Here is a 70,728-nt window from a genome sequence, read left to right on the forward strand (position 1 = left end):
CAAGCACCCCAAAATCTTCTCAGGCTGTGTCTCTCTGCCAGCATGTTAATGAGACAATTGACTGTGCTTTGCTAAATATTTACAGCATATTTACACCTGAATTTGAGCAATAAATCCTCTCACCCACAGCTTTGGGCTGTGAGAATGGTGCAACATACTGAAACAAAATAATCCCAAGAATTCCTAGAAGTGATGCCAGTTTTACCCAACAAGCACACCTCCTCTGCTGCTGAGCTGTGGTCTCCTTAACTCCAACAATGCAACTGTTGGGAGATTTAACAGGGAGACAAGCAGATGATTTAGCTGTTTGTCTGTGGTAGATGAAGGGGAAAATCAGGCTGGAGTGAAGTGGAGGTAGCACCTGGAGAATGTGAAGGAAAGCAGGGATTTCCATGGCTGAGCAGCATCTGCTGAGAGGGGATTTTTGAGGATGCTTCATTTTTGTGCCGAGGGGGACAGGTGGAACAGCGCCTGTGCCTGAATGACAGAGGTGGAAATGATGAGAGGCAAGGCACTGGTGTGCTGTGAGGGGCCATCAGGAGCAGGTAATGAGGCATCCTGAGTGCCAGGAGCAGGAAATCTGGAGCTGGCTGCAGGACATCTCTCATCTAACCCTGCAGAGGTGTCAGCTCTGCTGAGCACAGCCCACGGAGGCAGGGGGTACCAAAGGCAGCACTGCCCTGCACCCAGCCCAGACTGGTCCTTGCTGTGCAGTAACAACCTTACAGCTCTAGAGAACACAGGAAGGACTCTGGATCTGGCAGCTTTGAGATCTTGTGTTTTGTAGAAAGTTTTTGCTGCTTTTATAAAAACATCGTTGCCCTCACAGACGTTTTTGGACTGAACACGTTCAAAAATGAACACATCCATGGATGTTTCTACATCTAACAAATTTTCTGGTGCAGTAATTAGTTTTTAAATACCAAATCATTTAAGTGTTTAATTTTTACACTAATGAGCTGGCCAGTTGCTGTTGTTACAGTGATGGACCTGCAGCAGGTAATTCTCACTGTTTGCAATGAACAAGTCTGGGCTGCATTTCCTTGTTAAAAAAATTATGTTTGTGCACTCCATGAACGTAAACCTAATGATAAAAACAGTGGGAACCAATCTGAATGTACTAAGGAGGTGGTTTGCAATAAAGAGCACAGTACACACTGTCCCAGCCTAGAGCATTAATTACTTTGAACAGCAACTAACTGCAAATTTTCCTCCCAGGTTAAGGAAAGAGAAGTGCCAACCATTTCACTTCCTTGCAGACACACAGTGTCCCCTTCTTTAGCTAAATGCACTAAACTCAGGAATCTGATATTCTCATCCTGAGTAAATGCTTACTGCCAAGAATATGCAGAGTGAGATTCACAGGATGTTCTCATTAAAATCTAGATCCTTGTAAACAGCAAAAGCCAAAGGGAAAAAAAATATAGGGCTTGAATTTACAAATGAAATCATATTTCATGCATAATTAAGAAGAAATTGTGAAATCTGCCCAGGCATGGGAAGCACTGCAGTTTGCTGCAGATGCAGCTGGCTGTCCAGGGCTTGTTTATCCTAAGCAAAAAGCATTGCAGGGGGAGGAGGCCAGGCCCCAGCACCAGCAGTCTTTTCTTGTGGCCATCTATGTTGAATTGGAAAAGCATGAAAGCCCATCAGCCCCTTAGCAGGAGTTAGGTCTTTTTTTGTAATGTCTGAACAAGTAACTCAGGTAGGAATTAAACAAAACCAAAATGAAACATGAAGAAATGAGAAAAACTGTCTCAGCTTACTGCACTAAAATGAAACTGGAGAGCACTCTCTCCTTCTCACCCATCCTTTCCTGACAGTGGGTTCTGTTTCTTGCTTTGTGCCCCTGATGCCCCTCAGGCTGTATCTGGTAGAGGTTCCCACCAGACAGCATTAATTAAATGCACCTCTCTCTGCAGAGCCCTTACACTCCTCTCTTGGGTCCATCCAGGCAGATTCAATTTTTCACCTTGAAACTTCTTTTTCTCCTTCTTAATCTGTGTGACTGCCTGGCTGTGCTTCTTAATTAGATGAGTTTTATTCTTTTAAATCTCATCCAGAAATACAATTTTATCAATTCTGCAGAGATTCAGAGAAATATGAATGGCAGCTTCTTACTATTCCATGATTTCCCAGCAGCTGCCACCAAGGGCCTGTGCAGTGATGGAGTTTATGAAGCCAGGAGGGAAAGTTGTTCTGCAGTCAAACAGGAGATGCTGTGGTTGTGTCACAATCTGCCAGCTGCCGTGAAGATACAGCTGAAAAGGCAGCAGGGGTGGAACCTGGAGCGTGGTTTCACCCTTGCACACCTGGAGTGCTCTTTGTCCTGCAGAAACACTCCCTGGCCTCAGGGAGGTGAGGCTGGGGTTGGCCAGCACTGGTGGTGACAGTGGCCATGGGGTGCTGGCCCTGTGGGCTCAGGAATCCCATGGGATTCCTTAAATTAACTCCTTAACTCCTCCTGAAGGTCCTGCCCATGGCAGCAGGAGAGGCTCAGCCTTCCTGTGCCCTGCTGTGCATGGCCCTGCCATGGATCAGCTGGGCTGGCTGTGGGGGGAAAGCCAAAGGGAGCATTGAGATAATCCTGTCAGACAGAGCAATTCCTGCTTAGCCCCCGGTGTCAGGAAGTGTCTTGGATTTCAGAGCAAAGTCATCTTTGCTTTGTCTCATGCAGGGACCCTCAGCTGGATCAGGGGTGTGAATTTTGGGTGTCAATAAAGGCTCCTGAAACGCCTGCTAAGAAAAACCAGACCCAGGAAGCTGCCAGAAGTGCTGTCAGAGCCAAGCTGTGTCTCCCATCCTGAATGTGGGATTCAGAAAAGGGAATTTCAGCTCCAGTGTTTCCCTTGCAAGGTGTCAGGTGTGGCATTTGGGATTTGTTTCCTTTCTGGGACTTCCCAGGAGCTGCCACAGACACTGAGGCTTCCTGAGGTGCCCTGTTTGCCCTGGGACACTCTGGGCTCTTTGCACCCAATCTTCTGAAGTGCTCCTCTCATCAAATTTAAGATCCAATCATTTAAAAGGTCTGTGAATGCCAAAAGTTTGGTATTAATGTGACTTGGGAGCCTGCAATTCAGCACTTTAGCACAGACAATGGCCCTGCAGCTCCTGTCCAGGAATTCCTGTGGCTGCTAATCTGCATCAGCAGTGGCTGCCTCTAAAAATGTGTCTGTACCTGACACCCCTGAGCTCACTCGTCCTCCAGCCATGGAGGATGGAACTGGGTGTTTCTCTTCAAATCCCATCTAATGTCCCCACCACCAGACTGCTCTCATCTCCTGCTCAGCAGTTTTTAGCTGGTTTTTAGCAGTCAGATTTGCTGTTCTCAAGCATGGAGCCAGAAGGAAGCTGGATAATGCAGTTAATTTAAATGCACTAGTTCACTTAGAAAATCCTCTGCTAATTCCTGCTGTTTTCCAAGCTGCTAAAAAATTTAAGAAGACAATAATGTATGTCACTGTAGACAAGTAAAATGGCACAATTACTTGTGTTTTAATTTTTTTAACCTCCTTTGTCTTGCAAACTTGCTAGAAGGTTGAAAACTAGGATGTTAAAGAGAATAATTAAGAATAATAAGAGGTAGGATTTGTATCAGAATGGCTTTAGAGTGGTATAAATCAAATATCTGCATGTAGGAACATGCAGACCATTTACTTTTTGCTTGTCTAGGACCAGCCTGAGCCTGTGTTGTCCCCCTGAGCCTTCACCTCCAGGTACAGCACTGTGGCAGTACCTGCCTTTTGTGCAAGCCAGCTCCAGCTGGGATGTGGAGGCAAAAGGAAAATATTGCTTCACCTGGCTTCTCCAGCAAATCTGTCTCCTGGATGTGACTGGAAATCTGATGATTCACCTCAATTATTCAGCTAATTGGGAGATGAGTTAATTTTTGTGTCAAGCTGTGCAAATAAGTCAATGGGTTTAAAATCCTCCCAGCCCAATACCAGTCTTTTTGACATGCCTCTGAAAGCCTTTTCCTTTTTATGCTTTCCTCCACACTAAAAGAGAGGTTAATATTATTTATTTTTTCCAGAAAGAAAAAAAACAATATCAAGTGTTTTGAAAGCTGTGACCTGGAGGCTTTCATTGTGCTGTTCAGTCAAGGGCAAGGCTCATATTCAGAATTGCAGAGAGACAGACAACAACATGGATCAACATTATTAAAGTTATTCAGCTGAAAGAGAAAAAAAAAAAAGGACTACACCAATACCCCAGACATCAAATATTTACTGGTAAGTGCAGTGAAACAGGTATAAAGAGGTGGTTGTGTTCTGAGTTTTAAAGACCAAATTACCTTCCCAGCAAAAGGGCTGCTGAGTGAGGCTCCCATCCCACCAGCAGCTGTGGCTTTTCTGTGAAATAATGGGGCAATTATGCCTTGTTGACTTCAGGAGTGTTTGTAGGGAACAAGAGGAGAAGCAGGAGCTGGTCAGGGCACACTGGCACAGAAGGAGAGCATCACCCATCAGCAGCAGCTCCAGACTGTCTCTGGGACAGCAAAGATGAATTTTAGTTTGTTTTCTTTCTTTTTTTTTTCTTGCAAATAATGCCCCAGGCTGCTCTGACCCTGGCTGCTGGAGCATGTTCAGTCCCACACAACAGCTTTGCCTGGTGCCAAAGGGTGAGTGGGAGCCCAGGCTGAGCAGGGGTCATGGAGGCAGCTGAAGTCCTGATGTCCCTGTCCCAGCTGAGGAGCTGGGTGCTGCCCAATCTCCCTTTCCCAGCTCAAAGGGCAGCCTAAGGTGGGAGCACTGCAGCAGCACAGATGGGCTGAGCTGCAGAAGGGAACAGAGCACTTCCCCAGATTTTCCCTCCAGTGCCTGAGCTTCTGAGGCTAATGAAGCTTTAAGGGATAATGTGAATTGCTGCATAAATTGATATCCTTTGCTAATTGCATCAGCATTTTGCTTTGATGATATTCTAGTATAAGGTGCCAAGAAACTAATAACATACAACAGCAATAGCTATGTTACAAAAAACAAAAGTTGATGATTGATTGATTGATTGATTGATTGAACATCTGATGATTCATGGAGCTGGGAGTCAAGTCACCAGAAAAGGTTTTGAAAAGTTCAGTGGAAAAGTATTTCAACATAGTAAAGGATCATCACTTTAAAAAAATCAGCCCCCAAACATTGTCAGAACATGATTCAGGCTACTCAGAGGAAGGTCACCTTGTTCTGCTGGCTGAGATGAGACTCACCACCACCCACAAGTTGCTTCAATCCTCTCTTGCTTTTCCCCCTCTCTGACTGCCAGCCAGTCATCTTGGCCCAGCTGCAGGAAATCAGGTGGCCAGAAAACCCTGCTGAAGGTCCTCAGAGCCAAATGACTCCCAGGCCAGGGCTCTGTGAACACCTCACCAGCATTTTCATGGCCAAATTGGACAGAGGCACACTGACTCTCTTTAGCTCGGGGTCTGACAGAAGGAAAAGCCCTGGTATTCCTGCACTCTGCTGCCTCTGTGTCAGATGGTTGATGGCAAACAAATTGTTATTACCTTGGCAGTTGGTTGGAAAGAGAAACTCATTCACTCCATCTTTTTAAGGACATCAAAAGCTCATTGAAGTGGTGCCATTCCCAGAGAGCCAGGGGCTGTGTCCTGCATGGCTGTGACCTCATTGCTGCTCCTGGCCAGCCTGTTCATCCTTATTTTGGACACCTCTGCCTCGACCTTGTGGCAGCCTCCTCTCACTGCTGTGGTGTTGACAAATGCATTTCATGTCTGCAACTTCTGTGCTCCAGGGAAGCCCCTCCCCATCTCCCCTGTGTGAACCAGAGGTGTTTGCAGGGACAGCAGCGTCACACAGGGTCACAATGGTGACACCAAAGCCAAGGCTGAGTTTGCTGTCCTGCTGAAGGCCAGGATTCCATGCCTTTATTTTCTTGGGTGTAATTTGTGATGGAAACTGTTTATGGTGGCTGTGAGGAAGCGGCTGGCTGGCCACTGGTGTGGGAGCTGGGTGCTCAGCCAGCAGGGCAGGACCAAACCCAAACATCCTGACAGACCCTGGGAACACATAACTCCTGGAAAGCATGGACAGAAGCACTGCTGCCTCCTGAAAAGATATAAAGTGTGAATGAGAGGAGAATAGACGTGAGCCCAAAGGTGCAGGGCCATGGGATGGTGTCTGGGGATGTGCACACACCCACCTCCCTGTCAGGGGTTAAATCACATCAGTGGTTGACAAAAATCATCCAAGTTGTATGAAAGCATTGCTAATTTCCAAATGGAGGAAGAACTGAAGCATTCCATTGAAACCACCTGGCTTATCCACCAGCATTTCCTCACTTTTCAGCTCCTGGCCCTTCTGCTTCACCTGCATGATTTTCATTCCCATATATTCCTTTTTTCATTGACACCAAGCATGTCACTGGAAAGTCTTATTGAATAATATAGAAATGTCTACAGGAAAATACATTGCTAAAGAGATTTCTGCAAGCAAATAATTTCAAGCCAATCTAATTTATTTCTGAGATGGAGCTACATATGCATAGATCTGTGTTTATCCTCACAGGACTTCAGATGTTGTGCCTGTGACATTCCTTTAAACCAGTGGAGGAAGTACAGGCTAAAAAAAATTTACAACAAAGTGGATGTATTAAAATGGGAAGGATGAGAAGAACTCATGATCTCAGCTCTGCATCCCTGAAAGCTACCCAGGGAAAATTTATGGATGTTTTGTCCAGGTGCTCAGGCTGATTGTACTGGAAGAAGTCAGTCCTCACTTGCATAAAGGATAAGATGATTAAACTAAGGATAAAATGATTAAGTTTATTTGAAGTTTCTGTGGTCATGGGCAGCAGTGTCTAAATCACACCAACAATTGCTATTAAGTCCTGCCAACATGAAGAATTTCTTGTTTAATCTGATTCCACTTTTCACATTAATTTAGCTAAATGAATGCAAGTCACAGTGTATTGAGAGAGTGGCTTACTTTAATTAATCTTAAACCAGTTCCAGGTCAAATGCAATAACTAAGAAGAAGTCACTAAAACTGATATAAGTGTGTCTGTATAGGGATTTCCCTGTTTAATTAAATGGGGTTTAAGTATTGCTTTTATATAAAATGATGCAACTTTCACGTGCAAAGGTTTGGATCAGTTAAGCAACCTTAAAAATTTAACTCTAAAAAGTTACAAGTTAATAAAATAATCAGAGATGTCGTCAGGAAAAACATATGCTAGAGATCCAGGACATAATTTTCATTATTCTGTTGGTTTAGTCATTGAATTTCCCTGTCCCTGTTGGGCCTGCAAGCTGTGGTGCTGTGCAGCTGCATGAGGAAGGTGTGAAGCAGCTGAAATCTGGTCTTCAGCTTCTCCTTTCCTCCACATTCCTGACACATAATGAATTCCTCCTGCTTTTTAAGCAGTGTGATGAAAGCAGTGGCACTGCAGGCACTTGGGTTTGGTCCAGCTGGGGGGTGAGGCTGAGGTGAGTGTGGAGCTCTGATGGATCATTTGCTGATTCAGGATGGGGGCTTTGGGCCACAAGGGCGCAATTCCCAAATGAGGGGATCCCAGACCTTGTTCCCCCACAGCCAATTATACAGCTCTTATCAATTTTATGCTTTGCTGGGTATTTTTAAACCAGCCCAAAGGAACTGTGTAAGTATGGAAAATAATTGCTAACAGCACCGTTCATAACTCTTCCTCTGCTCCCAGTTTATGCCTCCACACTTGATGTTACCCATTATGCAGAGATCAATGTGTCAAAATGAAGTAGATTTACAGTGAAGATAATTCTGCTTCTGAGTTTGAAAAAAAAAGTGTGATATTTTCACTGAGTTAATCACAGGAATTCAAAGGGGGTTTAAATCTTTCAATTTTCCATGGCTCATGGAGGAGATGAAAAGGGTTTGACCTCTAGTAAACCAGCTTGAATTCATGTGGTGGCTCTGTAGATAAATAAAATGTCCACCCAGACAGAATATTGATTACTTAGGTGCCATTTGCTGAATCCCAAATAGCACCATCAAACACAACGGCAAGGAAGTGTCATAAAATACATCAGGGCATCCAAAGTGTTGGGCTTAATGCAAAAAGACAAGTTAAATAAGTGGTATTAAACCAACAGGGCTGAGAAGTGGCAGGATGCATTGTTGCAGTGCATTATTCATGGCACTGGCAGGAGCCCCCACTCACCCCAGCCCTTGCCAATAAAGGCACTGAGGTTGTCAGGGCAAATTTGGCCTCCAAATGCTCTCACCTGGCACTGAGACAGGAGGCTCTGGCCAGGTGATTGACCAGAGCAGGAATTTCCCATCTGTGCCATTTGCAGGTGCATTTTTTTGAAGTGTTGGTTGTGGATCAGAGCTCACAGATGCTGAGGTGACCAATGCTGGGGCTTCTGGGGACACTGGAAGTGTCACTGCTGGGGACAGTGGCCACTCTCACACAGTGGTGGGATCAGCACACAGGGCAGGATCCATCACCTCTTCAGACATTAGGAATGAAAGAGTTGGGATTTTTCACCTCTTAAGAGACCATAGCCCTGGATGGATATATCCACCTGATTTAAACCAAACCAAACCAAAACCCAAAAAACCCCACAAAACCAAACCAAACAAACAAACAAATCAAAAACCACACACACACACAAAAAAAAAAACCCAACAAAAAAACAAGCAGAAAAAAATCCATAACACACACAAAAAAACCAAAAACCAAAAAACAAACCACAAAACAAAACCAAACCAAACAAGCAAACAAAAAAAGGAAAATCTGGGGAGTTTGAGTAGTTGTCTGATTTCTGAGCAGAGACCTTGTGGCTCTGATCCTGTGAGGGATTATCACAAGTGGGCAGAGGGTACAGAATCACCTTCCCCACCTGTTAGGGATCTCTTCCATGCTGAGCAGTGGTGTGGGAAGTAAGAGAAGAGGATTATGGAAAAAGTGGCATGAAAGATTCACTTCTCTTTGCCTTCCTTATGGAAGTGAGCTCTGGTCAGTCCTGCTGGGTGTCCCATTGGTTTTACTATCAGAAAAAACTGAAGCAGTAGCAGGGTCCAAAGAGACAAAGTTACAGATATTCTCACATGAAAGAAATTAAAATAACTAACTTTTGCTCTTTTATATTTGTGCAAGAAGTCACCATGAAATCCATATCCTGTTTCACCTTCTTTCTACAGAAAATACAAAAAGTGCAATTAATTTCGAGTGTAGCAGCACTGCTGGAAGAAGTGCTCATAAGCCAAACCTCAGACTAACAATCTGGTTAGTAATATTTCCAAGTTGAGAAAATTTTGGACTTGTCATCTTTGGCCAAAGTTCCAAGCCAGGCATATTTTCTTCTGTATTAAATATTTTATGTGTCATGAGGCAAAAATGAAAATAAACCAGGACTTATTTCATAGAGCTGTCTTCAGACAGAGCTGTAGAAACTGTTTGTTTGTTTGTTTGTTTGGCTTTTCTTGCATGACAGTGGACTTCAGATTGAAAGAATATGTGCTGTGGGAGGCCCAGAGCAATCCCTTCAGCAGATGTGGGTATCTCCAGTAATTCTTGTAGCAGAGTAAGAACCTCTGGACCTGAGCAGAGAAATGGGGTGGATCTGGGTCTGAGGGGGGTATGGACACTTTCACCCTGCTATGGAATGAATTCAGAAAGAGAGCCCTATTTGCAGCAATTTATGCCTTTCAGCACTTATCCAAAGCCATTCTGCCAGGGATCTGCTGAATTACTGACAATACTGTCAGCACCTCAGCTCCTTCTGAAGGGCTTTTTTATTGCTGGGTTTTGGTGTAAATGAGGGGGATGGACTTGCACAAACATCTTCTTGGACCCAAGGAAGCAGAACAGCAGGACAAGGATGAGCTGGACTGACAATCTACCAGCCAAGGAGGAACCTGCAGGTGTTATGGCTTGGGCTAGTGTTTGGCCATAGGGGGAGGATTATGAAAATATCTGTGTTAAAAACCCCAACAGTTGAAGAACAGGGGTTTTGAGAAAAAAAACCAAAATAACTCTGTTCAATTATGTTCATTTCAGTATCTAAATATCTTAGAAGTCAGACTGTAGGTTCTATGTCTGATGGGCAGACACCTGAACTAGCACCAGCTCCTTGGTGTTAATGGGGAAAGAATCCCCAAAACCCAGAGGGGTTTTTATGCTTTGGCATGGGCTGTGCTGCTGCTCTGGGACACCTCAGGAGGGACCTGATGGGATTTGCACATGGCCCTTGCTCTGTGCATCCTCTGTTTGAGCACACATCTGGGGAGGTTTCCTGCATTTTAACTGGCACAGGTTTGGAATTTGGGACACTGGAATAGGCTCCAGTGCTCACTGAGCTGGTGCTGGATTGCCAAAATCCCATCTCTACCTGGGCTGACTTTATGTGATTTTGAGCCTGTGAGGTGAGAGATAAAGTGGATTTTCCTGGGGCTATGAGCACAATATCTAATCTCTATCCCCTGGATTTTGAATGGTGTGATTTCAGGTTAATAATTAACAATGCAGGTTAATGGAAATAAATGTGTCAGCTGCACTGACTGCTGGGGCCCTTTGTTTTCTTATGGCTGCCCATGTTTTGGAAATGGAGGAATTCCCAGAAGGCTTTCCTGATTTATTTGTATGTGGAGCCATTTGGTCCATCTCATCCCAAATCTCCCCTTGTCCACTTTAATGCTCTGCTGGTGCTGCTCTCCCTCAGCTGCTTCTTTCCAGGCAGGAATACCAAACAGGGGGGTTATAATTTTACAGATAAAAAGGGTGGGTAATTAAACAGAGCTTCTATAAGTGCATTAAGGTTTAGCTTGATGGCTGGTTGGAGAAACTTGATTTTTTAGATACCAAACTATCCTCCTGCCATAAAAAGACAAAAGTCATATACATCCCAGAGATGGGAGACACAAAGCAGGATTCTCTGAGCTTGGTGTTAATTATAACAGGGGGATAATTTTTTATTATTAATGATTACTTATTTTCCTCTTATTTTCTTATGGTCCTGGCTGGGCACAGACTACCAAGGAAGTAAAATCCTGGTGACATCTAGTGGCTGCTGGGGCTTCTCTGAGGCATTAGAGGTGAGAGTGCCTCTGCTCTGGGCATTTCAGCAGAACAGAGATGGAAATTAACCTTTCAAGACCAACAGACTCCCACAACCTGAATTTAGAGATCTCCCCATCTTGCTCAAGGACAATATTGCTGGAATTGCTCTGATTTGTGCAGCAGTCTAAGCAGTCCTGTCCCACCTTCCTGGTCATACCCAGCACCTGTGATGCTTTGGAACACCACCAATAGGTGATGTCACCAAAGTAAATAAATCCAGCTTTCCTTTAGAACAGTCCCTGATGTCCCACTGCCTGGCTCTGTGCTGAAATGTATCACAGGAAGATTGGTTTGCAGATGCCTGGTGAGAGAAATTTGGGCCAATTACAGAAATATTTTGAAAAGCCAATTTGCAAGGAACATAACGTGGCACTATGTGTTAATTAAGCGAATCCAAAAGGAAATACTGAGTGAAGCTGGGAGATTTGGGGTGGGTGGTAGAACAAAGACTGCTTTCATGCCAAGGAAAGCTGGTGCTTAGACAAGGAACATTGATGTGATTTGAGTTTGGACACGAAGTTTGGGCAGGCTGCAAGAACAGGCTCCTGCCAGTGTGCATCAGCAATTGGAGGTAAGGGTGGCTGAGGAAAGGCTTGAAAAACAACAACTGCAGAAAGAAAGCAACACCTGTGTGCTGCAGGGCTCCTGGCAGCTGTTTCCCCCAGGGCAGCCTCAGGGAAGGGTTACCCTCATTAAGGCTGAGCACAGATGCCAGCTTGGTCTTTTCCCATTGCTCTGTGCCTGGAATGGGGAAAACAAGCTTTGATTTTGTGATGAATGAGTGAAATTGTATTTGGGTTGTGCTGGAACAAATCAGCAGTAATTTCAGAGTGCCTGAGCCAGGGACAAGGCTGGCACGTGGGGCAGCACTGTGTTTCTGTGTGTTGCTGCTGTTTCTGTGTGTTGCTGCTCTCTCAGGCAGCCACAGCCTGGCATGAGCTGGGCACTGCCTCACCCAGCCAGGGCTCTCAGATCCAAACACAGCATCAGCAAACACACACACAGACCCAGTTTCAATGAAATAAAAAACCCCAGAGGTGTACAGCCAGGCAGTTCATCCCTTCCCACTCACCATCTGCCCCTGCACTTCCACATCTACCCTGGTCATCCAGCTGGCCTGGCTGGTGCTTGGGCAGCTGGGCAGAAGCTTGCACGTGTCCTGCACTCATGGCTTGCTGGGGAGGTTTAAAAGAGAGAGATTATAAGGGAAACTGAGGCTCTTGATGGTGCAGTTGACAGGTTTCAGCACGGCCAGTCAACACAGCACGTGTCCAGCTAGGAATGGGGGTGGCCCATCATGTATAATTCATCAGGAAATGAGAGCTGCAATTATGATGTGTTTGCACAGCAATATGCCTGTAATTACTGGATATATTTACACCCATTACAGCTCAGTACAGAGAGAAATGAACTCCTTCCCCTTTTGTGCTGCAGTGCTTCGAATCCTCAGAGTAGTCAGGGCTCAGACCACCAGCACCCTCCTAGGAGGAAAAAGCAAGCAGTCTCCTTTTGACAGGAAGCCAGGTTAAAAATGATGATTGGGTACCAATCAGACAGCAGGTAAGCTATGTGGGAATACAAGAACCCTACAAATAAAGAGGCAGAAAGAAAACCCCTGGAGGGAGCAGGCTGCAGAGGGGGAATGCAGCACATCCCAGGCTCCAGATGTGGCTGGAGAAGGCTCCTGCCTGCCTTCCCCTGGCTCTGTTCTGCAGGGCAGGAGTGGCACCCCCATGGGAGCCTGTCTCCTTCCTCTGCTGCACCCCAGGTGAGAGCTGAACCCAGTGCAGCTGAGCCTGGGCTTCACAGAACCCTCAGTAATTCAGATCTGTTAGTGGGGACTCCCACTTCACTCAAGGGCACGTGCATGAAGTGCCAGCCAGAGTGAATTATGGAGGCAAGGTCTGACCCTGAATAAGTGTTCCCAGACTGGGAATTCACTTTTGTTTAGAAACACCTAATGCTGTTTTTGCATTCAAGTCCAGTTTTCAAAATGGGGTTGAGAGCAGGGCTCCCTGCAGCCCCAGCCTCGGGGCCTGTCTGCAGGAGGAACTCTACCTGCATTTCTCCTGTAGTCAAAAGGTAAATAAATAAATCCAATTGTGGCCACGTTTTCTCTGATGGAGCACATCCACACAGGCTCACCATCTGCTTTAACTAATCTCTGCTATGAATTCATAGCCCTGTGTTGTTCAAGTTAGTCTTCTGGGGTATTTTTGGGTAAACAAAGATTAAATCTGTTCAAAAATATGATTTACAGCAATGTTTATGTAAGGGTGTTCTACATAACTTCAGTCTTGTTTTGAGCTGTTTTCCATGCAATATTAATCTGTTTTCCAACTGATGAAATGAAATGTGTGCTAACTCTTAATATGCAATCCCTCACCTTGGACTGAAAGTGGTTTATGGTGGCTTTGGTTGAAAGGGTTCCTGATTGAGTTGAATTATGTTGAAGTAAGTCAATGACCTGGAGAGGCATTCTATGTTTAGGGAGTTGCCTGTATTTAAATGGGGCTTAAAGTTGTCACACCTGTAACTGAACTGTTGCAATGCATTTTATGTATGCACAGTCAGGTTCCAGGTAATCTATGGTCCTCCAAGATGAGAAAGAAAGTGCATGCAATTCCTTAAGAGGAGCCTGCTGTATACATGAAAGCAGATTCAAGATGTTATTTTCATTACTTACTTGCTTTAGACCTTTGTTTTCTCTCTCCTCCTCACATTTTTTACCAGTTATCTCCAGGATAGACCTTCCAGTGCTGCTCCTGGCAGAGGGACACCATCAGAGCTGGCATGATTTCATGTGCCCACCACAGACGTGGACCCTCAGGACCCTGAGTGTGACAAGAGTTGTGTGCAAATCCCAAACCCACTCCTCCTGCCCCAGGCAAACCACCAGTGGCTCTATATCAGCTTTTTCCCAGGGCTAATGAGTCTCCAATTAACAATTTCTTGTCTGTTGGGCACTAACCTAACAGAGACATGGTGCTTGTAATGATATAACAAAGCTCCAAGTCATGTTGATAAGTGAGATCTGTTTATGGGTACTATAATTTCATTCAAGGCCTGTTGCATAAAGTGCCAGTAAGAATGATTTAAGCAGCAAAATCCTAATGTTTGCCTAAATTCAGTGGCAAAACTTTTAACAGTCTCTTTACCTTTGAATTTGTCTGTTGCTGTTACTCATCAAAATGTGGTTGTGTGCTGTTGAGTGGAGGAGAGTTTCTAAAGAGGGGACTGTGCCACTTCAACTAATTAACAGAATCCAGAGGAAATTTAGGACTTTTTAGGCTGTGGCTGACACAGAAGGCAAAAGGTGTTTGACAAATCTCCTCTGGTGGCTCCACAGAAAAATAAAATGCTGGTCCAGAGGCATTATTGCTCATGAGTCCTGAATGGCTCATCAAAACTGAGGTGGTGTTGGTACCAGGGGTATCAGAGCAGCCAAAATGTTGGGGTTTCTGGAGGTGGGCAGGCCATGTAATTTGGGTGAAAGTAGCAGAAGGTGCCTTTATTTGTGGCATTTCCCCTTGCCCAGGCAGCCCACCCCTGGCTTGTAGAAGTGGCATCACCCAGGAGTGTTGTCATCCTGTTGTCACCCTGGCAGAAGGTGACAAAGTCAACGGGGATGAGTTCAAAGGGCAAGAAGCTGTTTCAGAAATCTCAGCTGGTTGTTCCCACTCACATCCCCCAGCAGCTCTCACACCATCCTGACTCCCTGGAACTGCTTCACAGAAAATTCATTTTCCTGGCTCTGAAGCTCTCCTGGAGGTGTCCAGGCCCTGCCACTCTGTCCCATGGCACTGCAGGGACATGGACACCCCCATGGCCCTTGGTCCTTTCTCCCTGCTCACCAAAAGGTGCCAGCAAAGAGCTTTGGTTCCTCGGGCTCAGCTGCCAGTGCTGCACACCCGGGAGCTGATTTTCCTTGAAAGGTCTGATTTTGGCATATTCCCCAGTGGGACTGGAGTGCAGAGTGAAGCCTTATTCTGCTGATTTGGATAATGTCATCAGATGGAGAAAAATGATTTTTAAGCAGGCATTTTCACTAATTTTAATGGTGGAATTTTTTTCCAATTAAAGAAAAAAAAAAAAAAGAAAGATAAATCCCATGTGTGCCCATGCAGGAGTGTGGTCTATAATATTTAAATTGCCATATCCCAAGGGCTGAGTACAATGGAGAAATCAACAATTCAGGAAATAGGGAGTGTGGATTTGCATTGGCCTTGAAGAAATGTATTCTGTAACATCTTTTAAGATAAGGGAAAGAGGCAAGATGCTTCTATAGAGTTTTCTGAGTTCTAAAACCTGTGGTTTTAACTGAAGTTACAGTAGGAATGGGATGATTGGATGGAAAAAAAGGAGATGGGAGTGCTTAGATGATGGTGAGAGAACCTGGAGTCTGTGTTTGAGAGAGAAGTGAGGTGATTATTAAGGAAAAACAATTTTAAGGGCATTTGGTCATTAAAGCTACAGGGAAATCTGCAGAAGAGCCCTACAAATGTCCCAGCCCCAGTGACCCACACACAGCCAGAGGTCTGCAGGGCTGCACACACCTGAGGGATTCAATAACCCACACAAAATTAACAAGAATTTCAGGTGTTCAGCAGAAAGTGTGAGTGCAGCCACACATGACACGTGTACTCACACGTGTGTGAGTGTTTGGCCCCAGAGTTGCCTGGGGTTTTGCATTATTCACACACCAGAACCAACAAAAAACTCAAAAAAACTGCCCCAAAAACTCAGCCAAAGCTGGTTCTCAGCCCAGGAAACCCTCTGTCAGGACAGCAGCTGGGCAATTTTCTGATCACTAAAAAATTCTCCAGAAGGATTTTAAAGCGAGCTCTCTAAAGCCCAGGGATCACAAAGGTTCAGTAGGGCTGGACTGCAGACAGAATAAAATCACAGTGACATCTAGTGATCACTAATGTTTCACAGTGGTGTTGCCAGTGGAAACAATAAACATTAATTAAAAAAAAATCAGCATTTTAAGCACTTAGCACAAAAAAATCAGAATCCAGGGAAAGAGGCTGGCTAGAAGTGAGGGTAGATTATGTGAATTAAAGTGCTGCAGGGCTGACAGAGAGCACAGTGCCACAGCTGTGCAAGGGCTGGGGGATGATTTCTGCAGGGATCTTTCCTGGGGCTGCATTTCTCCCTGTTTCAGCAGAGTTTGCTGATGGTACTAAATTGCAGCACATTCATATAAAAGAAACTTGACGTTTTGGAGACTGGGAATAGAACTAATAAAATGATGTGCAGCTTTGGAAGTGTGAGCTGGTCCCCAGGGAGGGGAGAGCAAAATGAACCTTGTTTCGTGGCTGGAATATGTGGTGTGGCAGCAGCTCTGCCTCAGTGCCAGCCAGACACAGGGAAAAGGCAAATAAAGAGGGAATGCCAGCTGGGCAGCAGATTACAATGCAGGTTTGCATCTTGAACCAAAGAGGGATTTGGGTTTGTGCTTGGCAGCAGAAAGAACTACCTGGTTTTGTGATGTTGATTGAGTGTTTTCCACTCTGGGTTACTGATGGCAGTTTAAAAAAACCAGGGTTTTTCTTTTGGTTGTATCAGCCAGGCAATCTGGCCACAGTCATGGCCACTTGGCCAGGCTGGATTCCAATTCTGCTGTCCTGTCCTGTCCTGTTGGGGCTGAATTCCATTAATGGTGCATTAATGAGCAAAGGATTAAGAGAAACTCTTCCTCCAAGGAGGATGGGGCAGGGCATTGCCTGTTTATGTCTTCATTGTGCAGAGTGATGAAAGCCCAGTCAGATAGGCTGGCTGGAGTTACAGTGGGCATGGAGAACTGATGCAGTGGGGGAATTGATTTTGCAGCTTTAACCCAGGAATCTTTGTGGCCACATAAATATGCAGGGAAATTTTCATATGATGAAACATTCAGGAGCTGCTTTGACAAAAGTTGAGAAGGAAGCTCTCAGCCAATTTCCAAGCCCTTCCCTTGAGTCCCCAGCAGCCAGGCAGGTTTAGTCTCTCAATTATTAGCTGAAAGCAGAATATACATTATCTGATTGTGGATGCCACTGGAGGATACCCCTCAGATAGATGCATAAGGGGAGAGACAGATTCAGGCACATCAGATGCTGTGGCTGCCTCTGACTGTTGTGAGCAATAGCCACAGAATGGGAGTTTATTAAAAATGGTAGCACAAATTAGCTACTGGGTTTCTATGATTAGGTATGAGATTTTCTAGGAGGAAGAAATGTGTAGTGGGACTTCAGGTGCTGAATTTCAGTAAAGATTTTGATACAATTCTGTCTGGAAAGTCATTAGCTATGCTGACATAGACAGGAATTGGAGGAATAGTTGCAAATTGGGTAAGGACCTGGCAAAAGACAGATGATTTGGTGAGGTTGCTTAGTGCTTTCATGGGGATGAAGGGGAAGGGTTTCACTTGCTGAAGGATTTACAGACCTGTTCACCCTGTCTTCCCTGCAGAGCTGGGGAGCACCTGGTGCCACTGATGGAAGCTGGAAAATGAAGAAAAAGGGCATTGCAGCTGCTTTGCTGGCCTGGCTGGCTGCTGCATCTTGGAAATTTCCCAAAGGGCTTGCACAGCTCAGATATTTTAGCAGAAAGCTGTCCTGACTTGGAGGCACTTTATTCCATCACCACCCTGGGCTCAGGGTCTCAGCCTCCAGCCCCAGAGCCAGCAATGGATTTGTCAACATCATGTTTGAGTCTGTTAGTGTGGCCCAGGGGATGGCAGGGGCTGCACTGCAGCACAAGGTGCAGCACCTGGCGCTGGGCAGGTCCCAGCACAACTGCTGAGAAAGCAATTAAAAATAGCATTAGTGGGAATTGACAAATCTAGTGCTTGGTTTGGTCTCAGGAGGATGTGGCTGAACCACAGGCTTTTCTCCATGACAGCTCTATTTATTTTAAATAGAGGAGCAGAAGAGATGTGCCTCCAGATGCTTAAAAAGCAGGTGGTTACTTTTCAAGGACTATTTGACCAGAATTTCACAGCACAGCTCCATTTAAATAAGGGTTTGGAAGGTGGATGACAATCTTCCATCACGACAGAATCCTCAGCATCTGCCTGTGAGGAGACACTGCCCTGGGTGTAGCATCAATTTGCAATGGTATGATGAGGAAAAGGAAATACCATGACCAGTGCAAGGAAATTAGTTGCCTTTTACCTTATGGAATGAAAATGCCCAGGGATGATGTCAAATTAATCAGGTTCATCATCTCACAGCAAGGGCCATTCAGTAGTTTGTATGATCAAGGATCAAATTGCTCCTTGCTAGAAAAAAAAACAACTTGGGAGTCACACCAGTGTGTCCCCCCGAGCTCATTGCAGGGCAGAAAGCCAATAAAATCCCACTAAAGGTAAGTCTGGGAGAGCATTTTTAATCCAGAGCATCTCTACTTTCTTCTCGCTACTTGTATACCAAATTCAGCAGTGGAGTGATGGGAATACTTTGTCATCACAAACATGCATTATTTCTGTGATGTGTGCTGGTACATTGTAATGAAAATGTGTTTTCCAAAGGCACAGTTGCTTTTTTCCCCCTTTGCTGTCACTATAACACTCTTTGCCAAGATAAAAGGTTTCCTTCCCACCTACCTCAAAAAAAAAAAAAATAGAAAGCCTGAGTAATGGGAATGACAGAACTTGTGTAATTGTTCTGCTTTGCATGCTTCCAGGCTGATTGTCTGAACTGTGACTGATCCAGATTCCCACTGAAATCCAGGAGGGTTTTTGCACTGAAACAGCAGTTTGGTTTTAGAGGAGCTTTTTGGAGGAGCAGACCCAAAGCCAGGGAGTGGAAGCAGCATTGCCACATGGCTATGGTGGAATGATAATTTAACCCTGCTGAGGGTGAGGCTTGCAGTTTCATGGCTCATAAATGGTGACTGCTGCTGCATTGGGGCATATTTATGCCCAAAATTAAGACTTTTTTTCTTTAGAGGTTAAAAAAAATCGATGTCTATATCTATCTATATATCTCTATCTATATCTATGTATTAATATAATATAATATAATATAATATAATATAATATAATATAATATACCTTCATTTCTTATATGGTTTGCCAGAGAGCTGAATATAGAAGGGAGCAGACACTTGGCTTTTACCTCAAATAGGGCACCCAATGCTTTTATTTCCCCAAGCAAATATTGCAGCATCGAATGCTCCATTAAAGCAGAGAGGGAGGGATATTTGATGAGGCCTCTCAGGAGAGTTAGGATGAGAGGAAGATTTCAGTATTAAATTTAATGCTGTCAGCAGTTTAAATTTATATAAAAATGAGTGCAATTACATTGAGGAACTTCTGGAAAAATCTCAGCCAGCTCCAGCTCCTGCCAAGGCTGGGAAATGGCGTTTCAGTGTCCAGGTGGACAGCAGTGTCCTTTCCAGGGACATTCCTGAATTTGTGTCCCCCATCCCAGCTGGCCCAAGCTGGGCTCTGCCCTTTGTGGCTCTTGGGGGCACCTTGTGGCCATTGCCCACAGCTGTGATTGCAGTTTATTGCCCCACCTGGAATTAGCCCTGCTGATCTGGCACGGCACTGAGCAGACTCCAGCAAAGCTTGGGGCTCAAGGTCAGCCTTTCCTTACCTTCAGCACTCCCTGACTGAGCTTTGACCTGTGCTGGCCTTGGGCCTATCTGGGGAGGGTGGGAGCTCGTGGTTTCATGGCTTGGCTGTAAAATGTGCCTGAAGAAAAAAGAGAGGGATGCTGGAGCTGCAGGCTCATCCTTTGGCTGGTGGGATGGACAACAACCAAGTGCACGTGGTGGATGTTGAGGATACAAATCCAGAAAGACGTAGCCACAGCTTTGATAGCTGGAATTACAAAAGGAAGAGAATGAATATAGTGAGCTGGGATGAGAAATTGAAAGGCATGGAAGAAAATGCTCAATAGCAGAACGTTTTTAGGGTGGGGAGTTGAGAAAAGCTGAGTATCAAAGTATGAGGGAAAATGGGTTTTGCTCCTTCTGGATAAGAAAACACCTGCATTTAAAAAGGGTCCCAAAATTTCCCTGGAACTGACCCTGAGCCAGTTCACATAAGGGAATGTGGCAAAGGTTCTGTTCTGGCACCCTACAGAACAATAAAGATTGTTATTTGTCCCAAGAACTCTGGACAAGGAGCATGGATGGCTCTCCTCACATGTTATACAGAGATGGGTCCACAGAATTCCAGGATCGTTTCCATCAGGACTGGGATCTGCCTGCTTGACTTCTGGCTTCTCCCTGTCAAAATGAGGGTCTGTGGGAAGATAAGATCAGCAAGATCCAGACAGGAGTATGAACTTTCTCTTTGTGCTGATTTGGACCTGCCCAGATGAGCCTGATGAGGGCAGGTTCTCCTTTCCCTTCAGCATTTTGCAGCTTGGGCATGGGTTCTCTCTTGTGGGGTCACAAACAGGCCACTGATGGGATGATGAAGAGCCAAATTTGGATATGGGAGTGGAGCTACTAATGGGTTATCACAGACATCTTAGTTTCATCTGATTTATTAGCTCTGCTAATTATCCCAATAAATCAGTGTTTGAATGGAACTTGGCATTGACACTACATGTGAAGGACTGGAACGATTGTTGGGGAGCTAACAGAAGGGAAGACCCAGCTGCAGATGTCAGGGAATGACTGAGACTTGACAAAATGCAATCAGAATTGGGAGATACAAAAGCAATATGAAATACTCTGAGAGGATGGAGCTCCCTATGTATTAATACTTCATGTCTGTGCCAAGAGCATCTTCACCATCAACAATATCTGCAGGTGATTCCTGTGGGCAAAGAGCAAAGGAGATACTCACTGCTGGCCCAGTGCTTTTGTACATTCTATGAAATTTGATGCAATAGAAACTACATGGAAATTACACAGAGCAGTGAAGTTCCTGTGGTGCAGACTGGGGTAAGCAGTTTGCAGGTGCAGGTTACCGTGCTGAAATCTTGCTGTTCTTCAGAAACAGTGCAAAAACCTTATTGGACTGAATGCATGCCAGCTTTCCTTCCCCACATTTCCAAAATAATACTAATCTAATGACTGGGAGTAAAAAACGACATCACCTGAGCACATCCACCAAGCTACTGAAACAAAAATATTTTGGTGACAGCCTGAGCAGGCCCCCGCAGACAGCATCAAACCAGTGAAAATGTGAAGCAGCCTCTGCTCTGACAACAGCCAGGTTTGCACTGCTGCTGGCTGTGCTGCCTCACTCCAGCTCTCGTGCTCCACCCTTCGCTGTTTGGTTTCTTTTTTTTTCAGCTTTTGCAATCTGACAGAGGCGGGTGAAAGCAAGTTGAGGGAAAGGACATTCCCCTGAAGAGCAGCTGGAGAGCAGTCCTCAAGCCTTGTCTGCCTCTCTGTGCTAAGCAGAGGACAGCAACGAACCTTCTAAGCTTTAGCCTAGAACCACCCCAAGCCCTGGAGCACACTGGCACTTCAATTGAATTTCCAGGTAAGCTTTTTTTTTAACTCCTGGATCTTGGTAGCTGAGTGCTCTCTAACCAGGAAGTTAAATCTGTCTGGGGACAAAACACAGCAGAAATGGTGTAAGGGCAGAGCAGGGAGCTCAGCTGCTCGATGTTGTAGCTACGCTGCTTTATTTACTCAGTGGTGAGCCTCAAGCTACTCGGGCATTTGTGCCATCTGCCTGATTTCAGCAACCCCCATGAAAACAGCCCTGTAAACACCCTCAAGAGATGGACAGACAGACAAACACACACCAACATTTTCCTTGTGAGTAAAAAGTTACTGCACATGTTCTGCTTGCTGTGGTAGAAAGAAAGGAAGGGAGAAAAAGGGAAAAAGTGGTTTAACTGGGATGCTGCTTTAAAATTCACACAAGAAGAACTAAGCTTGTGCCAAGCTTTCAGAAATGAATGGAACTGTAGTTCTGGGAAAATCCTGGGAACAGCCAAAAGCTGAACAAAGAGAACCTCCTGACTCTGATGCTCTTAACCCCATCGTGGATCACTCAGGCCTGCCTGGATGTTGAGACAGTGCTGGCCAAGATCAATAATCAGAGTTCTGTAAAGCCTCTGTCATAAAGGTTTTGTGGGGACCCAAATTGTGGCACCCTCTGCTTCTGCCCGGATATTACACCAAATGGGCATTTTTCATTGTCTTTGTTTTGTGTATACTGAAAGTACCTTTCCAAAATCCCCATACAATTGTGGGTTTACCATTTTTCATCAGATGGGGAATATGATCCAGTTGAACAGTTGGATATTTTTCCTTTGATTTTACTTTGGGTGTTGCGTACAGGAACTTGAGAGCATTTTTGGACCTGTTGCGTCAATAATGGGAACAAGATTGCTCCATATTTACAGATGTCTGAAATTTAGCAGTGCCTGGGGAGAAATAACAAAAATACTTGGCTCCATCAAAATCCCATTCCTTCCATCAAGGGCTGGGAAGGCTCGAGCTGCTTTCCAGCCCTGTGTTTGTGCAACAGCCTTGCACTGAGCCCTCTGCCACCCCAGAGGAGGGCAATGCCCGCTCCCTCACCCACGGGCAGCCACCCACCACTGGGAAGACCATGAACAGAGAGAGGAACTGCATCCCAAAACATGATTTTAGAAAATGTGAGGCCTTTGAACCTTGTGGTTTAGGCCCAAACCTTGGTTTCCTCCTGGTCCTGGAGAAGGGCCGTGATTATCAGGACTGGGATAATCTAAGCTGTGCTGTGGGGAGGCAGCTCCCAGCAGATGAGCAAAAACCCTCCCACAGCCTTTTCTGCCCTAGAAAACCCTTCTGCACTCCAGGTCATGTCTGTTACTGCTGGCACAAAGAGCAGGAGCAGGTGAGACCAGTTCGTGCCTGGCTGCCTAAATAATGGATGAAACACCATGGCAGGGCAGATTTGCTTCAGATTTGGTTGCAGAAGAGGTTCTGGATCACAGTGCAAGAGTGGGAGGGTTTGTTTTCTGCTTCTGCTTTGCTGATACCACGAGCAAAGCAGTTCAGATCTGGAGAGTCTCAGTTCCTATAATTTCTAGCAGGGAAACATTGCTGCTACTGCTTTTGTTCCTTCCTACAGAGATTTGTAGCTTTGCTGGGCAGGAACTCTGCTGAAATGTGCTTAGCACAGCTGGAGCCTCTCGTCACAGCTGTAAAAGAGGCAAATAAAAATAACATTTGTGCTCATCAGCAGTGTCCCATTGGCTTCTCTCAGCACTATTACTCAGCTGCCTTTGATTCAGATATTGGTCAAATCCTGCTCCTCTTCTGAGCACCCCATTCTAAGGGATGGGCAAGAGCCTTCCACCACTTCTGACACAGCCTCTTATTTTCTCCCACCCTTCTCTCAGAGGCAGCATGGACATCAAGGAGTATTTTGCCAGAATTTCTTACCAGGACTCTCACAATAAGCCAGACCTGGCTACCATGTCAGATATATTCCAGCACCACATCCAAGCTGTTCCTTTTGAAAACCTCAGCATCCACTGTGGAGAAAGAATTGAGCTGGACCTGGAAGCGACCTACAACAAGATAGTGAGGAAGAAACGTGGGGGCTGGTGCATGGAAAACAATTACCTTCTGTCATGGGTCCTGAAAACTCTTGGCTACGATGTCACCCTTCTGGGAGCAAAAGTTTATGTCCCAGAGCTTGACGCCTATCCAGAAGAAATTGATCATTTGCTGCTACAAGTGGAGCTTGATGGCAAATCCTACATTGTGGATGCAGGATTTGGGATGGCCTACCAGATGTGGCAGCCAATGGAGCTGATTTCAGGGAGAGATCAGCCCCAGACTCCTGGGGTCTTTCGTTTTCAGGAGGAGAATGGGATCTGGTACTTGGAGAAAGTGAAAAGGAAGCAGTGGGTTCTGAACCCAAGCACCTCGACTTCCCCAAATGTGGAAAATGAAGTTTGCCGTCGGGTTTATCTCTTTACCCTTCAGCCACGAGACATTGAAGAGTTCAGGGGCTGCAATGCCCACCTGCAGACAGCACCAGACTCCCTCTTTGTGACCAAATCCATTTGCAGTCTGCAGATTGCTGACGGCATCCGGGCTCTGGTGGGGTGGAAACTCACAGAGATAAAGTACAATTATAGGGACAATATGGATCATGTGGAAATCAGAATGCTTGCAGATGAAGAAATAGAGAAAACACTGAGGGAGAAATTCAATCTAACATTAGAGAAGAAATTTGTACCTGTCAATACGAGCAGGTTATCTCTGTTCTAACTCACTGCCTGGATTACAATTCAATTCAGTGGCATTACAATCAATTCTTCCCTCTCTTTCTGACAAGCATCCAGAGGTTAATCTTTCTCCTTCCTGCTACACCTGTGTAAGGAAGAACATACTATCATGAATCTGGAAAACAAATGGATTTTCACAACTATTCCTGCCTTTCTCTTTAGGTTGGGTACCAATAATTTCTGCCAAGCTCAATCAAATCATTACACTTGTGTTTGTGCTTAGTGGGAAGCAGACTCAGCCCATTTCCTACTCCTTCCACCTCTTAAAAGCTTTTCTAAACACACCCAGGGTAGCTGGGCAGAATGATGGAGCTGTATGTCTTTGTCTTTACTACCTGGTGCTGCCACCTGGGGAAGAGGTCGTACTTGCCTATTAAATGAATACTATATTATTTTGGGAGTGTAATAGCCAAAACCATGAAGCCATCCTGTGCTGAGTTTCTCCAGTCAAGCCATTAGACTATTCTTTTTGCTCTCACATCCACAACACCCTCGCACATGGCACTCAGGCCATCCCACACCTGTGCAAAGTCACCAAGTGAGTACTTGAGGACAGGTTATTTATGACTCAGAACTAACGATAAGAAATGCTATTGAGAATTCTGTGTTGTTTCAGACTTTGCACAGCTCCTGTTCTCTCAGTGACATAACCAGTGACATAACCTTTCTTTGAACTGAAAGCATCTCCTGAGCATTTTGTTTGCTCACCCTCAGCAGCAGACTGCTGGCAATACATGTTCCTCTCCTCAGACTACAATGGGTGCTATTACAGCAGAACCCAAACACACGCACAGAACTCTTTTTGTGAAACAGATCTGTTCTACTGAGGATGTGTTTGCAGTGACACTAATTATATTGATATAAGGAGAAATGATGAATCTTAATCACATACCTAAGGGCTAAGATTTCTAGTAGGAGAAACTACTCAAATGTGACCCCTTTGCCCTTTGAGAAGATGCTTGATGCTTTATGTACAAATCCTGGAAGCATTACAACTCTGCACTTATAATTAAGCAAATTATATTAGTGAATTACAATGAAATAAAAAAATCAAGCACTGTGATCTAGAATTATTCAGATGTTTTACCCCCTAAATTACAGCATGCATTCCCATAGTAAAAAATAAATGTCATTAATCACTGAAGTTGTCCTGATTATTTGTATGTGGTAATATTTTCCAGCTAAGGCTTTTAAAAAGACAATAACTCATGGACCCTTTTTCACTTGTTACGCAGCAAGTACGGGTTTGTAGAACTAGCAGTTCAGATATAACAAAAGCTGCTATTCTGCATGTTCAAAATGTATTTCTTAGAGACCTGGCAAGTTTATGAAGCCCCTGTCTTCCCAGAGTCATATTCACTTATATTTGTATGGCTGCAGGAGTGCAATAGTTCCTTATAGTACATGTGGCCCATCCATCCTATGATAAAATGAAATGTGGTTGTAAAAGAAAGAAAGAGGCTTCTTATTGTGTGGACCAGGAGCTTGCAACACAAATGATCAGCAGATTTGTTCCAGGATCAGGCTTGGTTTTGATCTGTGTTTTTCTTTGGCCCCCAAATTAGTGGGCTATCTAAAGGAGCTAAACTCAGTGGGACAGCAGGGACAAAGCATTGGGATGAGGTAAAAGTGCAGGCACGTCCTGCAAAGCTGTGGAGCAGGAGAAGATCCACACAGAGCCAAGAATCTCCATCCTTTGTGGGAACAAACATAGGGGGGGAACACCTAGAAAGGGCTTTGCCCACTCCTCTCTTCCTTTGTCAGGGGGTTTCCTGCACTTTGTGCTGGACCATAGGCTTGGGGAATGAGTCCAGAGCTATAAAATCAGAGACCTTTAAGATGAGAGTAGGGAGTTATGTCCATTGCCCCTGAGATACAGAGTGTGGAGGGCGGGAACAGGGAAGGGCATTTTTCTTTCTGCTGACTCATCTGGAGTGAGTGCCCAGAGCTGCCTGGGTGCTGCCCCTGCAGGGCAGAGCTCAGAGCTCCTGCCTCCTGCTCACCACAGAGGCACAGTGCAATGGAACTTGCTGTTGGAAGGATGAAAAAAAGGAAAAAAAAAAAAAAGAAAAGAAAAGAAAAAGTTTTCATTTCAGATTGCGCTAGTTTGTTTTTTTCCTTATCATTAACCTTGGAGGCAGATACTTAAAGGCACAGCAAGTTCAGGGAGCTCAGAGTTCTCTGGGGGCAGCATCTTCCCTTTCAAAGGACAGGGCTTCTCTCTGAACCCTGGGGAATTGACACAACTGTGTGACTTGGCAAATCTGACCTTGTTGCGTGTTGGGGCTGGTGTCAGCCACGAGGAACAGCTCAGTGTGCTGTGATGAGTTCAACAGCTGCCATCCCCACCAATCAATCAGTCACTTCCTGCCCTGGATTGCTCCCTGTCTATCATAAGTCATTTCCCACAAGGATCCAGACCATATCAGTGTCAATAATGTAAAATCTGCATCATTTTTGCACGAGTGCTTTGCTGCTTTAGCATGGGAGCACCCACCAGAGTGCCCCAGACCCTGAAGCCCCTGGGTGACCTGCAGTGTTGAGGATGGGTTTATAGGTTATAGCCACTTACAGAAGTTGCTCATGGTACCCATACTTTGCACTCCTGCAGGGTTCAGCTGCCATTCAGTGATGTGGAAGGTTAAAATCTCCTCAATATTGTAAGCAGTTTGTGAACTGGATCATTTCCAGGCTCTCTGTGCAGCACCTAACACAACAAATTGCATGACAGGGATTTCCACACAGATGCCAATACAAATAAAGCAATAAAACCTTCAGAATATAATCTACTCTTAAAGAAGAAACTCTCTGCCCTCTTTGTGCTGGAGGATAAGGCAGTCCCTGACAGGCACTGAAGGCTGCCTGGACCTTTAAGAGCTGCTGCTGCCAGTGCAGCTCTTCCTGGGACCTTTGGAACAGCCCAGGGTGGAAAGCCTGAGCTGACTGCGTGTGAGGTGAGCTCTGCATGCCTGATCTTTAACTTCCCTCTGCAGCTCTGGGTCAGCCCCTCTGGGAAAGCTCACCCCTGTGAGTCTGCACAGCCTGTGCACAGCACTGTGGGTGTATTAGCAAAGCACAAACTACAGGAACTGGGGCTGATGGTGAGTGAAGGGCATTTTCTAAGTGCAACCTCGAGTGTTTGAGAGTGAAACTAACCCTTTATTTTGAGCCAGAGTGTATGAAAAATGCAGTTATTGACTCACAGTGTAACTTGGAATCAAACAAACAGTGTAGGCATGTACATGAGGATCCAGCCTTGGAACTTCCTCCTGATTCTCAGCAGAAATGAGAATCCTAATATTCAGCCTAATTGCAAAAGGACCCAGTGATCCCGAGGGATGTGTGCAGAGAGGCAGAACCATCTCTGAATCTCAAAGCTGCAGGAACACTGAGCAAACACTGCCTCAGCTGCTGCAGGGGCAGAAGCAAACGAGGCTGAGATCTGGACTGAGGCTTGGGATATTTGGCAACTCAATTTTGGAATACAGATTGTCCCCTGGGAGAGGGTTTGCTCACTCCTGCAGCCTCCTGGCTCTCACAGCAGCAATGGCTGTGCCAAGGAAAAATCTGCCTCCAGGAGAGCCAGGGAGTAAACACTGATTTATGTGGATGCTCCCTAATGTCAATGATGTTGTAGTGCAGCTTTATTGTACTTAAACCTCTTTAAGTATTCATTGAGATTAGAGCACATGTTGTCAGCCACTGCAAGGCTGTCTCCGAAGCAGACTTTAAATTGATGAGGCCAGAGAAGGGGAAACTGAGGCATGAGCAGGGAATTTCCCAAAAGGCTTTCCCAATACATTTTCCCAAAGCCTCATTGGCAGCACCCTATGGGGACTCTGCATGGCTGGATGAAGGGAGCTGGTTTTATTCTATACTTTCACCATGCAATGGGGACACCCAGACCCAGGAGATGGCTTACAAGGGGGGGCATCAGGCCTTCTGCTGCTGACCCAGGGCAGGGACTGATCTGGTTTTGCTTGAAGGTAAAGTCCAGGTGTGTCAGACCCACCAAGCTGATGCACTCCTCTGGACTCCTGCTGGTCACAGAGATTCAGCTCCACACCCTCATGGGGTAAAGATGTTTCTATCTTCCTATGTAAAAGAGCTGAAAGTGGGAGGAGAAAGAAAAATGAGGCAGAGGACCATAGGATGAGCCTGCCCAACACGTGTGCTGTGTGTTGGGAGGGAAATGGCTTTTTACAAGTGTTTCCAAGGAGATCCTGCCAGAGATGAGGCCCTTGTCCTAAAAAAGGGATGGAAAAAATCATAAAATGCAGTATCAAAGAGACATTACTGTTTTTTCATGTAGACTCTTTGGTTCCTTTTGAAGTGATAATGTTTATTTGCTATTCCCTTACTGGGATGATCTTCTATTCTATCAAATTTTCCTGTGGTTTGCATTATCCAGTCTGAATGTTGGTACTAGTGCAGATCAGGAACAATACAACCAAGTCATGTGAGTTGTGCTGCTGGCATGAAGACTGGGGTTAAAGTCTAGAGATTAGGCCATTGGATGTGCTCATCTGCTTGGGTGGGGGCACTTCCACCCATGGACTTGAGGTGGGATTTTCACAGGCTTCTGGCATGGACATGGGGTCAAATTGCTGGGGGGAAACAGTTGGACCAAAGCTGAGAATATTCAGTGGAAGGGAGTTTGTCCCATCTCATCCACATCAAGGGATTTTTGGAAAATTCTCCCAGGGAATATTCAATCAGTTGAAGGAAGCAAGAAATCCTCAGACTTTCTGAAAATTAACACAGCCCTTAACAGATTGTGAATTGTTCTGAACAACAAATATCTTTGCATGGAAAAAAGCCAAATTAAATCTAAACTAAGGGCAAAAGAAATCCTTGCAGAGAAGGTGAGTCACTGAATTAGAAGTCATACAGGGAACCTTTTGTATCTTGGCCACACAACCAGTGCCAATGACAGTGTCTTTCTGCTAATGAAAGGGGATCAGAGATATAGACAGAAAACCACAAAATATTTCCAATAATTTGATCTGAAACTAAAGCCTCCGGTTTGTAAAAGATGATCAAAGAAAAGAAAAGATTATGACTTCTTTTGTATGGACTTTTAGATCAATTCCTTTGATCCTTAGGTTAGAAAAATTGAAGTCCTTTCCTTTCACAGTCAAAGCCCTGTCTAAACTCCTCAGGGAAATTTAAGAGATTAAGAAAACAATGATCTATTTCACATGGAAACCTGTCTGAAATGGTGACACACTGAGATATTAATCCCAGTTAACTTAATCCATGAATGCAAAACCTTCCAGTTAAATTACCTGTGGGATAAAGAAAGAATTGCTTACCTGGTACAGTAAAAGAAACAGTAAGATCTTGCTGTGATTTTTATGCTGGTATGGTGTGGCAGCTTTTCTGCAAACCTTTTGTTTCTTGATTTTTGAAAAATTTTGTTATGTGGGATCCTCCTCTGTGGCCAGAGATTCTGTTCTGGCATGTGCTGTATCTTCCCACAGAAAAAACCTCCTGGTTTGAAGGCAGCCCCTGAGAGAGGGAAAGCATTAATGCCACCTGCTCCTGTCCCTGTCTCTTTTTAAAGAAATACTTAAAATTTTTTTAAATCCTCATTAAAACAGCCCAGATTACATCTGCAGGCTGGTTAACCTGTGCTACAGAAACAGGAGTGAACCCCTTGTCAGCTGCACAGCAATAACTGGCTACATTTCTGCTCCCACAGGCAAAATGAAAATTCAGGAGTATTTTGGAAGAATAGCTTACAACAAGCCCCATAAGGATGCAGACTTGCAAACCCTGACAGCCATCTTCCAGCATCACATCCACAGCATTCCTTTTGAGAACCTCAGCATGCACTGTGGGGAGCCCATTGAACTGGATTTGCAGGCTATTTACAATAAGATTGTGAGAAAGAAACGTGGTGGATGGTGCCTGGAAACCAACTACCTCCTCTTCTGGGCCTTGCAAGAATTAGGGTATGACATCTGTATTCTTGGTGCAAACAGCTATGAACCAGCAGAGAAGGGATACACTGCTCAGATAAACCATATCCTGCTGAAGGTGGTGATCAAGGGAGAGCCCTACATAGTAGATGCTGGGTTTGGTGGTGCCTACCAGATGTGGCAGCCGCTGATGCTGATTTCTGGGAAGGACCAACCCCAGGCTCCTGGCATTTTCCGCTTCATGGAAGACAACGGCACCTGGTACTTGGAGAAAGTCAAAAGGAAGCATTACATTCCTGAGCACAGCAAGAATGACTTCCCTCATACTCCAGAACTGGGGAATATCCGAAAAATACATAAATTTACCCTCGAGCCACGGCACATAGATGACTTCCAGGAGCTAAATGCGTACCTCCAAGTGTCTCCAGATAACATCCTTCGGAAGAAGTCAATCTGCAGTCTCCAAACCACCAGTGGGGTCCTTGCCTTAGTTGGATGGACCCTCACAGAGATGAAGTACAACTACACAGAGGACATGGACCTGGTGAACATCACAACCCTTACAGATGAAGAGGTTGAGAAGACACTGAAAGATAAATTCAGTATAGAACTGGAGAACAAACTCGTACCAGTAAATGTTCGTGGCTTGCCACCTAATTTAGTGGATAAGATATAACTGCAACACTGTGCTAGATGGATCTTTAAATAGCCAAGAGGAAAATTCTAAAATTAACATAAATTACAGTAATCTCATTTTTAACTCGAGCTAGTCACAAAGCTTGGTAAATTCCAGTGCATTGCTAATTAACTACATGTATCAATTGCATATTTTTTATTAAACCTCTCCTTCTTTAGAAACCAAGACATCTTACTAGCTCTGTTTTGCTCATATGGAAGTTGGGTTTTGACTCCTGAACTTTATGTTCACCTTCTCAAGAACTCATTTTATTGCAGATATATTTTGTGGCAAATGAGACCAAAATTATGCAGAAGGAGAGGTTGTGTTACCATTTTCCACAAAAGACCTCTAACCTTTTTTGGCATTATTTGCAATCTTCTCAGTCACTTTTACAAATTATTCACTTCTCTTAACAGTCTTAAAGTTGAGCTGAATTCGGCTTTTAAATACTGTAGAAAAAAAGAAAGGTTAAGACTTTCTCAAAACAAGCCACCATTAGGTGCTGATTGGCTTATGAAAAGTTGAAAGATCTAAGTCCTGTTCCCTTTTCAGAAATTGACTTAAAGTAAGATATTTGTCCAAGGGTACCTAACCCCCTTCCAAGATCTCTCTAATTTTGAGTACCCACTTTTTTCTGAATCTGATTTATCTGTGTCTGAATTCAAAATAAAATCTGTAGAAGGTGAGATGATTCAACAGTTCTTAACAATCAGGCTTTTGGTATCACAACTGGAAAAAAAGTTAGATCAATCTTTGCACACTATAATCTAAACTTTCGGGACCACGCCTTCATGTGATGTCAAGAGGAGACGATGGTATTATAGATAAAATCTTCATATTTATTACAAACAGTATTCTGCACAAAATCTACCTTAAAAAGTGTGGATGCAAAAGAAAGCCCTGGGAAGTGAGGACATGCCACCAGTGTGGTTGCACAGCAAGATATCGAGGACACAGAAGCCTTTTCCCTGATGATACCTGTGGTACTGTACAGGACGTGCCATGAAAGAGGGCGACAGAAGAACATCAGCCAAGAAAAAGACTTTGATTCTTGTTTTAGTCAACCACACAGACCCATGGGGCACCTGCTGTGCTTAAAACTCAGGTGCTTCCCCATGTGCAGGCTAATGTGCTCTTTGCCTTTCCCAGAGGCCTCCTCTGCTATTCCACCTCCATCCAGTGAAGGGGAGACAGGCTTGACTGGGGAGAATTAAATAAACAGCACTGCAATGCTGTGAGGATGCAGGAGGCCAGCTTTTAGAGCAGAAATGCATTACTTCATGCAAATAAATATTTGCCATGGCATTCATCAGCTCCACAAGAACTCCCTGCTACAGCTTGAGTTGAACAGTTTGAAACAGTTCCTGTGTGGACAAAGAAAGCTCATTTGTGCATCCATGGAGCTCAGCCTGCAACACAGCCTGCAACACCTTGGCACCTCAGTGTACCCACCAGGGCACAGATGAACATCCTCCACTGCAAAGAGCTGGTTTGCAAAATAACAATATTTAATTAAAAAAAGTTATAACGCCATCTGCAACTGCCTACTGTAATTATTTTACATAGAAAACGAGTTCATTCTGGTCTTAACTAGGGGAAGGCATAAACATCTACTAATAGGAAGAAACAAAGTTTAATTTGCTCACGGATCAGCGAAGTCCAAAAATGTGAATTCTTCTTGGATGGACTCTGCCCTTTCTTGGAATTTAAGATTCAGAGGCGAGGACCAGCAGAGCTTAGAAAGACAACCCTCACAATCTGTATCCACTCCTGGCTCCACTGACTGCTGCCCCTGTAATAAACCCCCCAGAAATTGAATACCTCAATAAATAAAAAGGGATCTCGTTAGAGGTAAGTTTATTTTCTTAAAAATCCCCTCCAAAGAAAGATACAAACCCCTGGTTTCTTTATGATGGTAAAGGTCATGGACAATAACATAAATGTTCTAAAATGTTCTAAAAATGTGTGGACATAGAGCTAAAATATCACCTGCTAAACAGGAGCTGTTAAAGAGGGCAAAACAGTGATGTGCAATTTCAATTCTTCTACCTTTCACTCTTCAGGAGAAGCTTCATTTCACTATAAAATAGATTCTTTTGTTTAGGTACAATAGTAGATATAAATTTAGAACTGCAACTTCTTGTTGGAAGTCGTGCTTTTAGATACTTGAATTTGCAATTTGCAAGTGCAAAGGAAGCAAAAGTTCAGACTAATAATCAATAGACTCTGCTTTAAGGGAATAAAATTACAGCTCCTCAAAAACAACTTTAAAAAATTACAGACTCTGGGTTGTACAACCCAGGAAGTCCATGTGCTGATGTATTAGGATAAAGAAGATGACATATTTTCAACAGTGGAATTGCTGATACTGTGTATAATCCTGGTAAGGAATAGTTTTGTATGAACACCTTCATTTGCACCTTTAATATTCTTTTGCTGATGTTTTTCTGTACATAAATCATAACCACATTTGGGGGTGACCTTTTCAGTACCTGCCTTTTCATCTGGTCTGCTCACATTTCAAAAGAACAGTGGCTTTCATCTCCTGCAGTACAGATCTAGTGCTGATCAAGCATATTATGGAGCTGCAGAAAGAAATTACAAATAATACAAACTTGAGAACCAGCTTTATACTGGTGTGATCTATTTAGCATTCACAGTCAGATTGATAGGATCAGATATGCTCAGATTCTGCAAATCAAAAGTGCCATGACTTTTATGTTACACTGAACAAATATTATTACATTGAACATATCCTCCAACAATACACTTAGATATCACTGGAAGCTAAATTCCTCTCTGTAGCAGGTAATGTGTAGTTTTTGCTGGTGCTCTCTGTTCACTTGGGACAGCTGCCTCCACACCATGAATATGCACAGCATGAATCTGCCACTGAGAATCATTTTGAGGAATTCTAGTTTGCAGTAAACATTCAATAGTTCACTGCTGAGTTAAAGGATTGGTGAGTTTTGAGAAAGCTCAGGACCAGAGAGAGTAAAGCAGCCACTGTTCATTTTCAGGGTGGCCTGTGAGACACAGGGCACAGGAGGGAATGGAGATGTGCTCCTTGTCTTTTAGATCACTCACTTCCCTCCATTCAGATCCATTATTGCAACACCAAATTGAGTTTCTACAACACTCTGAGCAGACACAAGATTCAGTGGTCTGTGACTTTCAAAAGTCAGACTTTTTCAGTTATAATTATCTGAATAAAGCTTTTCACTTTACTTTTCATGTTAACTTTTTATAAGTAGTGGAAGAGCAATGTGTATTGAACAAGTGATTCATTTACTATCACGTCCATCAGTGGCAGACTCATGAAAAGAACATGTGAATCTTGGCTCAGAATGTCCTCCCTCCCACTGGCAGATGACACAGCCTCCCCCAGTGACAGTTCTGTCACTGAGCAGTGGCTTTAGACCATTTCTCATGAACCCTTGTACACACTCCCCAGCAAGACCTTACATTTCTTCTTAACCCTGCTGTTACAATGCAAATACAGCAAATCCTCATCTCGCAGCCGCCCGGTATGAAACTGAAATGGCATCAGCTGTTTGCCAGAGGGATGACTCTAAGACAAAAGCAAACCCTCGTGTGCACTGCTCTTTGCTCAGGGAACCATTTGATAGGAAAGCTTGTTTCCTTTAAAAACTGTTCTGATGAGGTTCAGTAGATTAAAGAATCTTTGCTGGCAGAGCCAGGGCCGCTTTTCACAGCATCATAAATCACTGATGTAAAGAAACCAAAACACAATTCCTTCCTTTACAGGTGAGATGAACCTTGAAGAGTATTTTGCAAGAACTGGCTATAAAGGCTCCACTGAAAAACAAGATTTGGAAACCTTAACCGATATATTCCAGCATCACATCCGTGCTGTTCCCTTCGAAAACCTCAGCATCCACTGTGGGGAGAAAATTACTTTGGAGCTGGAGCACGTTTACAACAAGATTGTGAGGAGGAAGAGGGGTGGCTGGTGCATGGAAAACAACCAGCTGCTGGGCTGGGTGCTGAAGAGCCTGGGCTATGAGACCAGCTTCCTGGGAGCCTATGTGTTCAACCCCCAGCAGAACGCCTACGCCACCCTCATGACCCACCTCGTGGTAAAAGTCATCATTGATGGCAAAGCCTACATCGTTGACGGAGGCTTTGGGGTGTCCTACCAGATGTGGCAGCCCATGGAGCTTGTGTCAGGGAAAGACCAGCCCCAGGCTCCCGGTGTGTTCCGCTTCACGGAGAAGAATGGCATCTGGTACCTGGAGAAAATGAGACGGAAACAATACATCCCCAACCAGAGCTTCTCCAACTCTGACCTGCTGGAGAAGAAGGAGTGTCGCAAGGTTTATATGTTCAGCCTCGAGCCACGGACAGTGGAAGATTTCCGTTTCCAGTGCACATACCTCCAGACCTCTCCAGATTCCCTCTTCACAAAGAAGTCCATCTGCACCCTCCAGACCACCGACGGATTCCGGGCGCTGATTGGGTGGACGCTCACCGAGACCACGTACAACTACAAGGAAAACATGGATCTGGTGGAATTTGTAACTCTTGAAGATGAAGAGGTGGAAAAGACCCTCAAAGAGAAATTTAACATCACCCTAGAGAGAAAACTTGTCCCCATTAATGTTAAAGGATCTTACACAATCTAGAATGCCAGGAAAACCTACAGTAATGCTATGTGGGTACAGCAGCTTCCTCTGTCTGTGCAATCCCTACTGCAAGGTTATGGGATTCTTTTGCAGGTGACTGAAGGATATATACATTAGTATGAGATTAATGTGAATTTCACTTTGGGAAAAATCAGGGATTTAAGACTCTTGAGTCAGTTAGGTAAAATTATTTGCTGGGAGATGACTGCCGTTCAATTTTTGGCACAAATGTAGGATTTGATTTGAATCTGGTTATAAGCTTGGGTAAGATATATGCCTGGGGGATTTTGGACTGCCTGTAGCACATGAGTATGGATTATTAATTGTGATATGCTGCCAACACATTTTCTAAGGTTATTATAGGGAGACAAGTAATCTGTGAGCATTTAGACAAGAAAGCACACATTTAAAACTTCATTTTTCACAAGATCAAACCACTCACAGCTCATCTCATTCCTCTACCTTTAATATGAGTAAAACATTGTCATATTGGAAAGGAGCATTAGGAGGCATAATTCTTTCACCATCATCCTTAGACAAACCATAGTAGAAAATGAAAATCGTCATCATGTGCATCCCTCTGGCCATTACTGCAGTAAACTGCCCCAAGTAATTTTTGGTATGTAGCTATTCTTCTGGTGATGAAAATTCTATATATTGCAGTGTTATTGTGGCTGATGGGCTCTAAGGAGATAACTACTAAGCTTTGTTTCTGAGATATAATCATCCTGTAAATTGTGACTGGTACTTAAATGTCACAGCTGGCTTAGATTTACTTTTGTCCCAAAAGGGGTGGAAATTCTGTACTTTTAGGACTGCATTATATTTGTAGATGAAGCTAAGCCCACTATACCCTTAATTTTGTCCTGCAAACATGAGTGTCTATATGGCTGTCCTGAATGGGTACCACTTAGCCCTTAGCTTTAATGCCATTAGTGTTTGTTCATCTGTATCAAAGTGAAAAAACAACCCAAGAAACCAGCCAAATCTAAAGGAAACATTTTCTTTCACAATCATGTTTCCCCGTTTTCCAAAAAATGTTGTTCCTCCTACCATGCTTTCTCTGCAAAAAGCCCAACCAAGGAAACCACTAAGAAAGGGGAAACATTCTTAAATGCATCGAAAATAGCAAAAACACTGAAAAACATTCTTTCTCCCCAGTCTGTAATAAGCCTGAGTATCAGTCAAATGTTGATTCCTCCCACTGAATAGTCTTTCTGCTCAAAGACATAATCTGATCATTAATCTCACAAATGCTGTAAGTGTATATCTGAAATTAATAAAAGGAAAATAAAGACACTCTGAGTTGTTTTAGGTACAGCTGCTCCCAGCTGCACTGACTCTTGCACACCCCATCTGCCAAGTGAGGGCTGCTCACTCATGGTGCTGATCTGCTGGCCACCCCTTCCCACCTCAAACTTCTTAGGATCACTGAGATTGGAAAAGCCCTTTAGGATCATAGAGTTCAACAATCAACTCAACATCACAACCATGTTCACCATTTAACTCTGTCCTTCAGGTGCCACTTCCAGGGATGGTGACTCCACCACTGCCCTTGACAGTCTTCCAGTCCTTTCCAACCCTGTGAAAAAACATTCCTAGTATCTAATCAAAACCTTCCCTGGCATAATTGGAGGCCATTTCCTGATATCCAGTCACTTGTTACCTGTTCCTTGGAACCTGTTACCTGACGCTTCTTGAACTAAACAGGCCAATATTGAACAGATGCAGCAGTGGTGCTGGAGATGGTGAGTTCCTGCAGGTGCCTAGATGAAAAGGTTGTAGGCTGAGGAAGATGATCACTGAAGAGGAGGCCCAGGAGCCGTCTCTGCTGGGCTTGGTGTGTGCCAGCTCTTTGTGTGACCACCCACAGAGGCAGCTCATGGCTTGGGTGTACAGATAATTGCACAGGGATAAGGAACTGAGAGCCAAGAAGAGGTGACAGGGGACACTAAAAGATCTTACTGAGGTCAGAACACAGCTTCTCTGTTAATAATGGAATTATGGAATTTGTTAAGTAATTTGTGTTCTGTTATTCCCTCACATTAATCTCCCATTAAGGGTTTTTACCCCTTTCTAAATAATTGATCACGACAAGGTGCTCCCTGAGACCTTACAAGCTTCAAAACACTGACCACTTCCATTCTATCTGATGGGATTCTCATTCACTCAGCTCACCAAACTACATTTCTCTCTGTGCCATCAACCACAGCTGTTTTCTTGTCTTGAGAACATTAACAGGGTGGTTATTTTGCCTCCCAACCTCCCTAGAGGTTTTCCTGCTGTTGCTCCCAGGTAAGTGTTTGGATTTTGGTATGCAAGAGTTTCTTGGGGATCAGTGGGCTCCTATCAGCATTTCACTGGGCCTGCAGTGATGGGACTCACCCAGCTACCTCTTCCACTGTTTGGTTCTTACCAAAGATTACAGAGCTGCTGGTGATTGAGGCTCCAACCATCTCCCTGACTCCCATCTGTTAATTTTTCATCTTGACGTGACAATTATAAGCAGGTCCTCACTGAGAAACAAGAAATCACACAAAGAAATGTCAACACATGCAGCTAAGGAACAGTTTCACAGTTTAACTAAAGCTCCCCAAAAGCTGATGAAAGCAGGTTATTGAGGTGTGAATGCCAGGCCTGAAATCTCTCAGAGGTTTGAGATGAGAATGGTGTAAAACCAAACAAAACCAAACTAACCCTGAGGCCTCATGCTGGGGTTCCATTAGCAAGGCAGTATTGTGGAAGCTGATGTTCTTCCAGACTGAAAAGAAAACAAACCACCAAGTCCTTAAAGCATCAGCTCTCACAGAAACCTGAATTCACATGTGGTTGGGAACTGTGGGATGGCTGCCATCCTTCACTACCACAATGCTTTATTAGCATTCTCAGAGAAGAGTTTAATGAGAGGCTAAATGATTTTGCAGTTTTAGTTGTGGACTGTTGTTCAAATGAAGCAAAACAAATGCTGAGAAACCGCCCCCCTCCACCCCCAGACTCATCTGATTCCAAATACAATTTAAAAGTATGGTATTCCAATCAAGAGAAAGACAAACAATTTCTTTTAAAGTCTGAATGCTGGATGAAGTCCCAGAATCCCAGCCCAGCTGCCCATTACACACACAGGCAATGCCCAATGGCAATGACAGCCACCCGTGGTTGGAGCATTGCATCATGGAGAGCCTCATTAGAGAACAAGACAGAGCACAAGAAACATGGTTCAAACTCCACAGCATCACTGAACATCCTGCCCCTCCCCAAGAAGCAAAGTTTAATCAGCTCAAGCATTACTAAATTCACACTGGATGGCTCACTTCAGTTGGACTCTGGTCCTGGATTTTTTAAGATCCAATACTAAGCAAAATAGAAGCAAAAGAGAAACATCAGCAAGAAAGACAAAGTTGTTCAATACTTTCAAGCCCAGCACTTATTACAAAATAAGCACCACCAGCTGGCCAAAGGGAGGGACCAAACTTCACATGGCAAGGGACAGACATACAAGAGCTGTCAGTGATCACTAAAAACCACACTTCAGGGTCACAGACACAAACACTTCTGGTGTCTGGTAACACTTTACCAGTTTGCAGGTAGCCATTTTCTGTAACAAAACCACTACTTACCCAACTTGCTTCTGTTTCCAGAGAAGAAACACTTTCATTTAGAAACATGACCACTTGGGAAAGTGCTACAGCTTCGGAGCTTGCACATAAAATGTACTGAAGCCTGAATCAATGCAGGTTTGCTTTATGAATATTTCACTGCTATGCTTACACCTCTGTCAAGAGTAGTTCAAGCATAGATTTTATACAGCAGAATGTTTCTACCTCAGGTAGGAAGCTCGAGTCGGACTTAAATCCCTCCATAAATGTATTTATACCATTGGAAATGCAGACAGGTGTTTCAGAACATCCCACCATGTCTGCTTGTAACTCTGTACTTAAGGTACATTTAAAAAGTCACACAGGGCTGAGTTGTGGTTTTGTCTTGCTCACAATAACACACTATGGATGGTGCTTTTAAAGGCACATTTTGCAAATGCCCCATGAATAAAAGATTGTGCTAAAAATAAGTAGCTCTGAGCCACCAGCTGAATGTGAACAGCAAAGCTCCCAGATTTAAAGACAATAAACTAAAATCTACCTTTTCTTCACAGTTTGTTCAACACAGTTCTGTTGGAACAGAACCAACCTTCCTCTGTCCCAATTCCAAAATTGTGGATTTTCTAGGAAGCTCTTTAGCTTTTCATGTGCTTATCCATGAACCGTGGCACTCTCATGTCCAGCTATCCCTCAGGAAATAGCATGAAATTCAGGAGGCAGAATGCCCTTAATCAGAATTACTCCCCACTGGACTGAACAGAACCCTGCAATGCAGGAGAGCTCTCTGCAGAAGCCTGAAAAAGGAAGACTCCACATAGAATTCATCTCAGCCACTGCTGTTACCAAAATAACCCAAAAGCTTCTTTACATGGCACCACTGGACACTTCCCCAACTCAAGTCTCTCAGGACATGCAATTGCAGTGACATCTCCTGGTTGCTGGTGGTTCACCAGAACACACCTCACCCCTCAATTATTCAGCACAGCTATGCAGAAATTCACTCTCCATTCAAGAAATCCATTCAGAGGAATCATTTTCCTACTAATAAGCAAGAATAATGGGATGTATTCCAAGTTTTTCTTGTGATGACCAACAATAAATCATTTCATAGCTCAGGTCACATCTTCCATGGGAAGAAAAATGTCTTGCCATCATTAACTCCTTTTCAGCTAGCAGTAATATATGATCAGGTTTTAAGTAATTGAACCAGTAGCATTTAATTAGCTCTGAAAAACTATCTCAGATCATGAATCACAGCCTTTCCACCTGCACAAAGTCCCCTTACTAGGTTAAAAGTATATTTCTCTTTCCATGGTGTTATCCATCTTGAATATCTAATTAGGTGCTCCTGATATATGGATCACAGTTCATGTATCACAAGCAAAATACAGCAGACACAGTGTGTCTTTCTTTAAATAATTGAGTTTCACATCTTGTTTCACTGAGCTGTTAAAAAAATACCAAAAAAAAGCCTCGTGCCCATGGCAAAATGGCCACCCCTTACTTCAATTAACAAATTCCTTTCTGCAGAGAGCCAGCATTAAGGATGAGTAGCTTGGACATCCTGAGGAAATGCAGCAATAGCAATATTTCTTGTTGAAAGGCTGTGCACAAAGAATTGCTATGATTTTAGACAAGAACACACTGATGTTTTGCAAAAGACCCAGAGCACCAACTGACCAAAGAGAATGGTGTTTCTATCCTAATACTACTTCAGATGGCTTCATCACATGCTAAATAAATCAGTGCACTCAGCTAAATGTTGGGGGACATCTGTGGCCAGCACAAAAACAGGATTTCTCCTTGTATCAAGACTGTATTAAGCATAATTTTTTTACACTAAATAAACTAATCCACAATCATCAACACAAAACCCCACAGTTTTTATTCTGCTTTCAAGTATGTTTCCGAAACTGTTATTATGCTTTTATGACAAGACTTACATAATTATAAGATTGGATTTTTTTGCTGAAAAAGAGGCAAAATTAGCAAATTTCTTTTGGAAGGCAGAAACTAAGATTCACAATCTGCTCAGATGTCAAACTGTAAACGTCGCCCAATATTTGGCTTGCTGTATTAAAAAAAAAGTTTCACTACAAAATCCTCTATTTTTAAATAAACTTTATAAAAAATAAAATTCAATAAAGTGGATTTTATTTCTCTGTTCTTCTCTCATCTTATTTTTAGCACAGTAAAAAAGACCACAAACCAAGCATGTTTCTGCTGACTTTTTTCAATTTGAAGAGAGCGCAGGTTTCATTTTCATAATAAGGCAAGCAGTGAAAGCTGAACTGCCTTACTGAATTGGACACAGCTCATCTTTACTCCAAATACTTCTTTCAGATGTTATCCTAAATTGTAAATAACGTTGCTTTTGATTGCATGCAACACGCAGTTTAACTATGCAGAACATTTAAAGAGACTGATGGGATGAGTGTCCCAGTCATGAAAAGCTGCTGAGAGAGGCAAGGATGTACAACATCCATTATATAAACACCCACTTTGGAAAGTGTCTGTCCTGTGGATGGTAGAAATTTCAATGAGAATAGAACAGATTTACAAATCCACCCTTTACATTAAATAACAAAAACTCCAAACAATCTCCAGTTCTTGGTACTCTTGGTTTGGTAGGCATTAGGTAACAAGCTCCACTTGTGCAGTTGACCTTAATCGTGAGGTTTTAAGAACATTTTCTTAGCTCTTTTACTAGGTCTTGTGTTACTATTCCCCTCTTCAACTTCATCATCTTCATCTTCATCATCATCCTTGAGTACACGTTGGTCCCTTTTTCTCAAAAATTTCTTCCCTATTGTTCCCACTAGTGTTTCATATCTGTAGAGAGAATAAAAAAAATTACACCTTCAACTAAAATCAGAGGAAAAATCGTGGTGCATCTCCTAAACATAATCAACAATTCAAGTGGTGTAAAAAACCTGGGCATTAAAAGCTTGGAGAAGCACAAGTACTGCATGACTTATTACATTATTATTCACTCAGCTTCAATTTGTTAGCAGCTGGTAACAAGGAGGGAATTAGCATGGAATACCTGGATATCAAAGGGCAGAAAATCCCTACAAGTGATGGAGAATTTACCCCCAAATGCAATTGATATTCAAATGAATATACACCAGCATTCCTGGAAAATCAATTTGGTACAGTTCCATATCTATTGTGGGCTTTTTTAAATTTTTGTTTGTTTCATTTTTGGGTTTTATTTCCCCACACATAATACAGTAACGTATCATATTCCTAGCTAGTACTGATTATGTCATAAAATGTAACTTACCTTCTGGCCATTTCTTCATCTGACACATCAGCCTCCATTTTATCATCCTCTTCGATTTTATCCTCCTTGCACTTAGAGTTCATTTGGATCATTAACTTCTGAAAATGAAGTGAGAAACAGCTTAAGCATGTGACCATGACACAATGGCAACAGTGCTGAAATTCACTGGTAGAAGAGCATAAGAGGTAAGAATCAAATTTAGTAATTATTTTCTGTTCCTGGTTAGGCTAGAGCCATCATTATAAAAACTCAGGAAGAAAAGGCAACAGAGCCAGCGTTTTCATTGTATTGTACTACTCAAACATCCTAGAGGGCACTCCTCCAAACATCTCCAGGAGACCAGATCATAATTAATTTTTCATTGTGATGTTAGCACACACAGACCTTGAAATGGTTTTGTTAAAAAGAAAGAATATTTTCAAGCATTTACAGTAAAAGCCATGAAGCAATCATATGCTCAGTCACAGGGACAGCAAGTTCAAAGTAACTGGAAGAATCTCCTAGGAAATTACCTTACATGGCCTTCTGCAAATCTCTCAGTCTTTACACCTTCATCCTCCTGCTTCAGGTTCAGTGCTAACCTTTTTATTCCTGTCCCTGTGTGCTTCTATCAGCATGAATCATGCCAGAAAGAAATGAAAGACTCTTGCCCAGCATTTTTACTTTGGAACTCTAAGGCCTTATTGATACAAGTAAGTGTTGAATAAATAGGGTTGAATGTTTGTAGATCAGACTCTGCATTCTATGTCAGGAGGAAAAGTGAGCTTTTGTTTTGGTGAGCAGCATGTGGGATGGTTTCCTCACTTCAGGGAGGGAAAATCTGCAGGAGTCGTGCAATTACTGACCAACAACACAGGGAGCTGAAAAGATTCTATTTACCAGATGCTGCATTGATCAACATTTAGGGTTGAATGATGGAGTTTTGGGACATGGGAGGGTTTATGGAAGGTGCTGCAAAAGCCAATAAGGCTGCAGTGTGAACGCTCAAATCCCCATCCCCAGGGGCTTCAACCCTAATGTGAGACAACCTCAAAGCAGGACACTGAAATGGTACCTCAATTTCAGGATTGAACCCTTTGAAGGACATTCTGCCATAAACGAGATCCTCACAGCGCAGAAAGCTTCTCTCTTCTATTATACAGCTCCTGAAACCCCAAACCCAGCATTTTGTCAAACCATGCACTTTAAAATTATCAAATTAAACAAATGCAAAAAGGATGTGCTGTCTTCCCCCACGCAAATAGACAAAACCACAGTGTATTTTAAACCATCAACTACTTTCTGCTCAATTGCCCTGATAAATCTTTCAGTAAAAGGAGCTTGGAGTGCAAAGGAATCCTTTTTGTCAGTAAAGCTGTGCCAGCTCCACAAGCAAAATTAACTCTTCTGACAAAAAGCACTCTTTGCTGGTATGGTTCTGCCTACATTAATACTTTTGCCAGAATAAAAATACCACATAAATATCACTCCCCAGGTGGCACTACGATACCGGCAAAAGCTTCTAATTAATTTTTCATTGTGTTGCTGGACCTGGCATTAGTTGAGTCTGTCAGGGTATAAAACACTGTGTCACTCTCTGTTCAGCAGACAGATTTCCCCCTTCTTCCTCCTTTTTTTCCTCTTTTAATGAGCATGGAGTGAGAAAAGAAACATGACCCTGAGGCATTCATAATACATGTGTCAGATAAAAGTACTTTGGTGGATTGTTCCATCCTTTTCCTCACACACATGTACCTATTCCCTCATCCTCTTCATCTCCCATGTAAATCAAACTCTCATGATCACAGAACTCAGGCTGAAGAAAGAGATTGAGCTCATTGTCCTGCCCCAAGGCAATATCACTCACACATGTGCCATGAACAGCAGAGGTCCAGCTAACCTGTCCTCAAAAGACTTCTCATGATGAAGAATCCAGTGTCTCCTCAGGCAATCTACTCCAGAGCTTCAATAGCCTTATTGTTACAAAAGTTCTCCCAATGTCCAGCCTGAACACTCCTTGCTCCAACTGAAGCTCAAATACCTTTTTGTCATATCCACCAAGAGTAATGGAAAAGAGTTATCAATGGCCTTATTCAGCTACAGTTAATTCCTTGGGTCCCAGCTTTTTCAAAACTATGTATGTTCTCCCTCAGTGGAATTTTTTTTCACTTTAGAAAGGATGAAACCCAAGCAATTTCAAAAGTAGTTCTCCTGCTATTTAAGGCACCTTTCTAAAGAGCAGGACACTTTTTTTCCTTATTAGCTAAGCCTTCCTTTATTTTTGCCATTATCCCTCCTATTTCAAAACCAGGATTTGAAGTGAGCTGGACACAAGAGGACAGAACTGTCCTGATTGATTTAACCATGTGTCTGGAGCTGAATTTACTAACACAAGGTTCCAAACTTTGTTTCTAATGAAGGGAAAAAGCAGCAATGAATGAATTGGACCCTGACTGAAAGAAACTAATTGCATGCATCTAGAAGAATGTGTGAGTGAAAGAAAACAACACACACAAGAATTGAAAGTAGGTCAAACTACACTAGGCAACCTCAAGAACAGCCCTAAAAATAAGTAATAAAAAAGTTGTAATGCCGGTCTGTCACTATTTTTGCTTCTGTTAACTGGTTATTTATAATACTTATCTTACAGGAAATAATATGAATATGCTATTTCCATTTCAAAATAATCCAATGACGATAAGAAGTACAAAAGATTACAAGCTTACTCTTTTTCCTTTAGATCTGGTACATCAAGATACCAGTGTTCTTCACTAATTATCTTCTTTTCTTCTTCTTCTAGTTGTTTTTTAGTTTGTGAATCCAAACCCCTTTGCATGAACTACAAAGAAAGACACAAACACACAGCTTCAGTTTTCTGCATCATGGGTATCTTCTGAACATGCAGTAATTACATGATAGCAATTATCCATTACATGATGTTTAGTAGTTGATACAAAGTAAATGTTTTTTGTGATTTTTTTTTTTTCTCTGAGTTTGGTCAAAGTTTGTGCAAACAGACAATGGAAAATTAAAACAGCTGCTGATCACAGCTATCTACTGAAAGTCAACAGTCAGTCACACCTGTACTTACATATAAAGAAACAGACCTGTCCTGGCTAGTTTTGATGGAGTTGTCACAATTCCCCAATTTTACTAACGTTTATCTAATGTTTCAGTAGACCAGAAAGAAGACAATGGTGTTGAAGTTATTGCTGCACATCAGGAACCAACTCCACCCGTACAAACAGCACTGGAGCTCAGAACTAGAGGTGGGTTATACCAGCCTGGCCACTTTTTGTATTTTCAACCATCCTCTTCTCAGATTTAATGAACTGGAATGTGTTTGTAGCTGTGAAGGCACTAACCTGCCTTTGGAAGTGGAAAAATGTAAGACTTTGAAACCAGACTATGAGGAAAACTCCTCTGTATGCAGCTGTGCTAAAGGAAGATGTTCCCAGCTCTTCAGCTCTCACTGACCCACCAAAGTCCTGGTCCAGCACTGTATTTAAGGACCTGTTCACCCACTGCAGGAACAGTCTGCCAAAAGAGCTGAGATCAATAATGGAGTTTAGGGCAAGACTGCTGGTTTTTCCTAATACAAGGACACTCCTGTCACTCGCTTCCTTGGTGATAACCTCTGTCAGAGGATGGGAACAGGCAGGTAGGAACAGTAACCTCTCAACAGCTGGGTGTAGAAGAAGACATCTGTCACAGCCTATAAAAAACTGCTGAGAGCACAGAACTACAGACCTGAGGCCTGTGAAACAGCATTTTAATTTCCATTTGTCTTAAGTCAGGTGCCTGAACTGAGTGACAATTAAGTCAAATCAATGTCAATGAAACATACTGGGAAAAAACAGAACTCCTCAAAATTTTATGGTGATAACCCATATAGTGCCACCTCCCTAAAAGTTGGGACCTTTCTGAGGATCTACAGAAAGTGTTTGGATAACTGTACCTGTCAGAGGTCTACATTTATACCAAGCTAACTCCCAGACAGAGGCAAATCTAACAGTACAGTTCACACACAGTCCTGTAAAAATATATAGGTGATATAGGTGTGCAATGTATGTATTATAAACAACCCACACATCTTTTCAGTCTATACAAAATGCCCAACCAAACCAAACTCAGAAGTACGAGCCAACAGAGCTAGTGTTTCATTTTATATTTCTATTTGCATCCACTGTACAAGATCTTTAATGAAAGAAAAATTGACTTCTGTTTTCTGAGTCGATTCAGAATATGTCAAAGCTTTCCAATTAAAATTACAGTATCTTCTTGAGGAAAATAAGTGAATCTATCATGTGGAAAAACATATTGCTCAAGGAAATTGGTTAGCCAGTTGAAAATCTCAACACAAGAAATTCTGCTACAAGAACCCAATTAAATAATCATTTCACACTCCATTTTAAAGATTATGTTCCTGAAGATTACTACAGGAAAAACCTAGATAGAAATTATGTGATCAGGTTTCTCTCGAATGTAAACACACACTGATGAATTAAAAATATACCCGTTGTGGTAGGCACAGAGTATTATAAGTCAGTAACTGAGGAGTTGTTTGGGTGAGTTTCCCCAAGCTGTGAGACGTGGATGAAATGGTGCAAGATCTGAAAGTGTGTCTCCATGTGGCCCAGGATTTACTGCAAAAGGTCCCTCCAACACCACCCACCACACGTCACCTCTGGGTGCCACTGCACCCACCTGCTGAATTCTGCTAATACATTGGATCACTACCTGCAGAGGCAGCTGCTAAAGGCTTCATTAAAACATTTGTAAACAGGAGGATCTGCAGAAACAAAGTGCTAAATGCAAGATCTGTGTATGACCTTTTCAAAACCTACTGATCTCTTCAAAGCTGGTTATTACTGCCTGGACTGTGAACCTGCAAATGTCATGGCAGCATATTCACATGGCTGGTTCTCCATGGCCTTCCAGAGAAAAACAAGCCAAAAACCTGCTTTTGAAATCTCCAGGGGGTTAGTATGCTGGCAAACAACAGAAAGAAAAAATTAATTTTAAAAGTGCATTATATAAAAATAAGAAAAAGTAATGATGCTGCCATCCAGGTTATGGGAGTCTGTATCATACATTGCTGGCTGACTCAGTTCAACACCTACTCCCTTTAGAGAGTGAGGCAAGATGTATTTTGTTCCTTCTGTGTACAAGTTTTAGATTTAGAAGCATCTGTTAATTAGGGTAAATATTCCATCATCCAACTGTAGCAGAGTGCACTTTATGTGAAAAATTGAACTGAAGTCAGCTAACTCTTTTCAGCCAGAATGTGAAATATAGGCCCATATACGTGGGGAAAAAATGGCTAAATAAAACACCACAAGCAAGAAGCCACAAAGGCCCCATCATGTTCAGTTAAAAAATTGAATATTAACATAAAAAGAAAAAAAAAGTTACTCAACTTTTCCTGGTTGTTTTCCAGCAATAAAGGACCATCAATCAGAGAACGTACTCTACTGAATTAGGAGTTGTAGTACATGGTGTGAAGCAGAATCCATTAGCCAGTGAGCAGAGACCAATTTCACACTGGTGACACGAGATTCACAATTCCAAGGGTAATAAGCACATCGGGATGTTACCAAGATCCCTGGCATTTATGAGTTGGGAAGGCTGGTTAATACTGGATGCTAATCCCCATTCAGGCTGGGATTTGCTTAGCCAGCAATGTAAACAGGGGTAAAAATGGACACACCAAAACTTTCTTTTCTCAACACTAAAAGCCCCACCCCCAAGCAAAGCAAACAGCATTGGTATTTTCATTTCAATGTGCCGTTGAAATATTTTTATTTAAATTCACAACAAACAACCCAGCTGCAGAGGAGCGAGCTGGAACGAAAGCACTCCCAAAAGGTGCGCTGGAGCTGGCCCTTGAGGCCAGGCTTTAGCTGGAACCATGAGGCTGCTCTCCGGCACCGAACCTTGCAGTTTGTAAACCCCGCGTTCGAGCGGCTCGGTGCCGGCATCAGCGATTTATTGCCGGGGGAGCAGCCCATGGATAAACACATCTGTTTATCCGGAGCGTGGGTGGCCGGCGATGGGCACGGCAATGCCCCAAACCAGGGTCCGGTACGGCCGCGTGTGGCCGGGGACACGCAGCCCGGCCGCGCCTCACAGCGCCGGGCCCCGCTCGCCATCGGTGCCCGGCCCTGCTGCCCCCGCTTCCAGCCCCCCCGCGGGCCTCCGGCTCGCCCTCCCCTCCTTCCCCCGTCACCTTCATGCGCAGCAGGTTCTTGGACAGCTTGGTTTTCACCTCCCCGGCCATGGCGGCCCGCAGGCCGCGGCGGATCCCCGCGCTCGCGTAGCGCCGAGGCCGCGCACGCCGCGGGAGGAGCGGGGCGAGGCGGCGGCGCGGCTCCACCCTCCGGCCGGGGGCGGCCGCGGGCACGGCACCCTGCCCACGGCACCGAGAGCCGCCGGGGCCGGGGAGTGCGCTGGTGATGCAAAACCAGCGGTAGAAATAAACTTTACGGTGTGCGGGGTGAGGGAGATCGGGGGTGTGAGCAGGACATAAATCCGCTTCGGTATGAAATGGTGAACCTGACATGCCTTACCCATGCTTGTGTGTTGTGTAGTACTGCCGGCTTACAGCTTCATCCATAATTTTCTGGTGTTTCAAAAAGAGTATTAAATACTTCTCACACTGGCATTTGGAGACTGCTTGGCTTTATAAGAATTTATTTTTTTATAATCAGCACTGACTTTTATTTAAAAAAAAAAATCACAAAATGGTCAGATGTGATTAAAACTGGAAAGCACACAAATTCAAAGATATTACAAGAAGCCTCAAAGCTTTGTTAGTCCTGAATTGTGATTTGTGAATTCAGTATTGGCAGTGCTGGTGTTGGACTGCCCTGCTGGGCACTGGGAGCTGAGGAGGATATCCTGATAGGGAATTGCCAGCTGACTCCCAGTCAGAAGCATGTACCACAATTTCTCTATATATCCTCATAAATCAGATTTCTGATGCCTGTTTTGACATTTGGCACATAAACTGGGTGATAAAGCAATAAGAGTGAGGGTTCAGTGTTCAAAACTTTAATGAACTGGTGTGCTCCAAAAGACCATTTAGGGAGAAAAGTTCCCGTATATGCAAGATGTAGGTCAAAGCTTGAAGAACTCTGTAAAGATTTATGTTCTAATAGACTCCACAGAAAGGTATAATGAAGGACAAAACCTGATTGCAGTGGGAAAGGAGGGAGAATTATCCACATCCAGCCTTCCTTATTACACATTTAAGCTTAGTGGACTAAAATGACCACAAATGCCAATGAAACATGGAGCCACAAATGCTTCAAGGCAAAGTCATAACACTGCATGAAAACATTTAATTTTCATATCAGGAAGGCACCTTCATTCCCAGGCTCTGTAAATGAGTTGAAGCTGCTCTGAAGTTCAAGGCCCCAGTGAGAAAGTCACATTGTGAGTGTGGCAGCTAAGCTGTTTTGCTCCTTCTCTGTTCCCTTTCTCATTAACAGCTATCATCCCTTCCCAACAAAAGAAGGCTGGGAAGAAATTTGCCATTTTCTGAATACAAATGTTCATCAAAGAATGAATATGTTTGGATCTTAGTGAGCAAACCAATAGGGGAAAGCTGCTAATTAATGTAATGACAGAGTACAGCCATAATCTGTCCATTTTTGGTGTTTTGTTCTATTTGCTGTGCATTTTAATAATGCATTTACTTTTTGTTGATCATTGCAAATCAGAGCCCTGTGTTTAATTGCATGACCTTCAACGTCAGGGCTTTTCTGAGCAGTTTCAGTTCATTTACAGTGCAGGAATGTACTTTGCATGATTTCTTCTAAATACTGTGCTCTCCTCAGCACTTCTGCAGCCACTGAGCTGTGCTAGTGCCTGGCTTTGCTTGGTGGCCTTTTCAAGGGCTGTTTCTGTCCCTCCATCCTGCAGAACATCCCAGCTCAACCATTCCTCAGCAGACTCTGCTCACAGCCTGTTTGGGATTTGTGCACTGCACACAACAGCTCCACTCTACATTTGTTGAGAAGGAGCATCCTGTCCCCAAATTCTGAGATCTGCAATCTAATAATTTACATCACCATGCACTGATGTGTGATATGGGGAGAGTGCAAGGGGTTTTCACCTTATCTAACCATGAGGATTATTCCTGGTGCTCCCTGCTCCCCACTGTACCCCATGTCTTGGTGCTGTACCCCAGGCTTGCACAGAGTTTCTGTCACTGTCTGTTTGCACATCAGCTAAAAACCTGCCTTGATACAGGCAGGGAGAAGCATTTTGCAGTAAAAGCAGTATAGGTTCTGTGATGTTTATTTAGAAAAGTGGAGATTGTAAAAAGGCTGCCAAAGAATGTGATCTATTTTGGCAGTAAAAAAGCCCAAAGGAAATTTTTGGGTTGCATCTCCCATCGCTTGAATTGGATGGGGAGGTTATAGATAACAATCAGCTGCCTTGTGGACCAGATTATACTGTCTGGTAAATGTGAAGACACTCCATTGATTGCAGGAGAAATTTTTATGATTTACTGGTGGTGGTGGAGGTAACTCAGGGAAGAATCCAGCCCTGTAAATACGCCTGCTTGTGAAGTGGAGTGAGGGTGAGGAGAGTTAGGAGAGAAAAAGAAGCTCTCTATGTTTAGAGAAGAATCGAGGGTCATTGTAAATGACAATTAGACTCTCTCCCACAGCTGAGTGCTTCACAGCAGCTCCGTTTTCAACCCAGAAATCAATTTCTTTTTCAAAACAAAAATACTCGGGAAATAACTTGGGGGAAAGGAGTTCCATCTCATCAAAGATTGTACATTAAACAAGCAGATAAAAGATTTTTCTTCCTAGGAAATGTGGTCCCTTCTCCCTCTAGTAATTACTGAAGTCAAATCAAAGTTGTCATTAACATTATTTAAGGAGTAATCTCTCTTGGAGCAACACATGTGGCAGCTGTGAAGTAATTTCACGCCAATGGGATCTAATTTGAGGGAACTCGTGGCTTACTTTTCCCATAATCTTTTATTTATTCATATTATTGTAGTAGTGTGATTTTAGTGCAAAACGGGTATCTCAAACCTTACAGCAGCCTACCAGTTGATTTGATTTCTTATGAGCTGTCTTTGAATTCTGAGGCAGCTTTTTACAGCTCTCCGAATACCTGAAGCCTTTTCCCCCTCCTTGCAAATATCAAAATTCTTGTAGTATGACAGGCGAATCATTAATTTGTGTCAAACTCCTCCACTGTGTTTTAAACAAGGACATTATGTGTTTTTCTCTATGAATGAGGAAAAGAAAATGAGAAGTGGAGCTGCCGGGGGTCTGTTTGCAAACCTGAAAGGAAGGCGTGAAGTGGGACTGGGTGTGATCAGGAAAGCAGTTTGCTCCCCGGAGAGAGGGTGAAATCCTCCACGTGGCAGAGGTGCTGTTCTCATGGGGAGGACTCGTTTTTCATCTCTGCTGCTCCCACCCCGCTCTGAGCCGCTAATGCATGCGGTGCATTGGCAGCTGCTGAGGTGCTGGGGGCCGGGGATTTGTTACAATATTCAGCACCTTTGATGTGCTCACGTACAACCTGTGCTGCTCATCCTCACCTCATCCACGGAGGATACAGGGTAGCTCCAGCTCTCCTTCACACCGCACTGATTCACCCTCTTTTGCTTTTTTCTTTTCTGGCATTGACACCGGTTTAGGTGGCATTTTATAGCAGCGTATCTGAACTTAAGCCCCATTGTGCACCAGCCATACCGCTGGTAGCTATTCTTGTCAGAGTTCTCTCAGAGCCCTCTGGAATGCATCAAGGTTACTAAGACATAAACTGTGTTAAATTAAGAAAGAAGAGGCTGAGAAACAGAATACCAAGACCACAAGAACTAGATAATAGAGAGCTGTGAACCACCTGGACTGTAACCAGTCACATACCCTGAGAAGTGCATGCAGAACACCTGGACAAGATAGAGGCACCAACGAAGAAAAGCACGATCAGCATGTGCAGTAGAGCTAAAATGTATAAATAAGTGTGTCATATAAACAATAAACATCTTCTGCTTCATGATATTGATTAGTCCTACAGGAGTCCTGTTCCCTGCAGCAATTGACACACAGAGGGTGTTTTAAATCCCTGCCCTGCGTTCCTCAGCTGACCCTGGGTTTTCCTGTGGATGGGAATGATGTGGAAAGAATGCAGCAGGAGCCAGGCTCCTGTAATTTGGGTAACACGGATCTGTGAGCTCAGTTCATGTGGCTGACTCTATCCTTTTAATAGCCTTCAGTAGTTCACAATTTGTGCAGCATGGAAAGGTGTGTTTTAAAAATGTGCTTGTGGCAAAACAGTTACAAAATCTCCAGAACAATTAAGATGTGTCTTTGGTGAAAATGCCTGGTGTCAGTTTGGGAGAGGACAGTTTGTCCTGAGTGCTTTTGGCTGGTCCAGTGGCATGGTGACCTTTGTATGAATAAATAGAGCAATTCCTTTTTGGTTACAGAAAGAGCCAGCCTCATGATGGCAGCTCTCTATATTCTGCCATCAGCTGAAGTGGTGGAGAGAACTCATGCTGGTCTGTCATTCTGCTGGCATGTGGAGAAGCCTAAATATTTGAAATTATTTGATATATGCCCATGTTAGGAGCCAGAGCAAAGAGAATGACTGCAGAACGGTGTGGAGCATCCTTCTCTTTGCTTTCCTTTAAAAATCAGGAGGCTTTTAACTTTTTGGATTTGAAGGAATCACAATTAAAAGAGAAAAAGAAAATATCACCCTCTGTTTGTTAGCCATAAAAATGCAATCCAGCAGTGCTGCTGGTGCTTTGCTGTTTCCCAGGTCAATAAATGGCTCCCCTGACTTTAATAAACATTGATGCTGCAGGCTTGTTCTACAGTGATTGAACATTTTTATAGTTTCAACCACTCGCATTGCATGAAAGCTTTAAGATTTTTTTTTCCTTTTATTCCACCCCTCTTTTCAGGAGGGTTGGTTCTGATTGATTAAATTGTCATTTTCAGAGTTAGTTGCTGAATTATAACTTGGCATTTTTAACCATGCGATTTGTTTAAAGAGACAGCATTTTGATATAGCAAAGCAGCTGAGAATTTTTAAGCAGTAAAAGGAAATTTTGTTCACTTTGTTCTCAGCCTTTCATCACTGCCTGACAAAAATGCTCCTGAAAACAACATGAAGGCTATGATATGAAGAGAAGATGCTTAGATCCATGCTCACTCCTTTATTCCATCATGGAGCTGGTCTGTGCAGAGCTATATTGCTTTCGATTAGTAGTCGGATACCTCATTGTTGTTGACACGTTTATCTTTCTGAGGAGGAAGGAAGGGAGGGAGGGGGAATTAGAAACATAAAATGAGTGCCACCCAATGTGATATTGAGAGTAAGTGGCAGCGCTGTACTTTGGATGGACCCCTTAATACGCACGATGGATTTCTTTGCACCAAAATGATGGGTTCTGAGTAAAAAACCTGCAGGGGTTTCACCTAAATCCAGACTGAGCCTGGTTGAAAGGGACAAAGACCTTGTAATTCTTTATAAACTGAGAAAATCACATCCACGTGATGATGCATTCATTTTTTTATTTAACCAGCTGCCACCTTCCTTCTCTGTGGATAGCTGCTGGGTTTCAAGGTCTGCTTTTTTTACTTTCCTTCACTCCCCCCAATTTAAATCTGTATTCAAGACAGTAAAGCTGAAGTAAATGAGACTCACATAAAAAACATGTGTGTTCAGATTGTGTTTGAAAAGAAAGGCCAACAAAACTGTCCTCTAGAACATAACAGGGTATCTTTTGCTTTTGATTTACAGTGCCTGCAGGGGAAATGGGATAATCTAGTGGCCTGAATATGGGAGATCTTACACTGCAGTGTTACCCTGGTCAGACTCTGAAACAGTGCTTAGCAGTGGAAATCTCAGGGTATCAATATGAAATACTGAAGTCCAATTATACTTCTGCTTGTACACTTTCCCCTTTCTGGCCATTTCAGCTTCTGCTCTGAAATAATAACTTACAACAGTGCAAAGCTGAATTTCAGCAGTGAATTATATCCCTGGCCTCTAAATTTAATTGCATGGTACTGCAACTAACCCACTATCCATCTTGGTCCCTGGAATTCTTTCTGCCTCTTTTCTTCTGCTTCTATACCATTCATTTGAGACCTTTAGAAAGCACAAAATAGATGCCCAGAAGGAAGGTGAATTGTGAAGGGAATGTTTTAACTTCTTACCTGCCACCAATTCTTGATGGTTTTTAGCTAAAAAGGGAGGTAGGGTTCAGCAGCAGTGGGGTCAGGGTGAGGTGCTGCAGGCTCTGAATGTTTTCCTGCAGTGCTGGGTACCTGGGGTCAGGAGGACAATTTGCAAGCAGCAGTTTGGATGCCATCCAGCCAGCTGGGTGCTGTACAGAATGTCCTTTTCCCACCATGTAGTGCCTGGAAATGGAGCCAGGGCAGGTGTCAGACCAGGGCTCTGATTCAGCAAACCCGGTGTTCTGATGAGCTGAAGGTTTCAGCAAGATGTTGATGCCTGAGCAAACCGTTTATAGCAAAAGCAAAAAAGATTCTCTGCAGTTATCATAAATACAGTATGATTACATTTTTAGGACAGTTACTCATGTTTGTTTCAAAGTCGTATTAAGGCTATTTTATAAGTTGGGGAAATAAACTGTAACATGAAAAAGAGTAAAATATTCATTAATGCCGTAATGATTTATATCAAAACATTATGGGGTAGCACACTTTGCCTCGGACCAGTTCCTCAATGAATGTTTTTCTAATTTCCATAAGTAATTGACCTCTCATTAGCGACTCATTAGAAATATTGAGGTGATGTGACAAAAGCCAACCCACTGCACAGAAACTCTGCATGTGCATAAATCATTGAAAACTCTAATGGATTCGAAAGGAAGGACCACAAGAACCTTGCTTTCTCTGACTGAAAAAGGATTTTGTTTACGTCTGTGAAGTGAAACACTTTTCTCTGAATATATCTATATCTATATCTATATCTACATCTACATCTATATCTATATCTATCTATATCTATCTCTGTATCTGTATCTATATCTATATCTACCTATATCTATCTATCTTATATCCTTAAATCTGTACTTTGGCTCATGGCTGATTTTCAAACCCTGAGCATTCACTTTTTTTCTCCTTGCATGTAACTTCATTGGAAAAAGAATTAGCCAAATAATTCAGGCATATGTGTAAGTGTGAGTCTATGTCAGGTCCTGGTACAGCTGTAGACACAGGTTGGAAAAATGGAGTACAACTTTTGGAATGGGGATTAAATACAAAACTTAATTTTGGAAGCAAATAAACATCAACTGATGCTTCTCACTGACTCCATGCTAGAAGCAGATGCCTTCCAGAAAAGGCATTGTGCTGAATCCTTGCCTGGGGGCAGTTGTTTCAGAGGGGAGGGGTCTGCCTTGTCCTTTTTCTATCCACTGTTAACCAACACAGCAATGTTAGCAAGCCCAAGTAATAGATTTTTCACATATTGACATATTAACTTAATAACCTTATATATCTGTCTTTTTAGAGATCAATAAATCAATTTTGAGCTAGTTCTTCATCACTGCAATATTGTGAAAAGTGAAGCTGATATTTAATGTAGTTTTATGAGGCTTGGATGCTACTGGACAAACCTAGAAAAAAATCTATTTATTTTTAAAATATTCTTTAAAGTCCTGATGCCCATCTGAAACTTATTTGAAAGTAACTGGATTTGTGGGTTCCAAGTTAATGTTTCATTATGAAGTTACCTGAGTATGAGAGAGGAAAAAAAATGAGTGTGAGAGAGGAAGTTTTATACAGCAGAAAAGAGCTGAACTGATGAACCTCCCCTGACTTTATACAATGCTGGCTAAGAAACTGCAGGGTCTAAAAGGTGAATAAAAGCAGTGAAGTAATGTTGGAAAAAAATGGGAAAAGTTACTGGCTTAGGCCTGTCCTGGATCCTCATTTGGGAAATGTATCTATCTATTGTCTGGCTACCCTTCTTACAGTTTGTTTTTTTATTTTTCTTCCTGAATTCTCTTGCAATGGACCATTGCATAGCACTGCTTTAATATGGGTGAATATCACTTTTGTTTTGCCAGAGGAAGCACAGGGGTAATCATGAAAAATTTCCTATTAAGGAAGAAAAATGCACTTTTGAAGGCTCACTCAGAAAAATCAGACTGCTTAGCTTTCCATGACATTTAAAAGGAAAATATTGAAAAGAGATGATAGACAAATAGTGAAGTTTCGTGGTGTATTGATTGTTTAATGCCAAGTGACTTGTTTTGTGATGATGCTCCTGTATCTTTTTTTTCTGTCTTGTTGCAGGAACTGTGGTTGCATGGTTTAGTCCTGATGATTTCAGCCCAAATGTACAGAAAAATCTGCTTTCCAATGCCTTTTAGCACCAGAGAGAGCATCTTCCTAGAGCCATGACTGAACTGATAGGAAACCAAATATGGTGCAACAGCAGAAAGCTGAGACTCAAACACCCAAAGATCTGAATTATGTCCAACATCTGCTCTGGGATTTCCAGAGCTGCTACAGAGATGGAGCTTTTACACTCCTGGACAGCTTTCCTGCTGGATTAAAGCATCCTCATCAGGTTATCCCTGCATCTCTGCACAGCACTGCTGCAGTGGGCTGCTCCTCACAGTTACATGCTCCTACACTGCCAGGATGTCAGATGGGCAGAATTTCTTTGGGATTTAGGAACACATTTGGATTTCAGCCAGGCATGGAAGATATGCATACTTCCTCTTATACCCACGCACACACTCAATATATTCCTTTACATATGGAATCTGAATCAGTAATACTAAAAGCCTGAAGTTGAAGGAAGGACAAATGCATTTATAGTCATGTCTCTTGATAAGGTTTTTATTTTTTTAAAAAAAACTCATGTATTCAATCATTTTGTGGGAGTGACATGATCCATTGCAAGGTGGTAATAAAACACACCAAGATAATTCTCCTGATATGGATTGACTTTAAAGAAGTCCTAGTGCTAGGCTTAAAATTTATAATTTAACTGAACTAGTTAAAAACACTTCCTTTCCTTCCCTTGAAAAAGCTCACTGTGGCAAATGTATCTTATTTGCAATATTTTGGGTGTGCCCCTGCACTGCCTGTTAGTGGTTACCTAGGACTGGCTGTATTTTGCTGCTTTATGCTGAAAGCTGCTAATGGGAAAAAGAGAGTGTTATGATTGGGGGCCCAAACAGAATTTCCAAACCTGCAATATCATATCAGTATTCCCTGAGGCAAGGAAAGTTGTAGATATTCAGGAACTCACCAGATTAGCTAGGAAGGGCATCCTTAATGACACCAGCAGAAGAAAATAACAAGTTGGTTTTTTTTTTGTTGCAGCATGTTTTTGCTTGTTGTATGCAAAGTGGTTTAATATCACCTTAATCTCAGCTTGCCATGTGAAAAATGACCCTGTCTACTTGACACAGAAGTAGAATATTGAGAAGTGGAACATTTTGTCTAATGGGGAAGAGCTGACAAAGACAGACTGAATAATATTTAAATGGATAAAACTGACTTGATTTTGAATTCCAAATGAAATTAAAAATATTACACTAAGATTTATAGGGTTTGTTTTCTGTCTTCTCTTTTCTGTCTGTGTTTGCTGGGCTTTGCTCATGTCGCCAATATTTCAGTTTAGCAGAACCATTCCATTCTTTATTGATAAAAGCCAAAGGCTAAATATTGCAAGACATTTGGCAATGCCAGTATAAATGGGATTTCTCAGTTGTGTACAGCCCAGTTATTGATGTTTTTATTAGCAATCTTTGTAAGGGCACATTCTGCTTTCCTCCTCAGCACTGCAATGTGGAAATGAGGAAAATGCCTGTTGGAATTAGCTAAGCATGAGCCAGTGTTGATTGAACACATCTGCCACAGGGCCAGGGTGTCTCAGCAATGCCTTTTGCCCCTTTGCCCATCCATGCCTCTTCTGCTGTCCAGGATGTGGGAACAAAGCAGACAAATCTTCATCTGGTGCAGGAACCACCATCCCTTATTTCTCCACTGCTTTAAAGAGTTCTCCACAACCCACTGATTTCCTGCAAAATGCATCATCATATCTATTCAGGGCCAGTCTGAGGACACTATAGGGAAATTCTTTGAGAAAATGAATTTCTGAGAATTTTCACTAGCCACTATAAAAAGTTTTATCTGTGTTATTTTTTTCTCCCGCTCTGCTGTATAAACAAACATGACACTTTATTCTTCAAAGTGATTTCTTTCTGAATTATAGAACCATGGAAAAAGCATATAAAACCCACAAACCTTATTATTTTTGTATTCTTGAAACTCAAAATTGATTTAAACCAAGTTCAGCCAGCAATATTTCCTCCCCATCTGAGAAACTATATCCTGAGCTTCAGACTAAAGTAAATTTTTATAGGCATGTTGTAATTATAAACCCTGGAGAAACAGATTTTGTAACAGGGACATGGGCACAAAGCTCCTCTGTAGTTACTCTGCTGAGCACTGATGTGGGGAGGCTGAACATCCATCCTCCCAAGAAGGAGCTTATTAAAAGACTGCAGTGGTTTTAATGGCATTTCTTGTGACATCAAAATTATTTCACTCAGAATCACAGAGCATCTCTGTTTCTGCATCTTTGAAAGCCCAGGGGGGAAAATACTTCTGCAGCCTCATAGTGACTGAGGGAAGCAGTCCAGAGGGATAAATCTGCTCTGGTGCTCATATCCTCCCACGATGGGAGATGTAAATTAAGCTATTTAATATAATAGTCATCACCAGGAAGGCAGGAGAAATGTTTGGAAAATACTCTGGGTTCAGCTTTCCCCCTTAAATTGATGAATAATGGCTGAAAGGTCAGCAATAACTGAACTCCAAATGAGGGGGTTTGGCTCACATCAGGTGTGTGTGGTAACTTGTGTTCTTATTAAAGTCTGTAGAGATCCTGGATTGATTTTCTTGCAATATTTCAAGCCAAGTGGGTATTTTTAAGCAATATACATTTCTGATTGGACTGATCATTGTATTATTTATATCATGTCGTTTGTGCACATGAATTCAAATCAAATGAGGGCAGGGTGCTTGGCCCAGATATATCACATAAGAAATTAAATCCCTCTCACTTGATCAACCTTAAATTACATTTCTCAGCTATACAGGTATGCAGATACTTTGCAAAGATGGATAAATAGCTTTATTACCATTTTAGAGGTGTTCAAAGACAAGAATTGCCCCAAAACCAACACTAGCTCAGGGGCAGAGGTCTGAACTGCATCATCCCTCATCCTACATCCACTGAAGCCTAACAGCAACATTTTCACCTAGAATATCCAGCTTCTGGCAGTAAGTTTGCCTGGCTTTCTTCTGATCTCCTAGAGTTTACTCACAGGAGGAAGGGGCTAAAGTCTGACATGTTCTCAAAGGAGATGTGTAAAACAAGTGGTGGCAACAGCATTCAGGGCAGGAGGAGGGTTTGGTCGAGCTGTTGGACTGCTGCAGGCTGGTGAATGTGAAATGGCACAGGCTGTGTTACAGCCCTTGAATTTTAGGGATTTTTGGAGTTGGCTCTTTGATCAGTCAGACAGTGAAGTGGGAAATGGAAAACCACAGAGAACTCAACTTCATCCACAGCGCATGGGAGTAGCCAAAAATAGCTGGTTGAATTGAATAGCAGGGCTGGGGAAGTTTTCCAAAGTTTTTCAGGATCTCCAAGGAATTTTTGGCCCATATTCTGAGAGAAAAATCACGTTAGACTCCCTTTTCCTGAGCCAGTTCTCTCATCCATGCACAGCTAGCCCAGACACGTGGGACTGAACCCAGCTCCTTCTGAAGCCAGGGGAAAGCTCCTACAGGCTTTGGTGGAGGCAGGATTCATCCCTTTGTGAGACAATCATATTTATATTCAATACCCTGCAACTTAAACTGAGGATTAGCAGAATTAAACCCTCCTAATTTGTATATCTCGGACTGCCAAGCCGCAATTAACTTTTGTACGTTTGAATTAATACGGAAAATTATTAACCACCCTTTCCTCACGCAATTATCATTGTACACTTCTGGAAAAAAATTTCTTCCACATATGAAAAGTAGCCTGCACCCCTGTGACCTTATCCCTTTTAATATACTTTAGGCAGTAGAGTAGAAAACAATTTTTCACCCCACTGCTTCCATGTGCAGGCGATGCTTTCCTGGTGCCACTGCCAGGCTGGGCACTCTTGGATCCAGTGGCTCTGTGTGGGGCACTCCTCACTGGGGGACAGGACTCAGAGCTTTAAATCACCCCAGGGCAGCACCTGTGTGTGCAGCCCTTGGCAAAGTTTACATCCAGCTGCTTTTTTGTGTTATTTTTAATTGTGCAATGTGCAGGATCAACATTGTCCCCTTTGTCCCATGCAAGACCAAGCAGGACATTCTTTTTTTTCCCTCTGGGCACAGAGCTACAGGTTGGCAGGGCAGGGTGAAGGCAGCCTGGTGCAGACAGAGATTTCTGCTTTATTTTCTGCCCTTCTCTTACATGGGCTGCCTGGGCTCTGCCCTTGCACAGCACTGGGAGGGCCCAGGTGGTTCCCAACACTGGCAGAGCATCTGTTGTCCCATGGGTTTTCCTTGTGCTGCACCATCCCTCTTTCAGGTCCTCTTTGCCTTAAATTTAGTTTCTTTAGAAATGTTCACTTTTAAGTTATTTTTTATTAAGGGTAGGGGGAGATTTGCAAGGCCAGGTATATTATTTAATTGATGTATCCCCCTTTTATAATAAATACATTTGTAACAACATAATGAAATTGTTGAGCAAAAGTTCTTTTCCAGAAGAATAATCTTTAACTGGTGCAAAATGTCTCGCTGGGATTTTCTCAGGTTTTAATTTCAGTTTGAATAAATAGTGTGAGACACCAGGCTGCAGAAGATAAAGGTGAATTTCATCTGCTTCCAGCTTGTCATAATGGAAATAATAACTACTTTAGCTAAAAACAAATTTCCAATTAGTTTCTCTAAAATAATATTATCTCCTTTTTTAATAGATACTGCAGCTCATTTTGGAACCTAATTTTGATAATATATAAACAGTTCTAAAATAGCTATTTCCACCAAAAAAGTGACAAGCGCAGATTTTGGCAGCACATGTTGGGAGCCTGTCTATATTGAAAAGCAGTATTTGCTTTTTTTTTTTTTTTTTTTGTGGTGAATCTTAATGAAAAATAGAAAAATCAATTTAAAATATTCTTTAGGAGGAAGACATCTTTCCTGAAAGGCTTTATTTTAAATGTTTGGATAATGGTCATTAAACAAGACATTCTGAAATGATAAAAAACATTTGTTTGAGAAAATGCATAGGCTATCTATTTTATTATTGTTGTTATTCTAAGAATAATTAATGTGCTTTATGGGGGGTTTCAAGACACAGGAAAAGTGAAATAGCACTGGTGCTTAAATGCAGCTGAAATTGGCTGATCTATATATAACCCTAAATTCAGAAAGCAACAATAACATGGCTCAGAAAAAAGTGATTAAAGATTCTTTGCAGGGATGTGACAGGACTATATTCTGTCCAATCCCACCCTGGGATCTCTGGGGCAATTGTCATCTTAAAAGCCAGTAAGGTGCAAAAAAATGAACTTTTACTATTTAGGAGGGTGCTTTTTAGCACAAGAAGAAATCAAAACCCAAGCTCTGGCATCCAATGCCATGTCCAGCACTTGCAGAGAACATGTGACTCTGTCAAAGAAGCCAAGATGTGTGGTCCTGTTGGTTTATCCATCCCTGCCTAAGCAAAGAAAATAAATTTCACCAAAAAAAAAAAAATCCCAGAATGACACAGAATTTCAAAGACTTTGTATGACAAGACAGCATGAAGTAAAACAGCTATGTTAAAACCTCCGCATCTAATTTAAAAACTGAATTTCATAATGCATAAACCTCTCATCATCACATGTACATATGTGTGCAAAACTGTGGGGGAACAGATCCAGGAGACACTGATAGTTCCAGGGATGTTTTTCTAAACGTTGACATTTTGCAGTGTATTTTAGCTGTGGTTATGGAGCTGCACGGAGAATTATCTCCTGATGAAAGAATGAAACACCAGACAAATAACCAGGATCTATTTTTGAGGAATGTGGCTGTCAAACTGGCTTGGATGAGGGTCCTTCCAACCCACCTGTGCAGCCTCTGCCAGCAGCTGACAGGAAATGCTGTGCAGGAAACAATTGTAAAATAATTCACCCTTCACACCATCTTTCAGTCTTTCTGTTTTTGTAAATTCTTGCTACTCATCTTTAATATCACGAAATGATTTCAACAAGTAAACCTCAGGCTTCTGGTATGACATGGTGCTAACAGGAGACTCTTTCAACTTTTGTGATGATACAAGAAAAGTCTGTCATAAGCTGCCATCAAAGAGCTGCTTGGTAACACCCAGGCTGGTGTCTGCCCAGAAAATCGGTCAAACAATCGTGAAATAAAACATTTGCAAACATCATGTGCTCTTTGCAGAGGCAGATATCTGACAATACCTCACTATCACACAAGTTGTAATAATTGGGTCAGCACAGGTAATTTTCTGTGGAAACAGGTTAAGAAAACAGTAGCAAAGCAGGGCAGAAACTGGAGGTAGCAACATGCAAAATATCCCAGTTCACCTGGAAAAGAAAACCTCATTTGCATTTGCTTCCTGCTCTGTTGTAAATGGAAAAGACATTATCTCTGTGATTTACAGAAGATTTACAGAAGTATGGTTTACATAAATGAAAATATGGCGCTGATTTGGCCAAGCTGAGCGTGGTAATTTTTGCAGTGAAATGCGGAAGATTTTGTGAAGCCTCTGAGATGCCAACTCATAGCTCAGAGCCAGGCTGTGAGTGACTTTTTGTAGCTGGTTTGATTTTTATTACCTGAGTAAATGGACATTAGAGGGGAATTCTATAATGCAGGTAGCAGATGTAAAATGGTGTTGCAAGGGCCATTCACGACTGTACGGAGGCTTTTGACACCTAATCATCTCCTTAATCACAGATCTGAGATTCTTCCCTGGAAATACAACGGGACCAAACTCAGCAAGAGCATCACCCTTCCCAGATGGGATTAGCTCCTGGGTGTGGTGTGCTGAAATTTCATCTTGCCCAGCAGAAAAAGAAGGTATTGTTTTAGAGACCTGTGTGTTAGTCAGTGCAGGGTAAAAGGAATATGTTACTGGAGAGTTGGAATATGAAGTTTATATTCCATGAAAACTGTCTCATGAAACTGTGCATTAAATAGGTTCTTAGAAATGTGCAGCCCAGTAAATAAACCCAGTAATTCCACCTGTACAATAAGGAAATGAGTCAGTAAAGGTGTGGAAAAATGAAGGAATGACAGGGAAGCTTCATCACGGTTACGCTGAGGGTGTTTCCAATTTGGGCAGGGAAGGGAGATGTCGTTTTTTCAAGCTTGCAAGCAGAAATCATTGGCTGGAGAGATGGGAAAACTTATGCTTGATGAAATGGAAACTTAATACCAGCATAAACAGACCCACTCAAAAATAATGAAATGAAGTTTTAAAAGGCTTTATGGCACTCCAGGTTCAGCCCCAGCAGCTGGATTTACATAACTGCAGAGAAGAAGCTGCAGAGGTGGAAGCTAAACAAGTTCTGGTAGAGATGGGAGTGCAGAGCTAAAGGGCTCCCAGAAGAGTGATAGCAAATTCAGAGTTGCTGAATGTTTCAGGATAATCCTTGAAAATTTTGAGTTTCTCTCAGTCCCTTCCATGTAGAAAGAAAAGAGTTAATAAATATTGTCAGTGCCTGGGGAATTGTTCAAAAGGGATCTTTTGGAAGAGTAATCTTCATATTTAGAAGTATTTCCTCATTATGGGTAATAGGATGATGAACTGAGAAATGATCCTAGCCACTTATGATTCTAAAAGCCCCTAGCCTGAATAATCTATGCTGATTTAGAGATAATAGCATCAAAGGCAGAACTCATTTAGCACAATGTCCATTTACTTACTCCAAAGACTTTTACTATCCTGCACCTATTTTATAGACACTTATAAAAGTTGATAATGATGTGAAATGAAAAACGTAATCAAAACAAAAATGTCAGTGTGCAGTGAGAACTATTCTGTCCCACCCAGCCTGTTCTACAGACCTACCAACACTCCTCCTCATGAAGAGCAGTACAAATGCTGAGAGAGAGAAAAACCAGAGAGCATTCCCACTGTGAAGGGTCACAGCCTCCTTTGGGCATCCAGCTGCTCTGATGTGGGGTTCTCCAGGCTCTGCAGGTGAATGGGTTTATTCCACAGCTCTCTGCTCCTGCAGGGGCTGCAGGGGCACAGCTGCCTCCCCATGGGCTGCACCACCCGGGGATCTCTGCTCTGATTGCTGGAGCAACTTTTCCTCCTCCTCCTTCACTGATGTGTCTGCAGAGCTCTTTCTCTAACAAATTCTCATTCCTTCCTTCAGCTGCTGTTATACAACAGCTTTTTCCCCTGCTTAAATGTGTTATCCCAGAGTTGCTACCAACCATCCCTCAGCCTTGGCCAGTGGTGGGTCCACCTTGGCCACCGTTGGCTCTGTGGGACACGGGGAGCTGCTGGCAGCTTCTCCCAGAAGTGACCCCTGCAGCACCCCTGTACCAGAACCTCACCATGCAAACCCAATGCTGCACTAATTAAACAGAACAAACTGATGGAGAGGATGGTTTTGTGTGCTGGCTGCTGCAGCAGCACTTTGAGGTGACAGTCACACTCTCAGACCAGCATTTGCTGCTGCACTGCTGGGCTTCTCTTTGGCGAGCAAGTCTTGATTCCACTGCTGCACCACCTTGGACTTTTGGAGGCAGAATTCCTCTTTGATGCCCTCTCTGTGCAGATTCAGAGCTGCCTCTCTGCAGCAGGCTCTGCATTCTCCTACAGCACACGTTAGCCCACTAGCACAGGCAGCTGTCCCTAATTGCTCCGGATCACAGCCAACACTTTCCCCATTTTGGTTCCAAGTCCTCATGACTGTAACATCTTATTTTCAGCCAGAGTGTTTGCCCACGCATGGGACAACAAATGTTCAGGCTGACCTGAGGAGCTCTTTTTTTCCTACATTTTTTGGGTTCTCTCTTCTTCAAAAGGTGATGATGAGCTCTTTCAAATGCCGATTAGATCATCATAATTAAGATTTCACTTTGTTTTTCTCACATGACAGAGATTGTGCTTGCACATGTCACTGGTTTTAGGCAGTTTTGTATTTCCTGAGGTGATCCCTGCAGGGGTTTCTGAGAGACTGTCATCCTGGGTGATTTGGGCTCTGGCATTTGGACAGTGGAGACAACATTTCCAGCACTGCAGCAACAAAGGACAAGTGTTGGACGAGTGTTTGGCTCAAGACAGGAGGATATTAATAAAGGAGACTGTAATTTATGCCTCTGCATTTTTTAGGGCAGAGCTGATGATACAGCTCAGCCAGGACAACACTGGTTGTCTCTCAAATGCAGCACTCCTCATCCCTTCCTTCCTACATTCCCAAATGCAGTACTCCCAGTGGAAATAATAATTTTTGACATCACACTTGAAAAATGCTATTTTCCCTTCTAACTGGTTCTTTCAGTGGGGATTTTCTGTGTGTTTATTTCCTCTAACCAGCTCTTCTCTTGTCCAAACACAGCCGTGCCCCTGCAGATCAGAGGTGGAGCACGCTGGTGGCGTGGTGGGTGTGAGGGCAGCTGTCCACCTCTCCCTCACCTCATACCCTGAAAGTTCATTCCATTTCATCTTTCCCTTTTCTGTTTCCTCTTGTGCTGAGACCTTCTGCAGTTGGGTTTCTGTTTGATTGTGTAATAAACCCATGAATTATTAGCAGTATATAAAATATTGACAAACTCTTCACTGAGATAGAACAGCTTTAAAGTATTGATTATGAATCCAGAGAATTATAATTAGTTTCTGCATAAGAGATAATTAAGTTATTATTGTTTCTTTTTTCTCTAATATAGTGATGGATAGAAGGCATTTATACCAAACTGTATGTAATCTTATTAAAATTAAGACAATAGGTTTATGAGCACTCAAGATAATGGGAAAATAAAGCATGATGGGGAAGCATTTACAATTCCAAAGAGTTCAGTTGGCAACATCCTCTTGTTGTGGAAAGAAATAATTTCAGGTTTGCTCTGGGGAAACTCCTGGGCACAGAGATGTGATTGACTTCAGCAGAGTCAAAATCTCATTTCCATTTGGTTTTAACAGAAATCAAACCAACACTGCAGTGCTTTGTGTGCTTGTGAGCATTTTGAACCCAGGGGCTGACTTTTAGGTCAAATTTGGCTGAGGGGGACACTCTTAGATATATTTTGTTTCTGCAGTTTTTATACCAGCTTGCTAGCAAAGCCTTTGAAGTGTTAGTTTAGCTCTCATTAGGCATCAGAAAACTCATGCCAGAGCTCAATTTCCAGACAACAGGACACTGGTAACGAGTTTTTATGGATTCTGCTGCTCCAAAGTGATTTGTGCATCCTTTAAGCGAGATGCTTTTGCCACGAGGCTATGCCTTATGGAAACCTGATTTTATTCCACAGATTTCAGTACAGGCAAAGTGTTCCCAGGCAGAACTGGGCAGCAGGGACCCATCCTGCCTGCCTTAGTGTGCTTTCCAGTGCTGTGCTGTGCAGCCCTTGGCTCTATTCCCTCCACAGCAAACAGGGAGAAGGGTTTTCTTCCAAGGTATAATTCATCAGTGCAAGTTTGGGAAGAGAAAAATCATTGTAGGCATTTAAAGTAAGGCAGGGTGAATCCCATGCTCAGTGTGGTGTTGCAGTGGAGCCAATATAAATGTCAGGAATGAGAAGCTGTGGGCTCTGCCAGAGGAATGTGGCCTTCAGTGGATCCCTGCCTGCTCCTGCTTCCTCTCCCTCTTCCTGTGCTGCTCACAAGGAAAGGAAATGCTCCAGTGATGTGCAGTATGCCAAATCCAAGAACTGGGAGAGAGTAAAATTAACAGACCCTGGGACACATTCTCTCTGAATATTGAGGATCTCCTGGTGCTCTTTAAATACATATTACTTATTCCTGGAAATCCCCTCTTAGGCTGGTATGTGGTTGGCCACTGAGAGAAAATAAGGTAGAAAGAGAATTTAGGAAGCTGATCCTCCCCACCCCTGTGCACCAGGGCAGGATCAGCAATGCCAGAAACCTCCCTCATTAAACCATTTGCTCCTGACCCTCTCAGAAGTGATGGTTCCCCACCTCTTCTCAATCAGGAATGATTAATGAATTATCCTTATGGTTACATTTCCTAATGTAAAACCTTTTACAGCCAGGAACCTCAAGCAAAGAGAATTTTCAGACAAGTTAAATTCACAGGGTGAATTAGTGCTACAATTATATTATGAGAAAGCACAAAAACTGTATAAGGTATCCTATACCAGGATACCTGCAGCATCACTTTGGACAAACACTTGCAAATCCTGGAACTTTTGTACATTTTCAGTTGCTTTTCATAATTTTGAGGTTGCGAACCTCTTGGAATTTCTGTTTTCTTGCACAGCATCATTGGACGATTCTCACAACCAAAGAAGGCCTGAGGACAGAGCTGAAGTGACTTCCTTCAAGACACAACTTTTTCTCCAGAAATGAAAAGAATCTCAGGCAGCAACAGGCAGATACCACTGTCCTGACCCTGGCATGGTGCTTGGTTTTGCTGAATGGCCACTTTCCAAAGCCTCTCACCCCAGGAGCTCATCCAGCTCTGTCCAGCAGCTGCCTGACCTGCTCTCCTGCTGGGCTGGAGCCCAGAACCACACTCAAATAGCTGCTTTTAACAGCTTCTCATCTCCCAGCCTTCCTGTGGCATCTGGTGGGAGCAAATTGCCTTGCTAGACTTCTGCAATCAGCAGGAGCTGCACTGCCAAGCCATGTGGGTGACAAAGCCATGCTCAGCCATGCTGCCCAATTTAATCCAAAGAAATACTGCATTGCATTAAAGAAAAGAATAGAAGCAGGTAAGGAATTTATTTGCAGATCTCAGCTGTGTTGAACAAAATAGAAGCAGGTAAGGAATTTATTTGCCCATCTCAGCTGTGTTGAACAACTCATAAAACACATGAAGTCTATGAGGGAATGTGCTGTTAGAATTTCCACCAAGTTTGTTACAGCCAGCTCTTAAAATCCCACCTTCTAGGCCAAATCCACTCTAAATCTGTGGTATGTATGTGCTAATTGCAAACAAGCCTTGGATCTGGGTGCTGCTAATGCCAGAGGAGTCTGGGGGAGCTCTGAGTGCTGAACAGCTCCTGAATTGTGAAACGAAGTTGAAAGTGCAGCTGCCGGTCGGGAAAGCGGACGCGACAGCGCTCCCTCAGACTTTAATAGGCTGCTTGTGTGGCTGCTTTCATGATTTAACATTTGTTTGATAGTGCCTCTCTCTTTCTCTTTTGGGTGGAGATGTGAGCATCCTCGCAGAGGGCACTGGTCCTGAGCAATCACTGTCTGCCTACGGAACGGATGAAAACGCCCCCCCTGCCCCTGCCAACAAAATAGAGCACCTAATTGAAAGCCACGCCACGAGGGCTTCTCCATCCCCCTCCCTCCCTCCCCAGCACTACATCCTCATTGCATCTTTTGTCTGCTCTACATCAGATGCACCTTTCTTGCTTGCTCTGAGTGAAAACAATCCCTGCCTCCCCACAGGGAGGATGACAGCCTCTTCCCTGAACGTGAGCGCTAAATGAGAGCCGCGCTCGCTCTGTGTACTTTGGGAGGCAGGAATATTTCCAGGGACTAAATTAATCCCTCACATTTTCAAAGTGCGTGGCACAGATCTGGTCTTCAGCTCCCACAGTGGTTAAAGCAAAGGAGAGGAGATGGGGTCCCCTGGGTTTAATTCCCAGCGAGCCGCGGCGCGACGAGCGGAGCTCGGCTCTGATGTGCTCAGTGCTGCGGGCAGGGCGGGCAGATGTCTGTCCTGTGGGATCTGTCCTCCCACTTTCACTTTGGGGAAAGCTTTCTTCCCATCCTCCAGCTGAAAAATCCAAGCTATTGGGAGGAGGGTTACAGAGGAAAAGGAAGAATTGTGCAATATGACAGTTTGGGAGCACACACTGGCTCTGGCTCCTCCAAAATGTGTCGCGTAGGCAAAGCGTGCAGCTGTGCAGGGTTGGGAACGGGCTCTCAGTGCTCCTGCCTTTGAGCCAGCAGCATTTATGGGCTCAAAGGACAGAAGAGGCAGGGGCTGCCTTGGCTCTGGGAGAGCAGCAGCCAAGAGATAGAGACATGACTGCAAAAAGCAGCTGTGTCCTGGCTTTGCCAGGCAGTAGGTGCCTGTGTGGAGGCCAGGAGCGAGCTGGAAAGCCAGTTCAGCAGGGCAGGGAGTGCCAGGATGCCTCTTATGCAGGCTCTGCTTGCAGATGTGCCAGCCTGGCTTCCTCCCTCTCTGCCACGAGTAGAGCCAGCAGCCCTCACCCATGGTTCAGTGCTATCAGGGGTGCATGGTGACCCAGCTCAAATACCATCCCCAGGGAGGACCTGGGTTTAGAGTTTCTTCCCAGCTTTGCTTTCTCTGGCAGATTTTTCTTACATGATTTTTCCCTGCCCCTTCTTTCACAGCAAAGAAATGGCAAAGTTCTGGCCATATAATTAGACCAAGACATTCTAGCTCCCCACTCCCAAATGGTCCGAATCTACTGAAATCTACTGAAAAGCAGTGTCCCTTATCAGTTGCAAAATTGCTGTTGCAGGAGGAAAGTCATGCACAGCTGCTGGTTTTGATGAGTCCCTCATACCTGGCTGTTCACCTGCTGGGCTCAGCTCCTCACTGAGGGCAAACAGTTTTACCCAAAACAGAGGTGAGAGCACCGAGCACTGGTTCAGAGCAGGTCACCTTGGAAAAGAGAGGGAGAACCTTCTTCTCCAAAGACAAAGGGGGAGGTTTTGATCCATCAGAGACTTCTCCCCAGGCTGTCACACAACAAGCAGCTTCTAACCGAGGTTGCCCTGGCAGAGTGCAAAGCGTCCTGACAGCAAAAAGGCAGAGATGTGCTGCTTCAGGACAGCTGTTATTTGAAGACAACAAGCAACTGTGTGTCTTGCTGTGTTTTTCACAGTTTGGATCCAAGCAGGGCTTCTTCTGTGTCTGTAGGCAGAGGACACCCTTGAACAGAAGCTCTTGCATCCCACAGTGCTGCACCATGTGCCTCAGATCATCAGGAAGCCCCCCAGCTCTCACTCTAATTGCAGTTGTCTCTCTGGGTGTGAGTGATGTGAATCACTGGTATTTTCCCAAGGCTACAATGTGCAAGGGTACATGCACTCACTTTAATTTCAGAATTGAAATTCCAGTGTGTTACTCGTCCCTTGGACCAGAAAAAATTGTCCCTGTTGTAGAAGGGGCAGACTTGGCTACATTGGTAGGAACAAGGATTTGGCCACACTTTTTTTTA

General features: G+C 43.3%; 4 protein-coding genes and 1 long non-coding RNA gene across 8 annotated transcripts; 3 read left to right on the forward strand and 2 right to left on the reverse strand.

Annotated features, from left to right (window-relative positions):
* The first annotated feature begins 21,348 nt into the window (after positions 1 to 21,348).
* On the forward strand, positions 21,349 to 25,386 carry LOC139596441 (arylamine N-acetyltransferase, pineal gland isozyme NAT-3-like). Of its 2 annotated transcripts, none has more exons than XM_071440753.1 (2): positions 21,349 to 21,490; positions 23,346 to 25,386. In XM_071440753.1, the coding sequence occupies exon 2, from the start codon at positions 23,353 to 23,355 to the stop codon at positions 24,223 to 24,225; it is 873 nt and encodes a 290-aa protein (XP_071296854.1). In that variant the 5' UTR covers positions 21,349 to 21,490; positions 23,346 to 23,352; the 3' UTR covers positions 24,226 to 25,386. The 2 variants fall into 2 exon arrangements, with proteins under 2 accessions (XP_071296854.1, XP_071296853.1); XM_071440752.1 differs by having other exon boundaries at positions 21,413 to 21,490; positions 21,647 to 25,386.
* Positions 21,357 to 30,842, forward strand: LOC139596442 (arylamine N-acetyltransferase, liver isozyme-like). Of its 3 annotated transcripts, none has more exons than XM_071440754.1 (2): positions 21,357 to 21,490; positions 29,947 to 30,842. In XM_071440754.1, exon 2 carries the CDS (start codon positions 29,952 to 29,954, stop codon positions 30,840 to 30,842), a length of 891 nt encoding a protein of 296 aa, XP_071296855.1. In that variant the 5' UTR covers positions 21,357 to 21,490; positions 29,947 to 29,951. The 3 variants fall into 3 exon arrangements, with proteins under 3 accessions (XP_071296855.1, XP_071296856.1, XP_071296857.1); XM_071440755.1 differs by lacking the exon at positions 21,357 to 21,490 and adding an exon at positions 27,063 to 27,196; XM_071440756.1 differs by lacking the exon at positions 21,357 to 21,490 and adding an exon at positions 27,217 to 27,343.
* On the reverse strand, positions 27,338 to 30,429 carry LOC139596446 (uncharacterized). The gene is made up of 3 exons (XR_011681318.1): positions 30,339 to 30,429; positions 29,558 to 29,753; positions 27,338 to 28,350 (listed from the first exon to the last, which is right to left on the reverse strand). It is a non-coding gene; the product is annotated as an uncharacterized lncRNA (long non-coding RNA).
* Positions 30,843 to 32,558: 1,716 nt separating the features above from the next.
* LOC139596444 (arylamine N-acetyltransferase, pineal gland isozyme NAT-10) lies at positions 32,559 to 36,790 on the forward strand. Its single transcript, XM_071440757.1, has 2 exons — positions 32,559 to 32,696; positions 34,614 to 36,790. The coding sequence occupies exon 2, from the start codon at positions 34,619 to 34,621 to the stop codon at positions 35,489 to 35,491; it is 873 nt and encodes a 290-aa protein (XP_071296858.1). The 5' UTR covers positions 32,559 to 32,696; positions 34,614 to 34,618; the 3' UTR covers positions 35,492 to 36,790.
* A 4,159-nt stretch (positions 36,791 to 40,949) lies between these two features.
* Positions 40,950 to 48,742, reverse strand: MPHOSPH6 (M-phase phosphoprotein 6). Its single transcript, XM_071440759.1, has 5 exons — positions 48,582 to 48,742; positions 45,079 to 45,191; positions 43,428 to 43,518; positions 42,374 to 42,471; positions 40,950 to 41,919 (listed from the first exon to the last, which is right to left on the reverse strand). Exons 1-5 carry the CDS (start codon positions 48,630 to 48,632, stop codon positions 41,754 to 41,756), a joined length of 519 nt encoding a protein of 172 aa, XP_071296860.1. The 5' UTR covers positions 48,633 to 48,742; the 3' UTR covers positions 40,950 to 41,753.
* Positions 48,743 to 70,728: the final 21,986 nt, after the last annotated feature.

The sequence above is a fragment of the Agelaius tricolor genome, unplaced genomic scaffold (genome assembly GCF_023055355.1).
Source record: "Agelaius tricolor isolate 1412-34295 unplaced genomic scaffold, bAgeTri1.0.p SCAF_15, whole genome shotgun sequence".
Lineage (NCBI taxonomy): Eukaryota > Metazoa > Chordata > Aves > Passeriformes > Icteridae > Agelaius > Agelaius tricolor.

Bases quoted from the DNA above. Each gene is read 5' to 3' on its own strand.
- LOC139596442 (XM_071440754.1), top strand. From the start codon at position 29,952: ATGAAAATTCAGGAGTATTTTGGAAGAATAGCTTACAACAAGCCCCAT.
- MPHOSPH6 (XM_071440759.1), bottom strand. From the start codon at position 48,632: ATGGCCGGGGAGGTGAAAACCAAGCTGTCCAAGAACCTGCTGCGCATG. The intron at 43,519-45,078 runs GTAAGCTTGTAA...TTGGGGTTTCAG, and splicing joins CCAGATCTAAAGGAAAAAGA to GAGCTGTATAATAGAAGAGA. The intron at 42,472-43,427 runs GTACCATTTCAG...CTTCATTTTCAG, and splicing joins GGTTCAATCCTGAAATTGAG to AAGTTAATGATCCAAATGAA.
- LOC139596444 (XM_071440757.1), top strand. From the start codon at position 34,619: ATGAACCTTGAAGAGTATTTTGCAAGAACTGGCTATAAAGGCTCCACT.
- LOC139596441 (XM_071440752.1), top strand. From the start codon at position 23,284: ATGGGCAAGAGCCTTCCACCACTTCTGACACAGCCTCTTATTTTCTCC.